Here is a 71,916-nt window from a genome sequence, read left to right as displayed (position 1 = left end):
AGACCGCCTCGGTCCCTTCCTCCGTTCATTAATAAACTAATTAGCCATTTTGTTTCGCATTGGCGTTGTGTGTTCAGCTAATCTCTTCCACTTAAATACTTGGGAAATTTCACCCCATTATAACGAGATGAGAAAAGTAGCACGTCTCTGCGTTTGTGGCACCTGCATAAGAAGTGCGGTCGTTCGGCCACCTGTACGGGCCCCGCTCTTCCACCGGCTCCCCTCCTCAGCATAAACAAACATCCCACTTTGAACAAGGCCTGGGGAAAAAATAATGGGATGGGAAATGCATTAGTGTTAAGATTATATGTTTGAAATCTCAGTTTGGGACGTCAGATACAATACAATTAAAATATGACACTTAATTGATGAAAGGTTTTGCTGTCGAACGTAAAAGTTGCACAGTCGGTATCCGGCGGTCTTTCTGTTTTAGCCTGCAGCTTGTTTAATGGCGTCCTCCGTCTCTGTATACAACGTTAACAGGAACTGCTGTTTCCTGGCAAAGAAAAGAAGCAGTTTGTTCTCCGAGCATGAGCCCCTCTTGTCCGTGCCCGTGTCAGAAGTCAATGTGCATCTCAAATGCGAGCCTTTCACGTCGAGACAAAGCCCTGCCTCTACTTCAAACGCTTGTAATGAAAGCTAATGACTATTAGATGGAGTAGAGTGGCCCTTACCTCTGCAAATAAAATGCAAAGAGGGATTCCCCCCCTTTACGATCGCCTGCTCTAAAACGCATGTTGGTTAAAGCGTGAGTGCGCTCTCCATTGAGGCTGCAGGTCGTTGAATTCCATGAGAACTTTCACACCTCCTCAAAGCTGCATTACAATCTGAAGGCGAAGAAGAACTCATGGGAGTCATGTGACGAACTGTATTTAAATTTTTTGGTGGGGAGAAACTCAGTAGCCAATTAATTAGGTACACCAGACAATATAAAACAGCTAGTATAAAACAGGCCTCACTGGTGCAAATAAGGATCATCATTGCCACTAATAATCCTCAAAAAAAGTGAGTTCAATATACTACTACTACTAATAATAATACTAATAATAATTATTATAATAATTATAATAATGCTTTGGCCTTTGATCTGTTCTTGAGGCCAAGAAAGCGACTTCGAGACATCAGCTTCAACATCAAGAAACTCAGATCAGACCCAAATTGACTAATTCATTCTTCAAATTAGGATTTAGTTGCAATTAATTATTCACTGAAACCCTAATATTGATTCTCCCAACATTTTGAGCTTTGAGCAAAGTTAATAGCTTGAAATGTGCACGCTCTAAACACTAAACCCAGCAAAGAGTGGTCTTTTCTCTTGAGCGAGTTATCAAAACAGTTGCTGATGAGTTGTTTCAGATTAACACAGCCCAACAAAGGCACATTGAAGAGACCCGTGTGGATAGACCAAAATTGCCCACTGTGTTTGTGTCGCCAAGACAAATTGTGTAATGTGCTGAAATGCAAAGCTCACGAGAGCAGATGAGAGCGACCGGTCAAGAGACAAGTGAAGATGTTACAGTTTCCTTTCAGAAAAGCCTTCAATTCGGACCCTGCAGAGAGTCTTAAGAAGCACAGTCAGCGCTGGCAAGCATCCAGCCGTTAAGGTGCCCTGTGCTAATTGAGACGATGAGCCCGGTGACCCCCACCGCCCCTCCCCTGGACTCTCTCAGTTTTCCCAGGCCTCTAGCTGCTTCTTTCTGTTCCTCAATGGGATTACGTGGAGCTGTGGACAGAGAAGAGGAGAAGGGGGCTCTGATTCCCGGCTGATCACATCAGAAACGGCTCTCTGTGGTTTTACACAAATTCTGCTCCTTCAGCGGTGCTTAAGCCATAATCAGGCCAAACGGGGGCACCAAGAGAGAGCAGGCAGGGGGTGGCGGACAAGAGACAGTGAAAGAGATCAGCTCTGTTAGCGTTTATTAAACTCTTCTCTTTGATACGGTGACCAGCTGTCTTCTCCTTGTCTCCTTGCACTCTGATATTTAAATTGACAGTTAAATTGATTGGCAGAAAAAGAAATATCTGACTTGATTTTGTTGAACTTTTTGTAGTGAATTAGTCAGCTTGAGTGGCCTGTTGGTCAGAAACATATAGTATATTGCATGGGAAAGGAAACCTTTATTCTAAAATACATTTTGCACGCAGAAACAAGTGTATCTGCATCTGGAGTTGTTCTGTTGATTGAATATGATTGTGTGACTTGTGTGTGCTTTTTTCTTCCAAATGTCATGTTTGTGTAATTGTTCTTTGCCTCGGCTAAAATAACGTGAGCATAGAAACTAAATTATAAATTTAAATCATCACTTTCAGCAACCAAATTTGTTACCATAGAAGCAAAGAAGCCTAACCCTTCATATAATTAGTTACATCAGGGGTATCAAACATAAGGCCTGGGGGCCCAACTTGGCCCAGCGAAGACTCCACGCTTGTGAAGGAGTGCATAGCTTTAGCTAGGAACTTTTTTTTAGCTGTATTTTTATAGGTTTTCCAGCTTTTCCCGTTGGTAAAGACAACCTTCCCACTGGTATTCACACTATACCAAAGTAATTCAATAAAAGATAAACAATTAAATGACAGAAACATTCCAGGTCACATAAAAAAGGGGAAAAAAGAAAAGAAAACCTCCCCGGACATTTTTCAGAGAAATAATAAAAACATTATATTTTAGAATTACAGGACAGTCTGGGCAATGAACTACCAAGACTTTTTCTTTCATTTTACTCATTTACCTTGTAATTTCACTTGGCCAACCCATTGAAGATCAAAGTAGCTGTATGTGACCTAGAACTAAAATCTATTTGACATCCCTGACTTGTACCTTCTGTTGTCCCTGTGACGATGCATTTGTTAACATGAAATGTGTCATCATATGTTTTTAAGATTATAGAGGTAGACGCTGTGTGTTCCCATCAGCCTTCTTTGTTTAATGTGACCGAGTTTCAGTTGACCACCCCAATTACCTGCTCTGATGGACACATATCCTTTCTACGTGCCGTCTTCTCTTCTGTTTTATCCCTCGTGTCTGCCAGGCAGACAGCATGAGTCCCTTTCGTTTCAATAGAGCAGAGACAGGACACCTGCTGGCGGTGGGTGGGCATGTGGAAGCCCAGTCCACTGAGAAACAGTGAGAACGGTCGTATTGACCATTTAAACAGATTAAACAGTGAGACCCAGCTCTCTTGCTCCGAGACACAGTGACCCCTACCACCCTGGGTTACAGATATCCCAGCTAATCCCTGAGCTGGTTATTTATTTGCTTAGCTTAAACCAGAGGGGAACCTAGACTTTACATTGGATCGAACCTGGAAGGAAATATCTCCCATCATCCTCAGACTTGGCAGAGTGAGATGAGAGGGAAATGAGCAAAGTCCAGAAAGACACAAGAATGACCTGCTTAGGACACATTAAAGATGAACATTGCTCCATGTAGCAAAGATGAAAGTTCATTTATTTGTTAAATAAAACTCTGAAATATCTAAATGATGCCTCTGAAAACAGGATTTCAAGTCTTTCTCTAAAACACCAAGTGAACCAGATTTGAAGTTAATGTGCCATGTATTTTTTTTAACCCCTCAAACATGAATTCATTTGCTTCTTCATAACTGTGTGATCACATTTCACTGACGATGAATAATGAACCCCAGCAAACATCCAGCAAATTCACTCAAACTATTAAAAATTCAGATTTGAAGAACATGATGTAACATGTCTCTGCTTCCCAAACAAACTTTAAGCTGCTGAGTTTGCTGCTGTTGCCTTAAACTTCTAAAAATCTCTCTAATTGGATATAAAGGAATGAACAGGACAGGTTTTGCATTCATTTCATAAAATATATTTTCTTAATATTTCAGATATACAAAAACAAACTCATCAAAAGGGCAATAAATGTAGACAATTAAATAAAAAACTATAAATCTATTAAATATTTTTAGTTGGAGACTATTAGCCTCTTTTCTCAGATATATATATGTACATATATATATATAAAAAAAGTCCTCTTTTTTATTGTAGTCAAAGGTCCGGTGGTTGGTTCAGCAGTGCTCATTGGAGTCGTCAGATACGTCAATATCCACATCCGAATCGGAGAACTCTTCATCCTCATCGCCCTCATCTCCGTTCCCTTGAGATCCGGGGCTTTTCGGTGGAGCAGCCAGGCCCAGTTTGGCCAGTTTGGCCTGCTGCTGTTCCAGACTCTGTTTGCGCCACTTGATGCGTCTGTTCTGAAACCAGACTTTGACCTATGGGGTAAAAAAAAAAGAAGAAAGAAGACACTTAGAAATCGTACTTTTACCTTAAGACGACTAAGTTGTTGAGATGTCTGAAAGAATACCTAAACTATGTGTTTTCCGGTAAGATTTTATTACCTGAGCTTCGGTGAGCTGCAGAGAAGACGCTAGGAGGAATCTCTCCGATCCGACCATGTACTGCTGCCGGGCGAACTCTTTCTCCAGGCGGGATAGCTGCTCGCTGGTGAAGCTGGTGCGCATCCTCTTTGACTTCCCACCTTTCGTTTTGAGCGAATGTAGCCCCACGTTGATTTTGGGCATTGCAGCTGCAGAACAGATGAAACATATAATCACACACACTGCCGCGTAAAGGTCTCCGTTTCTACAGACAAACTACTTTTCGGATGTTTTTGTTTGTTTGTTTGTTTTTACCTTGAGCGTAAAGTGCGCCTCGACACGATGGCTGGTAGGTGAAAGGTGAGTAACAGTAGACGGAATATCCAGGTTGCGTGTGGATCGCTGAGTGTAACACGTTGGGTGAGGAGTAGACCCACGGAGCTGGTCCTATCGGTAAGCCTACGTGTCCGGTAAAAGGCAGAGATGGTGCTGCTGGCTCGTATTTTACTCCGCACTTAGCAGGACTCGTGCGGCCGCTGGTTGTGTCCTCGGGTTTGGCGAGCAAAGCCTCAATAGTAAAAGATTTCCCACTGGGTGGTTTCGACTCGCACTGCCCTCCCTGGTAGTGCAGGTGCAGCGACGCAGGTGCGCAATTACGCACGGAGTATCCATAAGCTCCGATCGGTACCTGCATGCTGACGGTTGTTTAAAATTAGTTTATGAAGGTCTCTGCTGAAAAAAAAGTTGCTTCTCCAAGTCCAGCAGGAAGGTGAATGCTGCTCCTCTGCGGAGTGTCTCAATTTATAGTCCAGAGGCGCACGGAGGTGTCAACAGCCCCCCGCCAGCCCTTTGTCTTTCTAAGTAGCAGATGAGAGGCGAACATCCCGACAAGGTATCCAATTAATTGCTGGAGTAATACAAGCTGGGATTGTCAAACATCCTAACCCTTTGAATGAGCAGCCTTTTGAAGAGAGCTGGGGGGGCTGGGACTCAAGAGATTTGCTAGAGTACAAATTCTTGCATGGATCTTAAGTCCAAATGTAATCATTACCGCTGGGAAAGCCTTGATGTTACCAAATCATCTTATTTTTGTGTCCTTTAAGTTCAGGCTGGTCGACAGATGCTTTAAGCACTTGATAATTGGAAACCTTCTTTAAGCTACAGAGAAAGGGAATGTTGTGTTGCTTTCTGTTTTTGTATCCTGTATTCTGAATTCCACGCTAAGATACGTGTTTGCAGTTGTAAATCAAGCACTGCATCTGTGTGTTAACAGTTTGTGATGCGTTTCCTGTATAAAACGAATGCACTCTATTCCCAAAGTGTTTATTTTAGCAGCAACGGTGTGGTTCTTGAAACTGAATAACAGCCCTGCGTAATTGAGGCGTCAAATTCAGCGGGTGAGCGCAGCGCTGCAGGTTTTACCAAACTGCAACTCCGCTAATCTCAATTACTCCGTTAATCCACATGCTGATCTGTCCCGTCCTTTAGCTCCTCAGAGAAGGCAAGGCTTTGGTTGATTCCTCAAACAATCTAAAGTTGCTCTGAATCTGAGCCCTAAATCTGAGGTCGGGTTGGTTTATGGTCTAAAAATACTAAATGTGGAGTATTATCACTGCACAGCTATTTTGCATACATTTATTTTATTTTATTTTATTTAAAAAAAAACTTGTTAGGTTTTTTCTTTCTTTTTTGTTTAAGGGGGTGATTTTACACTAACTCTAGGACAAAAAAACTTCCTCTCTTTCAACCCGGATTATTGCCAGCTCTGCAAACTTTCCAGGCTCATTTCCATCATTTGGACGTGGCAGAGAGCGCCTCCCGAGCCTTAAGTAACTGTTAAAACACATTTAAACACCGAAGCGAAACGCTCATTCCCTTTGACCTCCGTTCGATCTGTTTATTCTCTTTGGCTGACACTAGAATGTCTAATGAAGAGGGCAAACACAGACTTTCTCGAGTCGGCCTGAACAATAAAGGATCCTTCTTCTGATGCCTATACGACCGGACCACCCACCCCATGACCGGTGTTTACTGGCGTGTACTGCGGAAAACCTCTGCCCCGACGAGTCCTTTAATTCACATTTAGTCTTGAAAAGGAAAAGCTTTAAGTTGGTGCGCAAATGTAAGCCATTTCAGAGTTAAAACAGCGTTGGAAATTATTTGTCGACTAAGGCCTTATTTTCTGACGCAGAGAAAAGGACTATTGTAGTGTCAAAAAATTATCAAAAGAAGGGAAAATACATAAATTATTAACTTCACATTCTTCCTGTGAGGCCAAGACAATTAATAAGCAAATACAAAAATAGTCTAGGTCTATATAAGAGACATTTAGATCCAAAAGTTATGTTATAATATGTTAATTTGTATATTTCAAGGATTCTTTTCTGTTAAGATGGACAAAAGTGGAATATAGAACATAAATACATTCTTTGATGGATTCACATTGAGCTGTGGGGACTGGTGATGGACATTTCCTGCATTTTCTGGACAATTTAGGCTAAAAAAGAGAATTGAATAAATTCCATTTTAAGTCTGAACTATGTTTAATATATTTCTTTTTCATTTTCAGCCAAATCCTCCAATATTTCAGCTGTAAATATTTAATCTAATAACATTACTTCATCTTCAACAACACTCTTTTTCTTTATATTGAGAGTTAACCTGAAATAAAAACCCTCTCTGGGTCAAGGTAGTCACAGAGCATGCTTGTGTATTGGAGCCAGACAGGGAATACACGCGCCTTTGTCCAGGGGAGTTCCCTTTTCATAGTCATGGCTCGAGAGAAGAAAGACAACTAAGGGCTGCTCTCTAATAGCTCCGTGGGCCACCCTTCCCAAATGAGGCTCTCAGCAGAAGCTTGAAACTCATCAGCATCACTTAGTCATTCAGCATCTGGCTGCATGTAGTGATGGCTCATGTTTCTCTCGCCTCTTGGTATTTGTTTTACTTCTGTGAGTGATGCAAAACTCTACCAAGATAAAGGGGTCATACAGTAAAATCAACCCTCCACACACACTTGGTGAACAACCAAAACTCCATCTAATTAACATGATGCATAAATGGTAAATGGCCTGTATTTGTATAGCGCTTTACACATCCAGTCATCCACCCATTCACACACACATTCACACACAATCTTAAAATTTCATAGAAAGTGAAACATTTTCATACATCAGAGTTTTAAAGGCAGTTTGTGGAATATGAGAGATCCATTAGCTGCTCTGACAGATGCCATTAATGTTATGTTAATACAACCAACAAGCATGCAAGCCTTCGCTTCTACAGGGAGAAAAAAATCACAGTAGTCTGTCAATGATGGGTGGCATTTAGATTCTCATTTTATTTGCGATTCAGTCAGTTGTGAAAGTTTACCCAAGGAGCAGTCACAAACATAGACAATAAAGGTGCTGTTTTTAATCAAAAAATAAAAAACACAAGAGCTGTCAGCAGAAATGAACCTCACATTCTCACATTTGGTATACAATCAAGTTGTGTAATACATACTTGTATGAAAGATAATTCACCTACAGTTTAAGTAGCATGAAATAAAATAAAACAATCAATTAAAAGTTCCAACAAAACACGGCAACTGGAGATGTAAGCCTACTCTTGCCTACATGCTTCTGATTTCCTGTTTTACTTTCAGTTACAAGTTACTGCGAGGTTTTCAGGATCAAAGCCGTCATTTTAAAACAATGGATGTCAGAAATATTACTCCAGCTCATGGGCACATGACAGAGGAGTGAGAGCTATACAACTCTGTTTAGCTCTGTGCACATGCAGCTGAATGAGACAAAAGCAAAGAGAAACACTATCATCATCATCATCATCATTACCACTGCACTGAAAGGGATCTTTTTCTCACCTGCTCGACATATTTAACATACACTGTAATCTCAGTCTTTCCTGTCTCCACACATTCCCCACTAATGACTTTATGAAGCTACTTACTAAACGATCAAGAACGACTTGTTTCTATCACTTTGCCACTGGGAGTCATTAGGTATTACAGGGGCCTGCTGGGCTCTGGCCCTCAACTTGACTATGAATGAGAGTCCAGTGAATGGGCAGGTATGCCGTCTGACTCCAATACACATTCAGGGACTGCTGTGGGCTGTGACTGTAGTTGGTCAATGAAGAACCTCACACGCCCTAAAGATGAAACCATAACATGAGACTGTTTTTCAAAATTGTTACTTTCTAAGTGTTTTTTTTTTAAATTTCTTAAAAAAGCGAGTTGACCTGCTAGAAGTGGACAGCTTTAAAATCAGCTTCAGTGCTTGAACCCCCTGGGTTACTGTTTAAGGAAGTGTGAAGAGGCAGGACACAGAAATATTGAGATATATTAACAAAAAACAACAAAACACCAGTGCATATCATTCTCTGTCTCTGTATGGTGACTTCTAATAAATACTGTCGATAGCTTAATAATTGTTCTATATTTCTTTAGAAATAAGTCAGATCTTGTCACAACATGTCTCAAGACTTTCATGATAAGTCTGAGGGGGGGGTGTCACAGGCTATTAAATTGCAAATGAGTCTTTGAATGTAAAAGACTTTATACCCGTGTCATCAACCATTAGTTTCAGATAAAAATCTTTCAATCACATATAAATAACATTTATGATTAGCCCTGGGGAAACTTTCTTATATATATTTGGTTCTTTTGGCGTTTTACTAGCCCAAATCATTAACTTGAATATATTTACCTGTAATCATACAGCAGGTCATTTAAAAGCAGTTATAAACTGGCTGTCTAGAATGTATGTGAACATACATGTGTTTAATTTTGCTCTATAACAGCGGTCCCCAACCCTCGGACCGGTACCGGTCCGTGAGTCGTTTGGTACCAGGCCGCGAGAGTTGAGTCTCAGGTGTGAAATGTATAGTTTTCAGGGTTTTTATCGGTTTTCAGTGTTATTTTGTTATCATTTTTATCGTTAACTCGTTTTTCCTGGGTCTTTTCACGTGTGTTATGAATAAATTTTCTTTTTTTCGGTACAGGTACTAGTTTTATTTTATTGTATTTATCCGGTCCATGAAAATATTGTCGGGCATAAACCGGTCCGTGGCGCAAAAAAGGTTGGAGACCGCTGCTCTATAAGACCTGATCTCATTAAAAGAGCTGGAGAGAAATAAAAATCGGTATAAAAGCGATGTTTTGTATTCCTCTAATGAACAAAGTAATTACAGTATTGGAAATAGCTTCTTTTGCATGTGACTATGTATATTCTGTGTGTTTTCCATTTATATGTGTGGCGGCAGAAACAGCCTCACTGCAGCTCTGTCCTTCAGTGTCGACACCGGAGCTGTGAACTGACTGCATGAGCTGCTTTCTGCCACCATTCACTTAAATAATCGTCTATACTGTCAACTTAATGAAGGATTAACTTTCTTGCTGAGGAGTTTCTGTTCACTGGCTTTACAGGCACCGCAGCATCAGTGTATTCAAGCTGTCAGACACAGACAAGCCACTACTGGGCCAAAGAAAGAGTCTGTTAATCGCTGATTTCAGCAGAGCAAAATCCAAAATAAAGAGCCAATTCCCTCGGTAACTTTTAAAAAATAAGGATTTCAATAAGTCATTTGATAGAGAAAAGTGGTGATGGTGAGACACAATAAAAACAGCATTTCAATATTTAGATAGGATAGCCTTTTCAGCCATGCTAGCAGCTTAGCTATCATATCTGTCAGCTACAGAAATATATATATATTATATAGTTCTGTCCTCAGTCAACAAACCCCCAGTGTCTTTCCTTTAGGACCGCTATAAGGTGGACATTTGTGGTTTTAGTGGATCGTTTTTTAAAAGATGCTGCTTGCCATTAAATTGATGTCCCGTTCTATGGATTTCTGATAAGTTTCATGATCTAACAGCTAATCATCTGACCCCAGATTACATTTAACAAAACGTAATTTTGTTCCTAATTTACTTTATGACCACATAATGACCTACAGAAATGAAAGTCCCATTAGCAAAACTTGTGTTTAGAACACAATTCAGTGTAAATTCAGCAAGCTAACAAGCTAAACCTAGCAAACATAATAGCAAGGTGTAGCCCAACATTACGCTTCAACCATGTATTCCAGCTGTGCACATTTTCCCTTACTTACAGGAATTCATGCTGCTGCTGCTGCTGCAGCTGCTGACCTTATAAAGTATTTATTGTTGCATACAATGTAAAAAAAATTGCACCATGAACTGAGACACTTGCTGTACGTGAAGCCTGTGCAGATAATTGTGGGTGCAAATCTGCCTGGTCTATTAGAACTGATTTCCATCATGCATGGTTCTGGCACACTGATGTGGTAAAATATATGTGCAGCCATTGTAAGCGACAAGCTTTGGTAGTGCTTCATATTACCAGTTACTTTCAGTACCTAAAAATGCTTACCAGTAGGCACAGACAAGAGGTAACAGCTAGTGCTTTAATAGGAAAAACAAATTATACTATAAGTATATTTCATGTATAAACAATGTGATTGCATTTTTTGGGGGAAATGGGCTGTAAAGTCCTCCAGATACTGTGTTTTTCAAGTGGCGCTAGTTTCCAAAAAAGATTTCAGAAGTAATAAATAAATAAAAAGAAAAGTACAAAAAAAATTGAATTAATTTCAGAGGCTTTGATTATCTCAATTTATTTAAAATTAAGGGTTGGATTAGTTAGTTCAAGACAATTTGTTCTTTTGCTTTTTAATATTATAATTTATTATTTGTTTAACATTCAGTTTATTCTGTTCAAAAGTCGACGTTAATTAAAACATTGGTCAATTAAAAATGTTGCAGTCTAATTTACTCATCACTTACTTTAATGCTGACAATTGTTACCCAATTATTCTCCCGTGCCTACATTTATCCCCTGAAAACATGCACATGTGTGCATTTTTTCTAATTATTACTCATGGTATAACATTGTCCAGACATGCTCTGTAAGGACACGAGGAGGAAACGGTCACCAAAGGAGCTGTGTGAGGCTAAAAGCAGTGGATCCCTCACCAGCTGGGCTACAAAGAGCACAGGTCACAATAACACATGTACCAGTTGTTGCATTGCAGAGGTATTCAAGTATAAAAACAATAATAAACACAATATTTTGGTTCTATAACATTTTTCTATCATTACTTTATCATGGATTAGGTGCAAGAGTTGTTAAGTGTGGATAACTGAATAACAGTTTAATGCAATAGCAAACTGTGCCTTGTTCTCAGATGGACAGCAAGTGGAGAGTGATGGATGAGATGAGGAGATGGAAGGAGGAAGAGCGTTTTTTAAAATCTCTTGCCTGATGGTTCCAAGTACTGTCACCAATCTTTGCATTTTATTATTATCTCATAACACTTGTTTAATCAGCTACCATCTCTCCTATGAACCTTTTACAGTCTACAGTCTCAGTTCAGCACAGCCCTGCCCACCAGCACTATCAGCAGCAGGAGCAGCAGCAACCCCTCCACAGCAACCTTGTACCCATCAGGTAAAACATAGGCTACGTTTGCTTTGCATTGTCCCCACCTGATGACAGTGATATAATATGATGTGAGTCCATATTAGATTCTTGATGAATGTGTGTTGTTGTTAGTCAGCCTGGTTCTGTGTGGCCCTTTTTAACTTTGAGCACCTTCAAACATCTCTGCATGGCTCTGACCACTGCAGTGGATTTTAAATGAAAAAAATAAAATAAAAATCAAGATGTGATTGAAATACCAGCTTTCAGCTTTAATTCAAGGGTTTTTCCAAAAAAAAAAAATACTTTTTCTAGAAGTTGTACCCATTTGTGCACATAGTCTCCATTTTCAGAGACCTGATTAGATCTTGTGAAGTTCTTTTTCTTTAGGATGGAAATGATTCGGTCATCATGCACTTTAGTTGTTTTTCACGATCTTTCAACCCTTTGGTGTTTCTGAGATGGTCATTCATTCTTTTAAGAATTTACCAGATTGCTGATTTGTCCACTCCTAACGTTTTTTCTGTATGTGATGGCTTTAAATTGCCTATTTGTGCCCTGTAGTAAAAATTACAACCAAAAGCTGCAAAATGCAAAATCAACACCTTGAATTTTGATATTATGTTTGCATCATTTGCCATGTAATAACAAGGGAACAGGTCTCACACAGCCATGAAACTGTTTGTCAACTTTCAAATTCATCTCAAGCCTCTGAAAATGGGGGACTGACTGTAATTCCCGATGCCAGCATTACCTCTGACAAGGAGATTATGTTTTCATTAGCATTTGCGTGCAGGTGTGTCATCATTCTGTTTGTAAACATGATCGTTCAATTTTTTAATGACATTTGATTAAACTTCATGGGGGTGCAAAGTGGGGTCCTGTTCACAATCCATTAAAATTTGGCTTACAAGTGTACTGCGTATTGTCAACACATAGAAATTACTGGATGAAGATTTAAAATGTTTTGTCATGTTTGACCTCAAAATGTTAAACTTCCACAAAAACAAAAACTTCCTTAAAAATCTGCTGCCTTTGTTTGTATTGGCAAAATTTAGAAAAATGGTATATGGTGATTTTAAATATCATATATAATATTATTTGCTTAAAACTAAATCCGTCCCAGAGAGTGAACTGCCTTTATGGCCTCTGAGAGCTTCATGTTTTAACTGTGATACAAAAATTTTGCTGTGTCTGTCTTTAAAATGTAATAAGATTAACGGTGCGTTCCCATCTAGCAACCAGCTAATTTAATGGCCAAGTCAGTCACCTGATCTCAACCCAGTAGAGCATGCATTTCTTTTATTAATAAGTGAAGGCAGAGATCTGAAACACACTGATTGGTGAAAGGCCTTATAGGTGGCATCATCATAACCTTTTTGAGAAAAGTTTGGTCAGACATAGATACCACATTTAATAACAAACTTTTCTTGTCTCTCTAGTCAAATTAGCATCCCCATTAGTCTTTTGATAAATGCATAAATTGTAGACTTTTGAGATCTTCACTGAGTCATAAGGCTTCTTTTTAAAACCAGTCTTTCCAGTGTTTAAAAGGGTGGGCTCTTCCCAGGTGCTTTGAGGGACCCCCTCTATCTTTAACGGAGGTGAGAATTGGCGGGTTGGACTTTAACACTTGACCTCTGTTTACACTTCCTGTGGGTGTCAGAGCTTGTCTATAAAGCACTTCTTGCAGGGTTTTGCAGCATTGAAAGAAGACAGAGAGAGGCCAAGCACCCTGGCGCTGTGAGCTCAATGCACTGCTGCTCCTGGGCTGTGATTATAGGGACAAGCCATTTCCTCTCTTCACATTCTCTGTTTGCTTATGGTACTGCCACACTTCCTCCACCCCCCCTACACTCAGGCCTTTTATAGGAAATGATGACAAGCCTGCATATTCAAACCCGACTGTTCAGGTCACTGTCTGGCTGACAATAAAGATCTAATGAATGGTAGAAATCAGAAAACTCCTGTCTTCCTCCACTGACCCCCAACCAGTAATAGGGTCTTTAGGGTCTTTACCTTACAATATAAACCACCTTCAGGCAACCTTGTTGTGATTTGATGCTATAGAAATTAAATGGAATAGATTTTTGTTTTGTAGTCTGTTTGACATTGAACTATGAATCATTCAAGGATTAAGACACCTAACTTAAGGCATAAACCAATGTTGTGTAGACACATAACTGAGCAAAGAACCCATTTAAAATTGCATCTTCAGGCATCTTTAGTCATTTTCAGCCTGTCACAAAAACAAGCTATTTGTTCCCAATTGTTTAGGTGAAACCATGAAAAATGCCAAAGATAAAACAGTTTGATCTCAGCATGCTGTGCAGTGGAAACTGGAGGAAATTGTACCAGTGGAAGACAAAAGAAGAAGTGGCAGGCCTAAAAAACAATCATTAAAAATATCTAAAAGTCACACTCTTAAGAAAGGAAAAATCCAGCAAAGACCTGACACAGGACCTGAGTTAAACCATCTACTATTCACTGGAGCCTTGTCAGAAATGCTGTCAGTAGAAAAGTGGCTCTCAAGAAGCCATTATTAAGGGAAACGGAGAAAAAAGACTGGTGTGGGAAGATACACAAGAAATGACAGCAGGTGACAACAGGTCTCACGTAGTGAAGAATCTAAATTTGTATGAAATTGTCTGAAAAAGAATCACATAAGCTGATTGAATATGTGACCGGCATTAGCAAATTAGATTACTGTCACCAGGCATAGAGGAAATTAGGAATGAAGAACAAAAGTGAGTGTCTACATCTATCTATAAAGCATGGTTGAGGCTCTGTCATGGTTTGGAGCTTCACTTAAGTCAGTGGATCCTGTTAAAAATTTAAGGAAATATGAAACAAGAAAAGTACAGTCAGATCTTGATCCACCATGCAATACCAAAAGCGTCAGCTTGATCATTAAAATCTTCCATTTAGAAGATTTTGATGTGAACAGACAACATGCGGTCAAATGAGTTCTCTTTGCAAGTGAAACAAACCATCCTTAAGCTGCGAAGACAGAAAAAACCCATCCAAGAAAATGCTACAATATTAGGAGTGGCAAAATCTACATTTTGGTGCATCCCGAGAAAGAGCCAAAAGGTTGATTCTGTTCAGTGGGAGCGTTTTCCCACTGAAAATGCTGCTGTCAGATGAACTGAATCAACCTTTTGGGATTTACTTACCTGGATGGTTAAGCATGCATCAAGACATCCTGAGAAAACAAAGAAAAAAGAAGTCAGTGAACTCAGCAATGCAAAAAGACCTGGACATCCATGGAAGGCAACACCGGTGGATAATCGCAGAATCATTTCCATGGTGAAGAGAAATCCCTCCACAGGAGCAAACCAAGTGAACAGCACTCTTCAGGAGGTAGGCATATCTACATCAAGTCTATCATAAAGAGAAAACTGCATGAAAGTTAATACAGAAGGTTCACTGCAAGGTGGAAGCCACTCATAAGCCTCAGGAATAGAAAGGCTAGATTGGCTAAAACAAAAAACAAAACTCTAAAAAAGCCAGCACAGCACACACAGGACAGAAGCAGCCGAATGAATTCTGAAGTGTTCAGAGACATACTGTCTGCTTAAATCCAGCTAAATGCACTCAGATTGATTGGGAGGCATTTCATAATACAGACAATGAACCAGAACATATTGTGGTGTACAGAACCAAAATGAGAAGATGGTTGTCTTTATCCAAATACTTGAATCAAACTATATGCTCAGTGTATCAGAAGAGTACCTGGGCAAGTGCTGGTTTAGCTCATTGGGTGAACAGGCAACACATGCTGCATAGCCACAAAAGCAGTGGATTGGATTTAAGTCATAGCCCCTTGCCTCATGCATAAAGGCAGTGAAAAAAGTACAAGTTTATTAAAAATTAAATGTAAAAAGCTATTGATTGTGGGCCTGTGTAAATAAAAAAGGTTTTTAGTTTGTTCTTGTGTATGCACAGATGGTCAGCAGGCAGCTTGTTACAAAGAACAGAACCACGATAGCTGAAAGCACCTTCAGCACACTTCAATCTAATTCTTTACAATAAACTAGTAAAAATATTTTAGGGGTAATTCCACATTACACTGGGAGCCAGTGAAGTCCCTTTAATGCTGAGTAATATGGTAAAATGTCCGTGTGGCCGTAAGGATGGTGCATTTTGAATGAGCTAAAGTTGTCCTATTGATAATACAGCATTGCAATAATGTAAACTGGTTGATGTGAACGTATCGACCAATTCCTTTTTATAATCATTTTGTGTTAGGAGTCTTCTAACTTTACATATATTTTTAAGTGACAGAAAGCAGTTCATGTAATACTATTGATGTGATTATCAAACCACTGTTTTCTGAGCACTGTTCAGAATGACTCCTGAGTTGCTCAGTGCAGTTTAAAGACAGATGATAGAAATATCACCTGCATAAGAACGGTAGGATATATTAGAATTCTTTATGACACTGACAAGCAGGAGCATGTAAAGGTTGAAGACTAATGAACAAGGACTGACCCTCAGGAACCTTTGATTGAAAGGGTTGTGCAGATCTAACCTGAAAGCACTACTTTCATTCTTATGTTGTAATTTTGGTGATGGGATAAACATTTGTTTACAGTTAGAAGGAAACTGTAAATGAATGTTGTGGTTTGACGCGTAACTTCAAAGTTTATAGTTGGCTCACCTTGGCTGTAGTCTTTTGTTTCTGTCATGTAGCCTGACTTTGAGCTGAGCAACAGGGACTTTAAACAGCAGATCAAAGCAGCTGTCTCCATGGAGAAATGACAAACAAAGACAGATTTGCAGATTATGTGGGCCATGATAGACAGAGTGCAATAATTAGAGTGGACGGCCCACCTAGAGGCACACTACATCTCACTTCCCTGTCTGCTCCAGTATGCAAAGAGTCAGGGGACACAATGGCTTATTTAGTGTTTTTTCACAAGGGCAGACTGAGCACTTCAAACAAGACCACACACAGGCTCACAGGTAGAACCAGGGACGGCATCTGGTGACATCTGGTGGACAAGTGAGGTACAAGCTGTTAAAGTGATGAAAAACATCCACATGGAAAAAAAAAAGGTCATAAAGTCAATTCGTGTTTCAGTTGTCCAGTTTATTGCCACCTTGGAAAAAATGTTGCTCTCCTCAGTCCTTCAAGAACTGGTGGAGTCCTGAGTTATCATCTACTGTATTCAGAAACTGTAACATTCTGCGCAAACATTTTTCCCATGATCCTTTGTCATTTACAGTAAATTAAAATATTAACTGGTTATAATATCCTACTGTCACAATATCATGCTGTTCAAAGTACACAAAGCAGTCAGAGTCAGTAAAAGACCGGTAAAATAATAGAATTTAATTTGCCAAAAACTTATCAAAACTGAAGCACAAACCTCTTGGACGGCTTGTACCTCATTTATATCATTTTAAACGCTTTATTCAGGCCTAATAAATTCATATATAACATGACAACATTTTCATACTTTGTAAATGATGGATTAACCATTTCTAAATAATGTACAAAAAGGATTTAGGAGCTCTTTATTTCTCATGGTATCATTTAGAAAATCTAAGTAAATGAGTAAGAAAGTTTATAGATGTACATTCAAATTAATCTTACTATAATGATCTTAGCTTATGTATGTACATATGTACCCATATCCTCGTCAACAGGTAGGCTTATATGAATGAAACTTTGCATAAGCATCTTAATACATACAGCAATTATTAACATCTATATGTTTTTTTTAAATGTATTATAAATCTCTATTCTTTTCATTTGGATTTCTGCAAATGCAATGTGTATATGACATTCTCTGTATTTTTTTTTTCATGTTAGATTCAACATACGTCACACATATAACTTAACAGTGACCAAAATTTATATCCATGGCTAATTCAGGCGGTTACAGGATATTTATTAAGTATTTTACAGCACACCGTCTACTATAGGCCTTATAAAACATTTGCAAATGAATCTCAAAGATCAGAATGACCTTGAGAGTCAAAACAGTCTCAGCTATCATCATAACAGAAAAGGGAAACAGACAAAGCACAAAAATGATGCGGAACAAACAAAGATTTATTGTTAAATAAAAAAAAATAACCCATCCGAGGTTTATTGATTAGTAAAATGTAAGTTGGGCTAGAGACTGTAGGAATGGGATAAAGAGGAAATGAATTAACAGAACACTTTCAACTTAAATATATTTACTTTGTATCGAAATATATTTTTCAATTAAAATAACACAGATGAGGTTATAAACTGTTGTAACAGTTGTAATCACCATAAACAAAGTGAAGTCTCAGAGGGAAACCTCTCTGGGACGTTTAAGAGTTTGGAATTTCTTTACATCATCATCCTCAACTTCTGCAGTCAGTTAGTTAGTTAAGGCAGAGTTAATGAAAACTCTGTGCAGCTCCTAGACAGCTTCAACTTCAGCCAGCATCTCCTAGCTTCTTGTCGCCAAACAACCTTTTAAACCGGCTTAAGAGATTAATGTCTAGATGCCTCCAGATGCCTGGTATGTCCATTGAATTGGTGCCATTCAAACCACCTCCCTCAACTCCTTGCTCTGCAGTTTGCTCACTAATTTCTGCAAGACCAAAAGCACGTGAAGAGGTGATGCTAGCAAACAGACGACCTGCAGCTTATTGATCACAGCAGCCAGGCCTCTAATCTTAATAATTACCTGTACAACAAATGTGTGCGTTTGCGGGTGCATGTGTGTGTGATTTGGTGAACGACTCTTTGAGTTTTTAACTGAGTAGAAAGGCGCTATATTGAGTACCAGTCCATTTATGAGTTGTTAAAAAGAAATTCACCCACCATACGTTTGCTTTAAAGAGTGATACTACCTCTGAAGATCCAAATCTTTTTGTGTTTTGTTTTTGTTTACATCAGGTTAAAATAATTTTTTTAAATGAAAAAAAGGAGATTGATTCCCTTTTGGAGCTCGCCTCTAGAGGCCATTAAAGGAACTGCACCTTTTTCTACACCGTCCTGTGCTCTTCGACTGGTGTTACACTACAAGTGACACCGACACTACACCCACATGGTCAATACATAAAACAACAAACAAAGAAAACCTTTAATATTATATTATATTATATTATATTATATTATATTATATTATATTATATTATATTATATTATATTATATTATTACACATTAAACAACCCCTGCCAGGGGAAATTAGTGAACAAAACTAGTGTGAAAACTACTTCCTATAACTTCAACTGAAGTTTTATTTGCTGGGAGAAGTTAAGGAGGTGCCAAGCAAGCTAAAAGTGAGCCCATGGAAACCAAATATCTCCTCTCACATAAACTCTCCGTCAGTAAAAGAACAGTTAATCATCAATTCAGTTCATCTCCATGAAGATGATGCAAAAAAAAAAAATTATAATTATCTGCATAGTTTGTGAATCCTCACTTGGAATGTGACATTTATTTCCCAAAGAAGAGAGAAAGAAAAACAACAAAGTGTCTGTGAAGGTTCTCAGTCATCCAGGTCATCGTAGTCAAAGGAGCTTGCAAAGAAAAGCGTCTGGACTTCTTTAAGTTGCTTGAAGACGTTTCACCTCTCATCCGAGAAGCTTCTTCAGTTCTAAGGTCAAATGGTGGAGAGTCCCAGATATAAACCTAGTGGGAGTAACCCCCCACAGAGGGACAACAGGACCCCCTGATGATCCTCTAATCGCCTGAGCCAAAACAACAAAGGTTTTCTTACTCCCGTTTTTGTCTTACACTAATGTCGCCAGTAGGTGGCAGCATACCACCGCTGGTTGCAGCACATGTTGAATCAGTTACTTTATAATAAATAATAACAAACACAATGTTAAAGTTGTCTGTGGATTATTTTTGAGGGGGAAATTACTAACTGCAAAAGAATAAGCAGTAGAGTGAAAAGTGAAATTACAGGAGTTTTTAAAACGTTGCTGGTCAGAAAAAGTGTGGGGAACTCTTTAAATCAGTGTTGCCCCAATACAGTGGACGTTTTCTGAACAGGAAGTTAATCCCTGCATAGATGGATGACATTAATCCCAATTAATTCAGTAATAATAAGGAATCAGTCATTTGGGTGATAATCGGCAAGAGCTCCTAATTGTTGAGCGAATATTTAGTAACGTTTCCTCTGATACTTGTGGAACTTATTAACTTTTAATCCCTGACCTCATCCATGATTAATAACTCTCTATCTGATCCTGTGACAATGAAGCCCCGCACTGGCTCTGACAGATGGGCAGCCCAACTGCTGCCAGCTGCTTTCTATGCAATATTCAAGATGCATATGCCTGAGCGTGCACGCGCAGACACACATATACACACACAACCAGTGCCCATGGCTCACATTGGCAGTTGAACAAAAGGACAGTCTCAGTATCACAAGGATGGTGATTTTATTCCTAGACAGGCTGCCCCTCTTTTCTTGTAGTTATCCATCAAGGTGACAACAGCAACATAATTTAGGCTATTTGAGAAAAACTGGGAGATGTCATAGAATGATGACTGTTGAGGAATTTTCGGAGCTATCTGTAACATACTTTATTTTTATGCATCATTTTTTTCTGTATTACAAATGTAATAACTTAGAAATGAAATAATCAAGTTGCAACTGAGCTTCAAGTCAAGGGCTTGAAGACGGATGTTTATTTTTACATGCGTTTCTGCCATTGTGACACTTTACTGCAGCTATGTGCAGTGTTTGCTAGTGGCTCTTTCTGCCTTTAGTTTTGTCCCTTTTCTGACCAAGGGAGTCTCGCGTTATCACTCAGTATCCCTGATACTAAGTGATACTCACTATCTCACTATATCGGCTAAATGTATATCTGCTACAGTTCTGAGGGAAACTTCCAAGAAGGTAAATGCTCTCTCCAGAGGATGAATACAAACACCACAGAAAGAGGATGAAGAGACTTGGTGGTAAAATGAGGAACTGCGTTCAAAGGATGGTGCCTTCAGCTTCCAGGCCTCTATTGCATGGACTCAGCTCCCAGTTTGGATTTGACAGACACACACCTTAACTATTTTATGATTAGACTTAAAACCTTCCTTTTTGATAAAGCTTATAGTTAGACCTGAATCAGGTGACCCTGAACCCTCCCTTAGTTACACTGCAACAGGCCAAGGCTCCTGTTTCCACTCTCTTTGTGTTTATTCACCACTTTGTGTTTAATCATAAGTTATTGTTAATCTCTGGCTCTCTTATACAGCCTTTTGTCTTTTGTCCTGTCTACCTCCCCTCACCTACAGATGGCTGCCTGTCCCTGAGCCTGGTTCTGCTGGAGGTTTCTTCCTGTTAAAAGGGAGTTTTTCCTTCCCACTGTCACCAAGTGTTCGCTCATATAGGGTTCGTCTGAATGCGGTGGTGTTTTCGCTATATTATTGTTGGGTCTTTACTTTATAATATAACAATATAAAGCACATTGTTCTCTCTTGTGTGTGTGTGTGTGTGTGTGTGTGTGTGTGTGTGTGTGTGTGTGTGTGTGTGTGTGTGTGTGTGTGTGTGTGTGTGTGTGTGTGTGTGTGTGTGTGTGTAAAAAAAACTGTTTTTGACCAAAAAACGTGTGTGAGGAACATTTTCAAAGACTAAAAGCATCTGCTTCATGTACAAACCACATTAAACTGTGTGATCTATGCTCGGTAGTACTGCATATGATTATCTGTTTCCTGTGTAGTACAAGTGTACACTTTGTCACTGAAGCCTTTTAGAAATTCTTTTTTTTCTTTGCTTTCTAAGACAACAGAGCAGTGTCTATCAAATGCCATGAAACAGCCTAAGACTGAGCGCTCTGGGGGAAACTCATGTCCTTCAGCTGATAATTGTTCATGTTTTGAAGCAAACGATGCGTTATAAACACATTTAGTTTAAAAGTTTTAAATCCATCTCTTACTGATGACCTACATACACGGTTTTATCTGCTTATAATAAACGCGTCAATAGCAATAGCAATTTTGAAGAATACAATAATTAAAAATGCTAAAAGCAGGAGATACTTAAATGTCACCAGTATGTGGAGTTTGTTCTGAGGTGTCCCTGTAAAACACTATGATGGTATCTAAATCCATTTCCCCAGCTGCTGCATAGATAAAGATCTGCTCAGCAGAAACTGTATACAGCCAAGGGTATTCACTCACAAATTCTCCCACTGAAGTCATTTTTTTTTCTCACAGTGTGGAGCCTGACTTAACAGCCTGCTCAACGCAACATGATGAACTTTGCCTCACTCGTTTGCTCGGCTTAAAAGCAGTTTGTTTTATTCTATAACTATACATTTCTGTATTACTTTTCTTTATCTTTGTTGTTTTTACATTTAAATGCAGCTAAGATTGTATTTATTTCTTCTTTATTTATTTCTTCTTCTTTGCCTTATGGATTCTGTTATTTACACTAAACAATAAACATATAACACAGATACCATATCTATGGTGTGGTATATGTGCCATATACAAATAACATAAACCAAAGGTAAAAATAAAAGTAAATAACCTAACAAGTGAAAGATCGCTGGTTCAAACTGAGGAGGAGGCGATCGCTTAGGTGTTGTGTCAGGAACAGAGATGGGTAACGCGTTACTGTAATCTGATTACTTTTTTCAAGTAACGAGTAAAGTAAGGGATTACTATTGCAAAATCGGTAATTAGATTACCGTTACTTTCCCGTAGGAACGCTGCGTTACTGCGTTACTAAAACCGTGATTTTTCGCGAGAATGTCTCACGACAGTGACGTAAGCGAGTGCGCTGTTAGTGACAACAGCTGTCTGCAGATCAACAATGGATCACATATTGAGTGTGGAGAGAGTATGAGCGTGCAGCGTTTAAAGCGTGGAAGTACTGACCTTACTTCCATAAAAAGTGACAAAAACATTAGTGTCCGTTGTGCGTGGGATGAAAACTTCTTTTTACAGCGAAAAAATACCCCTAAACTTCCAAGCAAGCACCGAGTGGGCAACGACGTAATGGGAAACTCACAGAGAAACTCGCGGATTCTTCAACTGACCGCGGCACACCTGCACCAGGGCAAACCTCCGCCTACCCCACTCCTGCTTTACAGGTGAAAATAGAGCAACAGGACCGCTAGTCTTTGATTTTATTTATTTTCTGCTGTGTTTTACTTGCATCTATTTGAAAGACTGAGTGTAAACACAAAAAATATTTTATTTTATGTGCTGGAATGTGCCGAAAATAGGTTTAAATGTTAAACTAATTTATTCAAGTCAGAGAATGTTGCATATAATTAAATTTTTGCTTGATGCATAAAGTTAAAAGATTAAAACTGATAAATCAAGTTAAAAAAAGAGACTTTTCCATTTGATTACATTTTGTATGATGGATTATGTAGAAAAAGTAGAATTGGGCTGAAAGATCTATCGCTTTATCACCTCCTCAGGTTGTAAATCGTGTTTTTAAGAAGTAACTAAGTAACTAAGTAATTAATTACTTTTGAAAATAAGTAATCAGTAAAGTAACAGGATTACTTTTTTGGGAAAGTAATCAGTAATTAGTTACTGATTACTTTTTTCAAGTAACTTGACCAACACTGGTCAGGAAGGGGTTAAAAAAGATGGTAGAAAACATGTGGAACTACCCATTATAAATCAGGAATAAAGTGTTAACCATGCATACACATGCAGGTATGAATACCATAAACCAGAAAACAAAACAAGATGTAACATCTAAACAAACATGAATGTACACAATCTTGTAAAACGTCCTTCCATCTTTGTTTCTGAAATCCTTTTCAGAAACTTTCAGACATATTTGAGATCCTTCATTTTTTAATTGCTTTATTTTTGTAGCTTCAAATCTATAGATCTGCTCATATCTTTTGTAACAGTTAGTGGTGTGGTGTTTTTACCTTGTGTTTGTTATTCTTTTCTATTTTTAAACCGCTCTGTTTTGTATTTTTATAATCATAAAAGAGCAGACTAACACTGTGTTGCTCCAGCTGCTTAAGAAAAGGCTCATTTCCTTCCTACTCTCAAATAATGATGATAATAATAATAAGGACTGACTTCATTTATATGCACCTTTCAAGCAAAAATGGAGCTGAAGATGTGTAATAATATCTCCTTTTTAAAAAATGTCTGCTTTCTCTCGCTTTAATATTGTGTATTAACAGAATACACTGAGCTTTATCAGGATGTCATTTCACTCTATTAACCTCTATCTCCTCCTCCTCCCTTTCATTAACCCCTTCAATCGCCCGCTGCAGCCTCCCATCTTTGCCCCCTCCTTGCCTTTTGTCTGTCTTTCCCTCCAGAACTTCCGGCCAAAGACTGGAGCTCTTTCCCCCCGTGTCCATCTGTCAGCCTTCTCCAAGAGCTGATATTGACTGCTGTTGCATTGGCCCGCGCCTAGGGGTGTGGGTAAATGTGGAGGGAGCTGGGGTATCTACGAGTGAAAGGCTACCTATACATACTGACACTAGTAGAGACAATGCGCCAAAACAATGGTATGGATGGACACCAGGCAGGACACCAGGGAGGAGGATGGGGGTAACATAGCTGCCTGACTGTGTCCATGCATATGAAGCCTTCATTCCTCTGTAGAGCGGAGGGCTGTAAACATACATAGGACGAGTTAAAGCTTTCAAGGGTCTTGACTACCGCAGGATTTCTGCTCACAAAATGATCTCATCACTATAAAATGACCTAAAAGGTTTAATATAAATATAACAATATAATGTGCAAGTCCAAAACACCTCTACATAATGTCTATTAAAATTGGATTTTACAGCAACAGACACTTCAGCACAGTACCTCACGTAATTTGCTTCCATGACAAGAAAGTGTTTTGGCAACATAAATGCATCTTACTTTGCAAATGCTTATCACTTATGCGAAAAGTCCACTGGTGAGAAACCAGAAATCCTGTGATAGGGAACGTTAAGAAACACAATAAGGAATATGGTGTTTTGCCTACTGTATTTTATAGATGGGAAAATGTTATACTACTGCCATGAAGCTACCCAGTAACTGCTGCTTAGCTTAGCATAAGGATAGAAAGCAGGTTGAAACAGCTAGCCTGGGTTTATCAAATGAAACAACAACAAACCCTCAAACTATGTCTTTGTGCAGCTATAAATACCACAAGTTGTGTTTTAGGTGGAGAAGCTGCTCCATCTTGAAGAAATGTTGTGAATCTGTGTCATAAATCTGGATTGAATGCATTTTTTAAAGCTTTGCAGAGAGCCAGACTAGGCTAGCTGTTTTACCCTCTCCTTTTCATCTTCAAGCAAAGCTAAATAAGCTAATCGATTAGCAGGTTGTTCAGGTTTAAAATGTAATAACTCTGAGAAAGCAAGAAAATAAGCATAATAAAATGGTCAAATGAAAAGAAGAACAATATATGGAGCAGTTAAATGTTAACTTACTGCAGCATTTCTTTCATAGTACCACTTTTTTTTTAACACTGCTGAGATTTCTTTATCACACAGCACATTTTAGTTGTCCTATTAGGAAACACAGGGCTTATATTAGTTTGCATTTACAGGTTAATCTCTGTTGCATTGATTGAAGCTGCGAAGATAGCTCAAATGACTCATGGAGGACTGCAACAACAGTGAGAAAACATGCCTATAAATTTAGTTAATTTGATTGTTTAATTCTTTCTTTGTAAAGGAACAAAGCCATAGCTACAGCAGTGCTGTTCAACCTACAGAGAGATCATTATTAGCAGCTACAAGAGACGTTGTTTTGTGAGCAGTCTGCCATGTTAATTACCCTCTGGTGTCATCAGCCTGAGGTGGTAAACTGTCTCCTCTGTCCACATGACAGTCTGAGTGCTCTGCCACTGTGCTAATGGCCTGTTTGAACTAGTGTGAATGTAAATGCTCCTTCCAGGATTCATTTCCAGATAAGACAAATTCAAATGCGTACCTAAGTGTCCAATCAACAGCTCCAGCTTTTATCAGCTCTTAACTTCTGCTGAGGTTGTCGGCTAGTTGTAAAAGCCCCTAAATTAATAGTTAAACATAACTAGGTGCTCCCAAATATTCCATATAATTTAAAGATACTTCCTTTAAACTCACTTCCTGTAATAATAGAAATGTTTCAGTGATCCACGGGTGCTGTTGCGTTGCTTTCATTTTGCTGGGAGTATCTGTGATACACTTGTGGGTCACGTTTTTATAACCGAAATGCACCCTCTGCAGTTTCACACAGTGACAAGTCTAAACTCCCCGGTGCCTTTGGCAAGAGATCTGTCAAACTCCATGACCTTCGGTAGTCAAATTCAGAAGTTACTCACAAAGACCACCTTGAAAGTCCAGTTTCACACCTATGAGACTACAAGGTGTGTGTGCGTGTGTGTGTCTCTTTCTCTCTGTGTCTCAGCTCCCTTGTAGTTACACAGCTGCAGAGGGGGTTGAAAAGAGCGCAGATGGTTTAGTCGGGGGACAATTGGTAGAAAAGCACTGATGAACTCACACTTGCAGGATTCCACAGTAACACAAACAGCTGCCCACAGATAACAGCCTGCTAACTGATCTGACAGAAATGAACAAGAAGCAAAATGTGCCTTTAACTGTTATTAATGTATATAAAACGTTAGATAAAACTGAGTACAGCTCCGTGTCAAACAACTTGTTGCTATAGACTAAAACTTACAGACTGTGATTTTAGTTTTTTCCCCCAAGTAGCACAGGGGCTTTACAACAGTTTACAACAGTATACCGAGATAATCACTGTAACGTTTTAAAAGCTCCCTGGATCATCATTTTACTGTTTATTTGTTTGGGTCTTATCTATAATTATGGCGCAGTGAGACCCTCCTAGTCAGCCCGTCGGTGTAGAACTGTAGAAAAGTTTGAGTTCAACGTTGTGTTTGCTGAGTCTTGATAATAAAGATCCTTTTTTGACATAAGCTGACTGTGATGGATTACAGTTGTCAAGCAAATTTCAACAGTCTGCTGATTCACTTTGTACATTATGGTGCAAAAACTCCACAGCAGCATGCTTTGCATAATGCCATTGCCCTTGCAGTGATATTTAAAGCTGTATTGACTTGGTGTACTGCAATCATAAGTGTAGGTGATTTGCAGCAAATTGGATGGAGCACAAAACCAAAGACAATAAAGAAAACATAGTAGTCTTTATCACTCTCTGACACACATTTTGCACACCAATTCACTTGTGATGTGTAATGGGTATCGCAATAGGCAGAAGTTAAACACAACTACAGCGCAGATGTGTTGCAGTTGTGTTTAATGACATGTGAACATATTTAGAGATAAGCAAAAAGGCTAAATGAGATTTACAAACTTTATCTAACTAAGTAAAAGTGGTAAAAACAAAAGACAGAAAATTTGGCTCAGAGATTGGTTTGAATACTGAATGCTCAGTAGTGTTGTTATTTTGACTGTGTGTGTGCATGTGATCTGAAATTGTTGTGTGGTTTTGAAATAGATAAGAACGGTTTTGAGGCATTTGAGTGATTTTGGCGAACGAGTCGGAGGTTTTGCAAATGTTTGTGTATGTGGATGTGTATCTTTGCAATTATGAATAAACTGTAGCCTGGCATGATCAGAAGCTCAGAAAGTGCAATCATAGCTAACTCTGGGAAAACGTAATACTTCTGGCCAATTCTACCCTTCTACGTTTGCTTCTTTTGCAATTGCAACATGTAACACATGTAACACATGTTGCAATTATTCTGTATTTGGTTACAATTCACTTATTTAAAGTAACAACAAATACATAAACTGATGTCAGCATTGTTTCTTTAAAGTGTGAAGGAAAATGAATTCTCATAAATCCAAAAAAATCAACATGTTTATGGTATCGGATTACTTGAATGGTATCCGATTGTTCAGTCTGACGCCGTGTCTGGGTCTAAACTCTGCTGCAGGTCCATATATCAAACTATCACTATGGCATTACTGAGAGTTGAAAAACTGTCTAAAGTCTTTCATCCTTAATAAAATGATCAGCGTTCTGCTCTACCAGGTGTAACAATTGAGTTTAACATCCAGGCATCCATGAAAACGGAATTTATGAGATTTAACGGAGTTAGAAGTTAGCAGGAAGTTAGCTCGCTAGCTTCTATCTAAATACAATATAGCATGTCCTGACTGCGGGGTTTTGGAAACAAATTAAAACGTACAGCTCTGCTATCACTTCCAACATAAATGAAGACAGAAAACTAAACAGCAGTGACGTTTGTAGGGTTACTGAAGTTGGGCTAGCTGGTATATAATGATGTGCTACGTGACCGCTAGCGACACAGCTATGTTAGCATAATATACACAAGCTAACTTTTTTTCCACTCGATAAAAGTTAACATGAGTGTTCTCGGTGGTCAGGAACAAATGTAATCGCATGGCAGGATGCTGTAAAAGGACCAAACTTCAGCCAGGAGAACAACTGAGATAATCCATCCACAATACGAGGTTAGTCATTCATATACTGCTGCATGGGCTGGGCTGTAGTTACATCCTAAGGTTTTAAAAACTGAGCTTAAATAAATGATTAGTGGTAATAAAAGCCGAGGGAGGTCAACAGTGATCACTGACTGTTTTAGGAGCTTTTTGAGATTAAATAGAAGAAAATACATAACATTAAACATGTTAATAACACAAAAGCCATATTAAACGCAGACTACTTTAGACCCGGAAGTAGGATTCGTCGCGTCATCACTGAACAACCGGATAGAGTCTTGTTTTCAGTAGAATGATTCTCAGTGATCTCAGTCTTATTTGCATGTTTGTGCAGCTGAGGTTGTGGTGTGAGTGCACTAGCACTATCAAGTGGGAGCAGTAGTTTTGAAGGGGGTTCATTTGGGATGATTCACCTTCCCTCTCCCACCTTTTGTCTCCCTTTTTCACTTGCGGGGTGTGGAGCCTTGGGTCGTATCGCTGTGCTCACACCTTTCCAAAGAAAGTTCATTTACATTTGAGATGGCAGTTACAAGGATACTTTAGCTGAGCGAAGTCCAGTGAACAGCGATTAAAACCAGAAGGTCACAGGGTCAACACACCGACTTTGCTGAAAATGTTAGCCGAGGATCTTCTCACTGAAATACTAAATCACTGTTGTCATGTTAAAATGAGTGATAAGATATCAGATTTTCAACTATACACCACTGCGCCCTTAGCTTTGTGAATGCAATCAAAATGTGGGAAACCTGGACTGCTGGTGGAAGAAGTTTCGAAATGAATCACGCAGAGATGGATGAAAGCAAAAAACAAAGCCTGACATTAACCTCAGGCAGAATACCGATGTGGTTTTACGAACATCAGTCTGGTTTTGTCGGTTGGACAACTTCAAATGTCTGGTTGAACTAGTTGCAGGAAGGTGTGTGCCTTTCAGTTCAATATATGGCATATCAGTCAACAGCGAGCATGTACAAACTTTATGACTGTTAGCCCACTGCACATAGGAGATTGGGATAAGCATAAAAGGAAATAAAAAGTCTGTGCTGAAACCAGCTAGAACCAGAACCTACGTAATAACCTGCTGTACAAATACAGAAATCATGAACCATTTACATTTTTTGCAGTTTATAATATCATTACATTGTACAGTCAAAAGTCCATGCTTTAAATTGAAACATATGCGTGGTAAACTCTATTGTCCAGCAGCGTGAAAATGGGTTCATTCTATTTGAGATGCTTTCTAAAACATTTAGTTGTAATTTTAGGAGCCAGGTTCTGATGTTTAATTTCAAATAAGATGAATTTTAAAACACTTAGTTGAAGTCCTAACAACTCCCATATCACGCCACAGCATTCACAATCAACAAGGAGCATTCATTAGAACATGAGTTCTATTTTCTCATCTAATCAATAAAATGCTTCATGCATTTAACATGATTTCAGAAAGAAAAGCACAAGAGAAAGAACGTGGTGTTCTTAATACATGTTCGCCCTGCGAGAAGCTGATTTCTTTGACTGACTCACTCTGCCATTAAGCATGTACACAATCAGTGTTACAATGGGATTTACCAAATTTTTGTGCAGCTCAGTCCTCTTAAGGAACAACCTGCGGTTCATCTGTAAGATTTATGTAACATATTTGGGCCTTTTATGCTTAATTATTATTGAAGTACTGTACTTATAATTTGTTTTTCCATTTGCTTTTCAATTCTTCTTCACTGCCTTTTGAACAACAATGGATATCTGTTTTCTGTATTTGACAAGTTTGTTACACACACAACCAAAAACACCCACTTGAAGCATTTTTGTAATTTCTGCAATTGGTTTCATGTTTTAAACCTAATGTTGATAATGCTTTGTACATAAAATCATGCATTTTTATGCTTTTTTACTTTGTGTCTTTCACTTAAAAAGTACTTTGATATTTCTGCCTTCACTAAAAATATTCATGAAAATATGAGGGAGAACGTTTTGTTTCAGTTTGTACTTGAGGTTAGATTATTATTGATGCCCTTAATCGTCGATTTGAGTACAGGTTTGTAAAAACGGGCATTTTGTTTGCAAGACTGTCCATTGTTGTTCGAAATATTCAAAGTTCCCTATCAAATCCATCATTTACAGTTAAGTAAATCTTACTCCACAAATTGAAAAACTAATAAAGTAATCTGAAGACATGTTTTTCTGAGTGTATAGTCCCGGTAAATACATAATAAAAAATAAAAAAATTCAAATTTCTTCTCAGAACAAAAGAATTGCGAGGAAGAAAAAAGATGAATATTGTGTCATATCCTCCTCCTTTTTTCCCTCATCCGGTGAGAGGACAACAGCGGAGACGCCTTTCGCGCTCTGATTGGTTTTCCAGATGTAACAACGTCGCTGATTGGCTCAAATATTGCCGCTTCTGAGCTTCTATTTTGAACATAAATACGAGCAGCTTCAGTCCTTTCCTCACAAATCAGGGGTTGTCAGAGAGGAGGTGCCTTATGCTGTAACTCTCTGGCATAAACAACAGCTATGTGACTTTAGTGATTTGGAAAGACCAAATCTAGGTTTTACACCTCACGGAACCACCGTCTAACTTACGGCCGGTGTTTTGCTTCGTATTTTTGGAAATGTAATCTCAATTGTTCCTAGCTAGCTGCTTAGCTTCCGGGTTAGCTCGAAACTTTGACTGTCTTGCTTTCTCCGACTCGAAATTCAAACCAAATCTATCATACAGTAGTACTCCCGCGTGACTTTTGCACAGATTTGACAGCGAAAAAAGCAACATGGAATCTTTTTTTAGCAGGATTAGTCCTGTTAAGACGAACAGGCCCGACCGGATCCCCGAGCTTTCCTTGCCCTCTCTGCTTGAGCACAGCACTAAGACCTCGCACTGCAGGAATCTGTTTTCCCCTGGGCCCACGGCTGTGCTGTCTCCTGTTACCAATTTGGCTATGGACATGAACAATTTAGCTGGACTCGGAAGGTACTACTAAGTTTTTATTTGTTAATTATTTTCATGTAACTGCAGTTCCTGTTTTTCAAACCACTAACTACCCTGTCATCTGTTTATTCCTTTTGATCGGTTCTTTGCAATGCACAATACGTTTCAGTCTTGACATTAAGGAAAATTTTCTGTTTCTTTCTTTGTCGTGCAGCCAATGTGATACCCCGAAAAGGAGAAAGCATGCACCCCTCGAGAAGGTTCCCTCCTTCGCCTCTGACGTCTCATCTGATGCTGGTGAGACCCCGTTAAAGCTATTGTTTGTGCTAATTTATGCTATAAGGCCAAATGTTCATGGACTGAATTTGATTTCAAGTCACAAGATTCGATACGGTTATGCGGAATGTAGTATTGTATTATTTATTTTAGCTGCAGTAATATTTTATGTATTGTAATTTACGACTCAGTTACGACTCAAATGTATCAAGTATAGTCTTTTATTTATTTATTTATTTATTTATTTGTAATTCCAGTCTTCTAATGTAAAGTCCTTACTCCACCAGACAGCTCACCTATGCACTGCAATATGAGAAATGTGTGTATACATGTGGCAGGTCAGTATCATCTATTAGTGACACATATCTCTTCCTTCAGGCCTGGGCATGGATCTCCCCAGCCCACTAGATGCCATCGAAGTGGAAGACACGTAAGTTAAACTATCCTCCTTCTGACTATTGTTATCAGCCTTTGAGCAGTGCGTCTCCTTACCCTTTTGCCCCTTCACCCGACCCTCCACCCCCACCCCAGTGCTAGGGTTCAGCAGCGCTAAGCACCATTTCCCATCTGAGGGATTAATATTTCTGCCGTTGACTTTAAGACGATGACCTCGCTCCTTTTTCTTAGACAAAGCAGATTAGCTGATACACCATGTGAGCTTTACTTTCTAAATCAATGTAGTGTGACATATTATGGACTTAACTTAATAGTTAAATATTGCAATTTTGTAGGTGGGAAGTAATACAACTGGGACAATATGCTCTGTAAAATCAGTTGGAAACCCTAGTGCTGCTCACTGAAAATACTGTTGCACTTGTGCTCAGCGTTGTTATCTTGATCAGTTTGTTAGCATACCCTCAGCTGCCTAATCTTGGGTGGCCCTTTTCCTTATTCTCAGTTGGGTGAGTCTGCCCTGCAGACATCTGCCGAGGTCTGATGTGAGTTCTTTTGCAGCAGTTGGTGCTCAAGACTTCATTCACCTCCTTTTACAGCTGTTAGGTTGCTAGGAGTTTTCCATGATGGGGGGGAGGATGTGGCGTGCGTGCTCTGGTTTGATAACCCACCCCCTCTGAGCTTTGGCACACTCTTCTACTGCAGCCTTGTTTCAATAGGGAATTGAGGGCTGGAGTTTCTCTGCATCAGCTATTGAAATCAGGGCACCCCCAGAGAACAGCTGCCCTCCCTTCTTGTGGTCTGCACTGAATGGGACACGCTCCCCCCTCGACAAACAAAAGAGCTCTTGCAGAAAGGGGGCTTTGCAGCTTCGGCTCCAGCAGGCATATGGTAGATTAGCTGATTTCCGCATCCCTTCCCCTGACCTCCCTCCCACCCCCTGAGCTCTCAGGCCCACTTATTTAGCATACAGGTGGGCCGTACTCCCAATGCAAAGAGTACGTCTTGCCTCCATGCATTCACCCAACTTCCTCATGTCCAACCGTTCCTCTCAGTGTCTCAATAGAGTCCCAGACTCTTTGTAGTTTATGAGTATGCAATGTTTCGACTGACAGTTGAGGCCTTCCTAGTCTCTTTTCTTAGCAGATCTTCTTGCAAGAATATATTAGTTTTGTAATTTCTGAAGCATTCCTTGCTCTTCTTTCTGTTACAGATTTGAAAAAGCCATTCGAGAGTCAAGCAGAGTTGTCAATGAGTAAGTTTTGTACCTGGTATTATCTCCCCCCCCCCCCTAAAAACAACATTGCAGAGCAGTTTAATTTTCAAGCCAAAAAAATCTTATCTCCTTATTTTATTGACTGCAATTCTTTTCTCTGCCATCTGTTGATTATAGGAGAATGCCAATTCGAAGAATCAACTCATTGCCTGTAAGTATTTTACAGCTTGTGTGTTATGCGTACACATATTATCTGTTATCCCCAGAGATAACAGATAATGTCCTGTTGTAGTTGTGATTTTGGCGCTTGAATAGGATTTAATCTTAATTTTTAAAGAGGAGTTGACAGTACACATAAACACAACTCAAACAAACCATACAGTGGAGGTTAAGCCTAAACGCGTTGCTAACTGATTCCCTTTTATTCCCCCACTCAGCTCCAGCTCATGGCCTTCAGTCCAGCTCTGAAGGGGCAGCAAAATGATCCAAACCGCTATGGAGTATTTGGTCAGCAACCTTCCCAAGTATCCACCTCTCAGCATGAGAATAAGGAGAACATGCCAGAGGTCAGTTGGACCAAAATCATTTACTTAAGTCTCACTGCCTTAGAACTAAGGCGATGCTAAATGAGCTTTTATTACTGTGGAGACGGCATTTCATCATTTGGGTTAAAAACGGGATATTTGCATTTTATGTAAGTGAAAATTATTAGTGTCATTAGCAGGTGCTTTTATTAATCTGTCACGTCTGTGTTGGCATTCCTTGTTTAAAATGCCTTGTTGTTTTTTTTCTTTCAGGAAAGCTTTGAATTCAAGAAACCCACCAAACCTGCTTCGCGGTGTCGTGGGCGATCCTTTAACAACGGGCAGTCTAAGGATGCCTTTGCCTGCCGTCCCAGCTCCGCACCAGCCCTCATGGTATGTGAAGAATCTGTCTGCAAGTTAAAAAGGGGTGATCTGCTTCTCGAAAGATGCTGACTGACGTTTTTTTTTTTTTTTCATTTTTATGTAAAGCTTTCTTCACCTCCTCCGGTGCAGCAGCTTGACTTTCATGACTCCAGCCCCATGTTTCTGAGAAGTTCCTCCCTCACCTCCTCAAATGATGATGAAGACGATGGCTTTTTGGATGTACTTGATGACAACATGGAGGTGAGTCCCTGCCATTCATGTTTTTATGGATTCATTTTTTTTCTGCAATTCCTTTTTGTCAGACTTGATTTTTAACGGCACCCATTTGTTGTTTGCAGAATGACTCTGGGGTACCGATGGGCATGGCCAGCTTACTCACTGCCCCACTGGTGGCTGACAGTATAGGAGAAGACTCTGTAAGTGTGCGTACTTTAGGTGCAGTATGTAAAGTGTGTGCCTGCTTTTCTCAGTAGCCACAGATGACTTATCCATCTTGACAACCATTTTACAACAAACACAATATGTCACAGCATAGTATAAAGAATAGTCCTGATGTATTTTGATGCAATCACCCAGAATAAATTTTGATGCTTTGCTGTCACAAGTTGTAGCACCTCACGCAAAATGTGGGTTGAATTTAAAAATGTACTTATTCTCGCATTTCTTTAGCCTGTGATTCGGTGCAGACCACGAAGCCTGTTTCGCTCTCCTTCGATGCCCAGTCCTGTTTCCCGTCTCTCTGTGAAGCGCGCTGACCGCCCCGGAGATGAAAATACACCCATCAGGGTGAAGAGGCGGCGTAGCCTTGCAGGAACGCAAGTAACCACCCTGGAACAAAACCCAGAATCCCCAAGAATGGTAAGGCCATACTGCCTTGGACAACATGCATCACTTTTGTTGTTGTGATAGTTGATGCAAGTTAGTTGGATGACTTGATCATTTTAACATGTTGGCCAATAACATGAGGAGCTGAGGTGAATGGGAGGAAGTAGCAGCATCGTCTTTTAAATGAAAACGGAATGAAGTGCATGCATGCTGAGATTGGTCTTACAGCATTGCTCAGGTCTAAGCCACACGGTGCAAGATTAATAAAAACTGTCTTGTGTTACAAAAACGTGCTGTCGAGCTCAAGTCCTTTTCTGATTGAAACATTTAAAACCAGTGATAACATGGAGCTGCTGTTCTGAACAGACAGCAATGATCTGTAGGCGTGATTTAAAAAATCTCCACTGACCATCTGTCACCCAGCTTCTGAAACATCCACTGAGGCTTACTGGCTATTGTTCCAGGCTTTGAAGCTTATCTTAAATCGCTTCATTTTCTCCTTGGTAAGTGTCCCTCTCCTCTCTTTCCAGGGCTGCTCACTGCTCCAGAGGTCCAAGTCGTTCTGCCAGGCAGAGATTGAAAAGCTGTTGGACAGTGAGGCTGGTTCTAATGAGCTAATAGGCGATTTCACCAAGGTAAGGGAGAATGAAAACTCTTCTGTGTGCTTGTTAGTTAGTTGCTTGAAAAAGTGGAATAACGAATCCTCTTTCGTCTTTTAGCCTTTCGTTCTACCCACAGTGCATGGAAAACACCAAGACCTCAAATACATTACCTCAGACATGGTGAGTAGACGCACTGTGTCAAAGCGCTCAGTCCCTTCACAGTAATCACTGCTCCTTTTGAAAACATTAAAAGTATGTTCTGTGTGGTCTTTAGATGGTGGCAGCTCTCACTGGCCAGTTTGATCATGTAGTTGAACAAGTCATCGTCATTGACTGCCGCTATCCTTATGAGTTTGAAGGAGGACATATCAAGGTGAGTCAGTGACAGACATTGCAGTATACATAAAACTCGAGTGTTTCCTAATTTGTGTTGGAAAATCACACAGAACGATGTGAAAATCGGTGATAGATGTTTTCAGTAACAACTGTGGGGGGGGGGTAATGATGTAAAAACTGCTTAATTAAAGACTTCTCTGTAGGTGATCCATCCCTGAGCTCTAAAGGTATTTGTTTTTGTTCCAGGGAGCGCTAAACCTACACCAGGAGGACCAGGTGAAGGACTTCCTCCTCAAGAACCCGATTGTCCCATCCAGCCCAGACAAACGAATCGTCATCATCTTCCACTGCGAGTTCTCCTCGGAGCGCGGCCCCCGAATGTGCCGTTTCGTCAGAGAGCAAGACCGCGCCATGAACGAGTATCCCAAACTTCACTACCCCGAGCTCTACATCCTCAAGGGCGGCTACAAGGACTTCTTCCCTCATTTTCAGGTTGGGTTTGATTTGATTCTCAAGGAGTGAAATATAAATGCTGGTGAGGCCTTGTGTATCTGGAGCATAATGCTTCGGTTTTAGTCCAAAGAACTGCGTGCTCATGTTTTAGCATATCAGTTATCACAGACCCACATGAATCTCAGCTGTTCAGTCCTCTGAATCCTCATCTCGTTCTCTTGTGCAGGCACAATGTGAACCTCAGTCTTACCGACCCATGCACCATGAGGATTTCAAGGAGGACCTGAGGAAGTGCCGCCTCAAGAGTCGCACCTGGGCCGGAGAGCGCAGTAAGAGGGAGATGTACGGACGACTGAAGAAGCTGTGAGCACGTCCTCATCTTCCCAACCTCTCGCTAAAACACACTGCCTCTCCATGAAACGGACTCAGTGCAACCTCCTCATGTGTCTAACGCCTCACTCTAACCAAGGAGAAATGCCTTCTGTGATTGCGCCAGCAGAAAAAGGGATTTTTAAATTTCCTACAAAGTTTCATTTATAGCCAATTTAGTTATTTATGCGAGTTAAAGAGAGAAGGATGTGGAATGATGGATCCTTGAAGAAATCAGCAGTGCAGTGAACAGATTTTATAAAGGTGATTTGAAACAATTTGTATGTTTTAACAAAACAAACCACTAGGACCTACTGCCTGTTTTTTACCTTTCCTTTTCCTTTTTTTTTTTTTTTTTTAAATATAAGCTGGCATTAGTGATATGAATCAATGCCATATTGCAATATACAAACAGACCACACTGCCAGGACTTTGTCTTTCAGTCCCCCCCACTGGATTTTTTCTTTTTTCTTTTAATGTCATGTACTACATTATATCAGCACTTAATTAAAGAAAAAAAAAAGTTGAATTGGAGAGGTGTCCCTGTCCCCAAGATTTTTATATATACATACACACACACACACACACTTTGTTTTTAAAGAATGATTTGAGTATTCTTTGGAGTGTGCATTTCTCCAGGCATTCCAAAATGCAAATTGGATACTTAATGATAACATGTGAAAGCACAAGATCAATGCAGAGCTTTGCCCCATCACCTCCACCCACATCTGTTGCAATAATTATTTTCCTCAGTCAGAAGATACCAAAGCAAACAAAGCTACCTGTTTACTTTGCAGTGAGATTTCTCTGATGCTGCAGGTCAGCAAGTGTGGACAGATTTTTTTTTTTTTTTCTTTTTCTGTCTTATAAGAAGTCTTTTGTTTCGCTTTGACACCTTTTAAAATCCAGAGAGAACTGTCTAACCCTCTGCCGAGCTAATAATGTTGGTTTATAATGAGCAGGGTGCTTTTGGTATTTTGGTCCAGGCTTGCGGGGGAGCTGCTGAAATAAAGATCTGATGTGTGTTGAAATGAGATGAATAGCAGCCTCTTCTTTCTGAGTTTTATCACGCAGGATTTTAAAATTATATTTCTTTGCAAGTAGTTTGTGAATGAATAATACTTTTTAAAATAAACTTAAAATTCTTTAAAAATGGTTTGTCAGAATTATTTAATAAAATCAGGCTTTAGTTGAGCTTGACAAACTTTAAACCTTTATGGTTTTGGCAAGACCATCAAAGATCGAAAGTGTTGAGCTCTAATGGCCACAACCACTCGTGCAGAGTTTAAGGGACTAAAAGTGCCCACTGGCTTCATAATTGCCATGTCTATTAGCTGAAACCAGTTGTTCTATAAGAAAGTCTCAATGTTCAGTATGTATGTCCTACTAAGGAGTTGAGCTGCTTTGGTGAGGTACGAATACTAAAATTCATACTTAAAATTAGGACTATCAGTTCATAGATATATCGATCTCGGTCTTTAATAAGGCCTAGATTTAAAAATGTACAAAAGGCTCAATAGATCAATACTTTTATGCAATTTTTAGCCTTTGATGCATTTGAATATACTTTATACGTGAGTGTAGTCAGTTTATTACCCTGCTAATTGAATGCTTTCTTTGAAAAGGCAGCAGGTTTCCTGTCAATGATTAATAATTAATTGGTTGCCCAGAGGGAGTCTCTCCCCCCCCGACTATTTTTCTGATTAGTGTTGAAAATCAATGACCAGTTCAAAGTGAAGTCAGTTTAGCATGTGTGTATCTCACATCTTATTCATTGATATACATGTCAACAGGGCCACTATTCTTATTTCCTCTTCTCGTCTCAGGATTAACTTTAGTCTTAAATACACAAAACTACATTAAAGAAAGATGCTGATTTTGTATATTAATATTGACCAAGTTGTGATATTGAAATTTCATTCCAAGCGGAACAGTGATTTGTTTCTGATTAATAAAGTGATTTATAATGTAGGAAATGCTCTCTGATGGCTGCACGAATCACATTAGAGCCTCTAAACAACATTTGTTTTTGTAATTTTTTTCCACTGCTTTCTGGCAAAAACTAACTGAAAGAACTGATAGACCAGTTTAGAGAAACTTTATTCATATTCCGGGATATACACATTATTTGTACACATCCTGGACCTAAACTTCCTTCAGCTTTCAGCCTGAGTTCACCCAAAGCCAGTTTTCCACATTTGATCTCTAAGAATAGCCCGTCTGCCGTTTTGTTTAGCATGCCTGCTGTGCACGGTGAAGGATTTCTTTCCACAGGCTGCTTCCTGTTTTTTCAAATTTTCCCTCTCGAGTTGGCCGTGGGAGTGGCCTCTCCTTTCCAGCACGTGTCCACGCATACAAACACATTCCTCTCTGTGAAGGCAGTACCTGGCAGCTTGACGTGTCCTGACATGAGGTTAACTGTCCTGTTACAGGACAAGGAGTGGAGGGAAAATATCACAGTCACCACGTGCTGAAAACACGTGACATGAAGGGAGGAGAGGTTGTAAAAGCACAAGCCTGCTGGCACCTCACCAAAGTTTGAAATCAGACAGTTTCCCAATGTCCATGTGGCTGTGGGAACGAAAGGGCAAGGCTTTGTTTGCATTCCAGTGAGTGAAGTCTAACTTATTTACAGCCAGTGGCAAATTGCCGAAACTAATGTCTGTTGGTTGAATTGTGCAACTGAAGCTGCTTCAAGTCTCTCCTAAATCCTCTAAAAAATTACTGACAGCAGCACTAAAGAGCAAACACTACACAGCTTAATAAACGACTATTTAGCTTCCACAGTCTTTACACATACTGGTCCGTGAGTCTATGGTATCTTTCACCTTTTTTTTTTTGCAATTACCAGGCCAGCTGCTTAGATTTGAGAGGCCTCACACCTTTACACGAGGCATACATAATGCAACACTTGCGAGATCCTTTCAATACAAGCTTCCCTTCTCCACCTCAATAGTCGTTTTTAAAATGTAGATGAGTCCTTGGCAGGTCCTCAAAAAGTAAACTGAGCCAGGTTTTACAATTAGACTCATCCAATTAGGAGATTCAAGAATTCAGCAAAGCAACAGTGGGACACTTAAACTGATTTCCACGAATGAATGCTGCATTACCGAGTGGCTTGTTCTCAAAGGTGTGCTTTGTTTATCTGACGGCTTTCAAAAGAGTTGAATGAATGTAAACTCTAAACTGTATACAACATAAACAGAAACAATATCTTATGTGTATGTTTTCCTTTTTTTCCCTCCCACAATAGAGGTCTCACTCCCTGTATAGTGGAGGAATCCCATATTTCCATAGTGAAAACAGTGTATATTATAAAGACATACCCTAAAGGGTACCTTCTGGGCACAACAGAGAATAAAATAAACAACATTTTCCATTCAGGAAGACTTGAAAACAGCAATCGAGTCTGTAAACTTTGAGGAAAGTGTCTCCTGGGGACATGGCTCAAGCGAGCCCAGGGCTGCTTTCCCACAGCTTGCTAGATTGTTGGACTTCTTTTTGCAACAAAGGGAAATTCTGAATGCATGTTTAAGGCACTCACTTCACAGACTCACTACCTATACTTTGCGTATACAGTGTGTGACTCTCTGATGGTGGATGCTGTTTGATGACCTTTCATTACTTTGGTTTGGATTTAGTCAAATGACTAAATGTGGACCCTTGATGGTGTGAAGCAATGTTCCTGTTAAATCAGTTTAATTAATTCAAATATGGCCAAAGACTGATGAAGATATGTAAAGACTTGACATGAGATGAAAAAGCATGCCAGCGCTCTGTAGAATTGCCCTTAAAACCTCGCCACCCTTCCTGTGACTGTCTTTCCTTTTCTGCAAAGCCGATCAAAGGTGCCCTCAAACAAACCTCCAGCCTGGGTGTCACCCATAAACCTCTGTTTGCTGTGCGACTGCCGACATTGTCAGTAAACTGACAAACCAGCCTGCAAATCAAAGGGTCGCACGGGCCAACAAGGGTGGTGAAATTCTGAAGCGTAACAGTGTGGTTTCAAGGAAAGGGTGGAGATTGTGGTTTTCTAAGGTGAAGTCAAAGTTTTTGAGGATTAGAAACTTCTTAATGTCTCACTCACAGTTCTGCTTTCTGCACACACACACGCACACATACACACAATTTAAGAAGATTTCACCCTGCGCAGCAGACAAAATGTTCTTTATGTCACTCGCTGCATGTTGTCTTCAGCTTCCTTTAATTCAAATTGGCGGGTTTCATCATTATTGGTCCGTATGACTGGCTGATTGCCCTTGCCATCCCCCACATCCTGTTGTTCTTCATATTCAGCTGGTTTTTATTTCATCACAAGGAAATGTGACTCATAGGTCAAAAACACCGAAACGTGTTCTGACTTTTTTTTGTGGTGATCTCGACACAAGTTTCTGCACTTCAGTCACGCTCGCTGCTTTTGCTTTTTTGTTTTCCTCCACGCTGAAAACGCGATCCTCGTCAAACAGCTGGTGTTTGAAGCTGAAATTTCACAATGACAACATAATCTGCCTTCACTTTCACACTGACTGCTCTCAATGATTTTGTCTAATTATTACCTGCAGTGATCTCCACCCTTTACTTTATTGCTGAGGAGCAATGTGTGCATGTGTAGATCATTACCTTATGTGTGTGTTGCAGAAATATTGCTCTCCTATGTCTATTTTGATGACAAGCTCCATAAAAGTAGGCTGAAAATTCTCTCTTGGTTTCCGAGCATGAATCAAAACCAGACTTGAACTGAATCCAAAGTAGTCAGTGTTTAAAGCAGCAGAATCGTTTTAGTTCACGGGCCACTTGATCTCAAGTGGGACGCAAAAGTATTGGATCATTTTTCTTTTAGTCTCAAGATTTATATTGTGGAAACGTTCACATTTGATGAACCACCCATTCAGAAAAATTGATGACGAAAAGCTAATGAAGTCTTGAGAAAATAAATGCGTCTTCAACGCTCTGACTAATTTTTTCCATGTTCAGTCATTTCACTGTCATCATAGAGAAATGCACCAGCCACGCAGTCGTACAGATTAAGCTCTTTGTTAGGCTTGTTCTTACGTTTGACACACTGGTCTAAAGAATAGTTAGTTATTAAGTTACATTCATTCAATTCTTTTCTGTCTTTTCTGTAAGTGGAACATAATTTCACCTGCACAACATTCATATGTTAACCAGTGATTTGAGAAGTGCTACAACTATCTTCATATTTTCCCATTTTTATGTCTGTTCTTTTAAACATGGAATTTTTATGCGCATCTTAAAAGTACAGACAGTTGTTTTTTAAAATTTTTTTTATTTAATAGAGTCAAAGAATGTTATTCTCATAAATGTACAGTAATTGTTCCAACAAATGTATGCATTGTCATAACTTTGAATTCATCCATTAAAAATACACAGGAGTTAACACCGGTTTGTGGCAGCTACTATGTTGCTCCGCCATCTTGACTACAATGGCCAAGATGGTCATCATGTTCCACCTACCGTAATCGCATCTTATGTATGCGTCTGGAGACTTGCAAAAGGTGGAGAAGAAGAGAATCTGGACAGCTCAAGGCTGGCTAGCTTACAAACAGCTGTTTATAAGCTAACATTGTGAAAGCTAATGGAGTTTCCTAAAAATCACACTTTCCCTCTGATAAACAGTTTGATTACATTCTCACGTCATATGAGTTTATTTACAAAGTGCCAAAGTCCAATAATGTTATATTAACTTCAAAGTTCCAATTTTCTCTAACACCAGTTAACAGCGGCTAACCGAGTTTATTGGTGGCTAACAGCTAACAGGATATCTTCAAAAAAAGATCATAGTGTTTGTGCCATTGAACAGAAGTGAACATCGCTGACACATCAACTCGTATTCAAGTTTTACAGCCTCCTAAAAGTAAATAGACGTGGACGCCTCTCATCTGCATATTGACAGTTGAGGCAAACAGTGGCCTGCCCAGATAGCAAAAAGACTCCAGGGCAGATTTGGTCCAGAGTCACTTTAATGCCTGAGTACACTCACTACAGATTAATGGTCTGTCTTCTGGAACAAATGGTAAGCATCCCATGTGTGTTGACTGGAGTCTGCAATCTACAGACATCTAGTAGTAAGTTTTTACACACTGTCATTTTAAGCTACAATATTGTATGCTTATATGGAGACATCTCAAACAAAATAAAAGATAGTAATTTTTGTGTGGGGTTACAGTAACTCCCTGTATTAGTGTCTTTCTCAGTTGTAGTTGGTTTACAACTCTGCTGCTTGACTTCTAACTGCCTGACAACACATCCCTCCTTTTTTAGCTCAGTTGCACTGTCTACCTGTGAAATAGAGTTGTTTTTAAAATATTATTATTTACTTTAAAAGCCCTCTGAGGATCAGCTCCACAATAGTTCACGGATGTTTTAAGCCCAAATTTTGCCTCCAGGTTCGAGGTCACTGAGGTCATCCTCCAGCAACGTCTCTCAGCGTCCCCTTTTCGCCTAAAGCCTAAAAGCAACCGCATCTTTGTTTTTATAGCCCTCAGGCTCTGGAATAATTTGCCATCCCATATAAAAACCTGTCAAACAGGTGATTGTTTTTAAATCAAATCTGAAGACTTACTTTTATTTGTATTCCCTTTGAGTTAAGTTTGAGGGGCCTCGTGGTTTTTGTCATGTCCATTGTGAATGTTTTATTCCTGCTCATTTATGTCAGCTGCTGTTTGTATTCTTAGACATTGTTTATATAGTCATTTCTATTTGACTGGTGGTTTTTATGTGAATTATGGTACTTGAGTTTTTGTAGACCTGGAGTATAAATACATCTGCTTTAACTGGATAGAACTCCTGTTGTTTTAAATGTGCAATAGAAACAAAGGTGACATGAGTGTCCTAGCTAAATAATGAAACAAGACAGCTTAATTTCAGGTTAAACCTGACTGAGGTAACTAAACCAAACTGTATATCTAAAAGAAGAGTCAGGGTACCACTGAATTCAGGAAGATGAATCACCAAAATGTGGAACCTATCGAAAGCAGCGAGAAGTTGTTGTATTCAATTCAATTCAATTTTATTTATGCAACGCCAAATCAGAGCAACAGTCGCTCAAGGCGCTTTATATTGTAAGGTAGACCCTAAAATAATACAACCAACCCCAACAATCGTATGACCCCTATGCGCAAGCACTTTGGTGAAAGTTGGAAGGAGAAACTTCCACAGGAAGAAACCTCCAACAGAACCAGACTCAGGGAGGGGCGGGGCCATCTGCCACAACCGGCTGGAGAGAGGGGAGCAAGACAGGATAGAAGACATGCTGTGGAAGAGAGTCAGAGATGAACAATAACTAATGATTAAATGCAGAGAGGTGTATAAACACACTTTGAGTGGAAAAGCTGACTCAAGAAGAAGGGCTCAATGCATCATGGGAATCCCCCAGCAGCCTACACTTATCGTAGCTTAACTAAGGGAGGATTCAGGGTCACCTGATCCAGCCCTAACTATATGCTTTAGCAAAAAGGAAAGTTTTAAACCTAATCTTAAAAGTAGAGATTGTGTCTGTCTTCCAAATCCAAACTGGAAGCTGTTTCCACAGAAGAGGGGCCTGAAAACTGAAGGCTGTCCCTCCATTCTACTTTTGAAAACTCTAGGAACAGCAAGTAAGCCTTCACTCTGAGAGCAGGGTGCTTTATTGGGATAATATGACACTAAACGATCTGTAACATATGACAGGGTCTCATCGTCATGTCAAATTGCATGTGAGAAGAGACTTTTTAAAGGGTTTTAAAATGACATTCTAGATTTTACCTGGAACCAATGAAGAGAAGCTAATATGGGAGAAATACAGTCCTTCTTTCTTGCCTATGTTACTTGTTTGCTGTGGCCTTTTGGATCAAAATAAGGATTTCCAGGATTTCCTGCCTGATGCTAAGGAGTCTAGTTTAGTCTAGCCTAGAAATCCCTAAAATACCTACTGAGATGTTTCATTCTGGACCAACGTGGTGAACTAACATGAGTCCCTATTACCTAATAATAAAGCCAGACTGCTAACAGCCTCATGATGCTACTCTCTTCCAGCTGTTAGAGTTGTAATAATGACATACGGAGTTCTGAATGTCATAAAATCAGCAGTTCTTTTAATAAAATAAAATAAAATAAAATCCTATGAAGAGCTAGAACTATCCCCAGGTCTTGTTACACTGTGTTTCAGTTACACCAAGTAAGTTCAGGGCTGAGGGTGAAGAGGTTAACAGGATGGTGGAGTGAATGCTAACAAAGCAGAGTGAATGCTCTCTTTCTTCTTCACACACACACAGACAGACGCATGCACACACACAGAGGAGGGCCTCTCAGTGTAAAGAAGCATGACCAGCAGCAGCTGTTGGATTACCAGCTGCCTCTGTTTATCTGCTGAGACCCCGAAACCCTCTGTTCTCACTCAGCCTCTCTGCAGCCTCTCCTGTCCCTCAGTCCTGAGAGCTGTACTAGGAAGAAAGAGACTATTGAGTTAGTGAGGTATGTTGAGCTGAAAGCAGGAGTGTTTAATTTCACATGTGACCTGTTCAATAGAATGTTACGGTCAGAATTATTGATCGTATTGTCTATGATCAGTGTACTATAGACTGTCAGCTAAAGCAATGCTATTCTGGCTAAACCATTCTGATTTTACACACAGCCACCACACAGCTCCATGCTGCCGTTTAAAAACAATCATTTGTAAGTGTAAACAAACAAACAAACAAACAGTCTTCAAAGATACTGTATGGCTCTGAATAACACTGCTGGGAGCATATGTGGGAGTCGCTGACTGCGAGCGACCTCTGGTGGTTATATTTATGAAAAGCAACAGTGCACGAGACTGGTCAGCTGACCAATGCGGAAGTGCTTAAAATCAGCAGTGTAAACAACGATTCAGAAGAAATAAAGTAAAAAGCTCTGTTTGGATAACTTTTTCTCCCCTAGTACGACAGCATGGTTCGGTGTTTCCTCATACACACCGTGTGCCCGGTGAGTGCTCTGTCTGCCGGGGAGAGCCGTGTTCTGTACTCCCGGGTTTTCGGTCCAGATGACGGAGTCCTGTCCGAGCGGCACCGAGACTTCAGCCCGGAGGAAAGAAGGCTTCTGCAGAAGGAGAGGGTGACCGCAGTAGCCAGGTGGGTGTTTGTGGTTAACAGTTAAAAATAAATCATTATTCGAAGTCATTTTTTTTCTGGACATCCACAGATTGGGACAGAAGTGGACACTTTAATTAAGTGATGTGTGTTTTCTTTTCATGTTTTGGAACTAACACCTGTCCAGATAAAGACATGCAGCCAGTGTATTCTGTTGAGTGGCGTCTGTTCGTGTCCCTGCATTGCCTGTTGATGTTTGTCATATACAGTATTGTTCAAAAGGCTCTTTGAATGCTCTATTCATATCCGTCATGCAGTGTCATGAAGATCTATCCAGCGATGAGCACAGGAGCTATGTTTAGACTCAAGAACACAGGACTACTTGTTATACAGATGGTCTGCCAGACACCGAGATGGCCTCAGTCTCAATGCTTTAAAAAAATGAATTTACCTGCCAGAGTACCTAGAGCCATTTTTGGCTTTTGAGCAATTTTTTTTTTTTTTTACTGCTAATTGTATGAAGGTAATTTAAAAAAATACTGAAAATAGCACCCTGGCTTTATTTCTAGTGATTTTTAGGATTTAGTCTTGTTGATAACTCATAATAGCAGTTCTTTCACCATCAATCATCTCTCTGTTTTCTCATATAAAGCATCCTGCTATTTTGATGGGAACACACAATGTAAAATGCCAGACAATAATATTTTTTTTCAGTGACTCATGAATCATTGTGTGTAGGGATGGGTATTGATAAGATTTTAACGATTCCGATTCCATTTTCGATTCTGTTTAACTATTCGATTCTTTATCGATTCTTTTTTTTTTTTTTTAAAAAGGAGAACACTAAGGTCGATTAGCTTAGAACTTTGTTTTATATCTTCTCTTTGAACAAGATAGAAACTTAGGAGTAACATGGCCTTACAAACCCAACAGTGAGAGCTTCAGAGATCCAGCCTACGGCTCTTCAATGGGGTGTCACAGGGTCCCCAGGAAAAAAAATTGTAAATGTAAAATAATAAAATAAATATTCTTCTGTAGCAATAACAAAGTATAACATAAATTGTTCTGTGGCAATTACACAAGAATATCCAGTAATGTCCCTGCCTACAATTAAACACATTCACTTACCAAAAATCATCTGCTGTGGCAAACGGGTGCAAGGCTTTGACCACAAACTGAGTCACTGCTCTGTGACGTTCGTCTATCCTGCCTGAAAGGAGACGCTGCCGGCAGACTACAGCGAGAACTGCCAGCATCTGAGCCAGACTCTGTCTCTCTCATCATGGTCACCTACATGTACAGTAATGGCAGGTCTTGTAATAAGGCAGATCACGCTAACATAATATGCACTGTTAGTTGATTATTTACCTGCCGCATTAACGGAAGAGGGCGTGCAAACGTTACCGCTGCTGCTGGGAGAGTCACGAGTCCGGAGTGGAATTAAAAACACGACATTCATTTAAGGTCATCGCGTGTTTTGTGAGCAAATGCTTTTGCATATTCGTAGTGTTTCCTCCCTTAAATGAAATATCTACTTTGCAAGTTGCCCTGTTGTCATCGGTTCTCATGAAGTATAATCAAACTTTTGAGCGTTTGAGCCGCTTAGGCGCCGTGTTTCCTGCCAGGTAAATGACGCTCCGCAACGTGGTGACGTCATTCGGGGCGACTGGAATCGATAAGGGAATCGTTTGCAAAAATGGCAAACAACTCCAAGGAATTGAAACAGTGGGAACCGGTTCTCAACAAGAACCGGTTTTCAATACCCATCCCTAATTGTGTGTGTGTGTGTTTTGTTTTTCTCCTGTTCCAGCCTGTAACTAGTGATTACTACTGTCAAAGACAACGGTTGTTCTAATGTTATCAGTAAAACTGGTTAAATAGCTCAAAATAAAATGAGTCCCACAGTTATTGTGACTATGAAAGCATCCTAATTAATGGCAAAACACTTTTTGTGTCTCAGACAAGTCCGGAGTGCTATCTCTCTGTCCCGGGAAGCCTCGGGTCGGCTGATAGAGGAGACGTTGCCGGGCGAAGAGAATCTGGCTCTGCAGGACGCCGACTGCGGCGTGGTGCGGCTCAGAGCCGGAGACCCGTTCTCCGAGGAGACGAGCGCTCTGTGGCTGGGGGTTCAGAGTCTGGGCTTCACGCTCGTCTGTGAGCCTCATGAGAACCTGCTGCTGGCTGAGGGAACACTGCGCAACCTGACCCGCCACTGCCTGGAGCACCTGCACATGCTGGGGCAAGGGAGCGAGGTGAGCCGTGGACACACATTCTACTGCTCAAAAAAATGAAAGGAACACTTTTTAATCAGCGTACACCATCAAGTCAGTTAAGTTTCTGGGATACTGAGCTGGTCAGCTAAGTAGCAGTAGGTTGTAAATAAGTTTCAGTTGCTTTGAAATTAAGAGTAGGTGCACTAGAGGGGCAAAAATGAGACAACCCCCAAAACAGGTTTTACAGGTCGAGGCCCCTGACATTTTTTTCCTGCCTCATCTTTTCTGATTGTTTTCTGGTACCAGGACCCTACAGAGGTTGCACAGGTACTCCAACTCCTTCAGGATGACACATCAATATGTTTCAATATGAAGGTTTGCTGTGTCTCACAGCACAGTCTCAAGACCACACAGGAGATTCCAGCAGGCAGGTAGCTACTCTAGGAGAGCTGGACTTCTTCTAGAGTGAGCATACTCACTCTGTTGCACTCGATGTGTGTTTAATTTGGACCTGGGGCCCGTTCTTCGTACGTCGCTTACTACATCCAAGATCAAATGACACATCCAAGACCAAATCATCGCGCTAACCGTGAGCTCGCTAATCCGGTTCTCCGAACACACCTGCTGTTGACGATTAGTACAGCTGGATGAAGTAATGTGAGATCACTGGGTGTCGTAAAAGGGGCTACGCATCCATAGTAGAAACATTGATCGGCAACCCTCTGATTGGTCGGCGAAAATGTCGAAGGAGCGCGCTCGGTATTTTTCGGCAGCAGAGCAAGAACTCTTGAGTGAGGGATTTCAGGAGTTTAATCAGAACTCAAGGGAACACTGCAAAGGCTGCAAAAGCAAGGAGAGAGGGCTGGCAGAAAGTTGCTGACAAATTAAACTCGTAAGTAATTTCATATCACACTAGGGCTGCTCGATTATGGCAAAAATGATAATCACGATTATTTTCACTGAAATTGAGATCACGATTATTTGACGATATTTATTTAACCCTTTAAGACCTACTATAGAACCAAGTCCACCAGAGCTTATATTATTTTTATTTATTTTTTTTACATGCTGTAGTGCCATTTGTGGGAGCATTTCAAGTTGCTATACATCAATACAACTGTTATAGCCCATATTTTAATAATATGTATGCATTAAGTGCATAGTAATTACATAAATTGCAAAAAAGTGCAATAAACTACAAAAAAAATTGAAAATCGCTTTTGTTTTGTTTACATATATTTCTACTTGGAGAAGTTTAAGAGGTTTATCCCTCAAAACTTTAAATACAATAGAGTTGCAAAAAATAGTTTACAACAACAGGAAATTTATTTTGAGTGTCTTCATAGTTTTATTTTGGAGATACAGCAATTTTATATACTGCAGGAAAAACAAAAAACAATCCTATGATGCAAATTTGCAAAGAAAACAGCATGTGCATCATTTCACTGTGGGAAGTGTTACGAACAGCTGATAGGAACGGCAAAGCGTGTTTCTGGAATATTATGTTTTTGTTGCTGCAAGCGCTTTTTATGCAGTTTTTGCAAAGCTATATGTGGAACGAAACCGTGACCGAGGACAAGCTGATGGCATCAGATGTAAGTACAACTCCTCCGGTTTCATATGCAAAACAAATTATTGCGCTAGCTTACACGGTTCAGATTCTACAGGGGTTTAAAAATAGTTACGCAAAACGGAGCGTGCTGCTCTGACCGGCTTTAAAGGGTTAACAATGACTTTAAAAAAATAATATAAATAGTGTGCAACACCACTGAAGTTTTTTTTTTTTTTTTTAACTCTTTTCAACCAACGGCAGTCACTCTCCTCTCCAAATAACTTCTGCTTAGCTTTCCGAGCTTCCCTCGGGTCCTCTTAATCAGCGGTCTCCACCCTTTTTTGCGCCACGGACCGGTTTATGCCCGACAATATTTTCACGGACCGGCCTTTAAGGTGTCGCGGATAAATGAGGGAGGGGCTAATAATCGGCTCAGTCATTTTTAATGATCGTTGAAAGCCCAGATCGTAATCGTGATTAAAATTCGATTAATTGAGCAGCCCTATATCACACTATATTATCCAATATTATATTACATTATATTATATTATAATATGTTATATTATATCCCCTTTCACATTAGAGCCCCAACAGGACCCACTAGAACATGGGAACAAGTAAAAGTGAAATATAAGAATATTCCACAGAATGGTAATATTTATCACTTATATTGCTTTTAGTCTCTTGGAAAGAGAGCCTGAAATAATCTGTTTGTTTGTTCATAACAGCAACCAAGAAAAGGGCAGAGCAAAAAAAGACAGGTGGTGGTCCTGCACCCCCTCGTCAACAAGTTGGTTAAGTAAATAATATCCTCACGGGAAAATCGATATCTCTCAATGAGCACACTGTCGCGCTGAGCTAAAGGATCCTGTCTGTCCCGCAATATACGCTGAATTCTGAAAACTCTCCTTATCCACCTTCGCTTTTATAGCCGTGGTCTCTCATCTTGATTACACGAAGTAATTTGCAATTACTACTCTGAAATCTGAATTACATCTGTAATAATCACATACATGTAATAGAATGTTAATAGTACATTTCCCTTTTTTAGGATATGACCTGTATGTATCTGTGTGAAATCAATAAAAGAATCAAGTACTGCATTATCTTTAGTTACATTGATAATATTTATTTATGGTGAAACAGTGGTGGAATATCGCTGTTGCTTTCGTATAAATGAAGCGGACATACCTGCGTGGCCGCGATCTAATCCTGTTTACATAAAGTAAACCTGCTCCCGAGCAGGTTTACGCTTATGGCTCTGTTGCTACGACAGCAAGTCCTGGATGAGCTTCGGGGAACCGAACGATCCAGGATCACGCGAAATCGTCAACAATCAAATCCAGCTAACTTACTTAGCGAGGTACGAAGAACGGACCCCTGGTCTGGAGTATTCAGGATCTATTTTCACAAATACAGTTTAGATTTCATAAATATGACAGAGTTATAATAAGTGCCCATATTACTATAGTTCAAACTTGCCAATTCCAGTTACTGTAATTTGTAAATGGCTATGGTCTGGTGCGGTATGAATTTTCATATGTTAAACCCATTTAAATTGGGTTTAAACTTTGTATTATCAGGAGTATTGTCCCTTTGATTGAGAAGTGGACGCCTGCCTGCGGGGTTGTAGCCAGCAGCAGTTTCATGAGCTTCATCTCAGTTAATTCACGTCACTGAATGAGAACTCTGGTATTGATGCCTTTTTGAGTGTCATCAGTTCAATTATCTGACAAGTAATATGGGGCCATGTGTCACTGATTGTGCTGACAGACCATGCAAGAAGTCTTTCTCTCAGTTTTGATGAATGAAGTTATGGTGTTTTATGTGTTTGTGTGTTTCACAGCACTTACTTTTAGCGCCTGTGCGATAAACCTGCTGATAGCTTAGCGCTCTCATCGAAATATAGTTGCTTCTGGCTAATCTTGGTGTCAGCTAAAATGCTAAACATGGGGATGTCACAAGCTGAAGTGCAACATCACATTTGTTAATGCCTTCTTTTATATACTGTTTAAGGCTTTCATAGATTAAAGAAGTGTTATCTCTGATGGCTGCTTCAGTGAGAAGTGTGTGAAGAACACTGAGACATGTCATTAGCTTTGAAGTTATTCTCAACAGTGAAACTTTAAAGACCTCTTGAGCCTTTTGACTTGTACAAACCTAGTGAAGCCATGAGTCACTGACCAGCTGTTGATAAAATGTATTGTTTTATTTCATTTCTCCAATTTTTCTTTTTTTCTGACAGGAATAATTGCATAAACATCTTTTCTTTACCACAAACATACAGTAGATCACTGTGACTCATGCATCTTCCGGCTGCTGTAAAGTGCATTTGTATTCAGAAACTGTAGCGAGTGTTTGTGTCTATATGCGTCCTAAGGCATCATCAGACTGCAATCCATTAACTTAAACAGTTTACCTCCCCAAAGAAAGATGATTGTCGAACACTGGTATCGAGACTCGCAAGAGCAGCCTCTCATTACGTGCTATGAAAAATATCAATAAAGCAAAATTCAGCAGTAATGAAACTAGATTGCAGCAGCGCGCATTCTTATTACCAGCTTTTAAGCATCTCTTGATTAATCGAGAAGCCTGCTCGGGGTCATCACTTGTGGCATTTTTCTCTCCAGGTCCTGCTGAAGAGCAACCGGATCGACGTCCTGCTCAGTCGCCTGCTTCCTCACGGCCAGCTGCTCTTCCTCAACCACCGCTTTGCCCAAAGTTTGGAAAAGGAAGTAGCGGCTTATATGGCCAAATAAAGCCGAGCAGCCACGGTTGCCATTTTCAGGGAGGGCGGGCTATCATTTACAGCTACTTCTAGCTATATCTGCTGGCTTCCAAGCAAACAAGCCCTCTGTCATTCACCTCCGGTGACATTTCCACGCTGGAAGACGAAGAGCGGACTACCAGCTGCTGCTGCTGCTGTTGTTAGAGATTGCATGATGTGTAAACACACAGAGTGGTAAATACCTGCCTCATCCACTTGCAGCTCACTCTTGGCTGTTTACTGTGTGGGTGGCTTCACTTCAAATCCTGTTTGTCAAATTGAAGAGTGGAAAGAAAAATGTGGCAGATTAAAGAGTGCAGTCGCAGAGGCCAGTTAAGACGTACTTGTCAGCATTAAAGCCTGCTGTTTATCTGATTCACCATACTCGAAATGTCACAGTGTGACCTTGAGGAGCCAGACTTGACCCTTTTTTGTGCTTTTTCAGATTTCAGTGAGTATAAATGAAATCTCGGAGTGTTATTGCCTTATAGTAACTCCTCATAAGACCTTACGTTTCCTACTACTCATTGGGATAGCGAATGGGTTTTAAAAGAATGTTTTGGGAGAACAAGAACACAGTATAAATCCTCTTAAAGAAATGCACAATAGAAAGGGAAGAACAAAAGATCTAGATCTGAGTTGTTTTATGACAATTTATAGCAGAAATGCCGCAATGCCAGTGATGCTAAGGACAACGGACGGGGCAGGAAGTGAGGAGACGTTTGGATAAACTATTATGAATGAAAGCAGAAATGTTGGCATGCAGAACATGGAACAAAACATGAGGAAATGATGACAAGTAGACCTACAAACACAAACATCCTGACTCAACAAATAAAAAATGTATTCCTGTGTCTTGTGAACATCTGTTGTTCCCCCCCGACTGCCTCTCCTCACATCGAGCCAGACTCTCCTGCTCCTCCTTCTGGCCTCTTAAGAGCTTCTTAAACCCCACTTTTTGTGCTGGCAACCAAAACCAGAGCTGTGTTTTTAGGTGTGTGTCTGTGTGTGTGGAGAGGAGATTGTGTGGATGCCAACACTGATTGCTTTGATCTTCTTCTTTTTCCCCCCCTGTATTAAAAATAAAACTAATTTCTTGTATTACCCAAGGCGTATGCTTTGATACTTGTGTAGTCTGCAATCAAGGATGCGGCACATCTCCCCCACCCAAAAAAAGAAAAAAAAAAAAGAAGATATCAGCGAGGAGCTGGGGATTGCACCTTAAATGAGATGTAGCACACAAGAGGAGAATTTGATATGCTGAGCAAAAATTACTGAAAAAAATGAACCACCATAAACACCTTTACACTGATCGTGACAAGTAATGTCATGGTATGACCAGGAGAGGGAGCTGTTACTGTGACTTTCAGTGTGCCATGAAGGACGTTGGAGGGGAAATCTTACTTGGAGCTCTCTTCATAGAGAAAGAACTTGTTAAAAGATGGATGCTGGACTGAGGGAGACTTCCACATAATTGCAAAATAAAAAGGACAAGTACAAGACAAGAAGAAGTATTACTGAAGAGTCCTCACGGAGATGACAAGAAAGCTTGCCTTAGAAAGTTGGTAAGGTGGTCATACTGAATATTAACTTTCCAGCTTGTACAAATTGTTTTTGCCTTATATATGTATATATATATATATATATACATACACACATATATAGCAAAATATAAAGAAATGAGGGGCGGTACTGTATTTTATCTGTTTTCTAGAATGCTCATCTTTCCATCCTGAAGCTATTATAAATAATGCCAGTGGAGACATCAGCTAAGTAAGTGTTGGTCCATCAACTTTCCAATAACAGCGTCTCTACTAATAGCGTGTAAAACACAGAAAAAGTATCTGACTCCAGGGGAACATTTTCTAAGGACAGATCCACTAAATGGAAGACATCAAATGGAACTCAAGAGTTCTTTCAGTCAAGAAATTGTTACATTTCCCTTTTTTCCAACCAACAAAAACAGCCATATAAAGAAATATAAAGAAGTTGTGTAGAACTGGCCCGCACAGAGACCTGACTTCAACCCCATCCAAAACCTTTGAGATGAGCTAGAACATTGACTGCGAGCCAGAACTCATCATCCAACATCAGTGAGCGACCTTATGAATAACTCAGAGCTGGTTCAGACAGGCAGCGCAGGTCCTCTGCTGCACTCGCATGGCCTGCTTTTCTCTCTGCGTGCAGTGCCGTGCAGACGTTTGGGCAGTAGTGCTCGTCAAAATGACTCTGAATGGCCAATAAAGATGTCCTGATTTCTAAAAGGCACCGAGTTAAAGAGGATACATTTGATTTAATATTTCACGCAAATTGCTTTTCTTTAATTTGCATATTCCACAATTTCAACATAAAAAAGAAAAAATGGCCCACAGCAAAGATAGGTCAGTGCTTAGCAGTGTGCCCTTTGGCAAGGATCACAGCATGAAGGTGCTTTCTGTGGTGCTATGAGTCTTTCAGTTCTTGTTTGGGGGGATTTACAGTTGTTGTTTGAACACAGCAGAATGCAGTGGCACCACTCTAAATCTTCATGAAGGTCTTTTGCACTCAGTGCTTTTGATTTGCCTCTCTAGCGATTCTATGAGCAATTTTCTCAAAGTTTTCCAGGTCTTCCTGACCGCAGCCTGGCCTCCACCGTTCCTGTTAACTAACATTTCTTAATTGCACTTCTAACTGAGGAAACATCCATCTTCCTACTGTCTTCTTGCAGCCTTCTCCTGCTTTGGGGGCATCAATTACTCTAATTTTCCAAGTGCAGTGCAGCTGTGTTCTCTACTGATTACTTGAGCAAGGTTTAAGGAGTGTTTATAAAGCTTTAAAATGTGCTCTACCTGACCTTTATTATGAATGAATGTGAACAAGCCACAACCTCTTGCTTAGAGTGTTATCTGCATGTGAATAATATTGAATCTTTAACTTCTATGCCTTTTGTAGATAATGAGAGCAACACTTTTTCTTTGGAGCAATTAGCTTTAAAAGACTGGAAGTCTTGTTATTGTTCAATAACATTATTTATACAAATCCGAAGCAGGAGATTTTAAGTAGGAGACATCTTTTGACATGCACACTGTAAGAAAGAAAAAGGCCATTAAACTTAAAATATCAACTGATTTCAATTCAATACATTTTTTGATTTTTTCTCTACTTTTGAGCGTTTTTATTGACTTTACTAATATTCACGGGCTGAGCACTAAGTTCTGGCATCTTCTTGTTCGACTAATTACAATAATTCTAGCTTTAATTTCATGCATTTCTACCTTTAAAAACAGAAATTCTTCTTGTTAGTCTGGTGCTAGTCTAGTGAAAATTGTAATTTCTGCTGATTGTTCACAAGTCAACAACAACAGGAAATGCATCAGAATAATAAAGTTTATTTTTGTTTTTGTTGTGTTCATGATCAAATGATCAAATCTGTGGATAAAATGATTGTTTCAGGAATATTGCAGTATCAACAAAAACTATGACCCAAAATTTGAGTTTGAGTGAAAATGTATAACACTTATCACACTAACATATTTCAGATAATTTAAAAAACATATTAGGAAAGATAAATAACCAGAATTTTTGGAAAGCTCAGTTCAGTTTCACTAGTCACACCCAGGCCTGACCACTGTCAGACCTGCTGAATCAAGAAATGACTTTAATAGAACCTTGTCACAAAGTGAAGCAGGCTCATAAAGCAACACACCATGCCATGATCTAAAGAAACAACTGACAAAACAAAGTCATTGACATGTTACCGGCTGGAAAGGATTCTAAAACCATTTCTAAGGCTTTGGGACTCCAGTGAAGCCCAATTGAGAACCTTTGAAAGGAGTGGCCATCTTACTGAAATTACTCTAAGAGTGATGAATGACTCACCCAGAAAGAAGAACTTAGAACAACATCTAAAGACCTCCACTTGCCAGAGTTAAGGTCAGAGCTCATGATTCAACAATAAGAAATTGTGTCCATGGGAAGAGGTCCAAGCCCAAATCCACTACTGGCCCCACAAAAAGAAAAGAAAAACATCTCGATGATCACTGAAATCTTTGGGAAAATATTCTGTGGACTGATGAAAGTCAGTTGAACTTCATACCACCAGTCAAGCATGGTGGTCTCGGTCTGCTTTGCTGCTTCAGGCCCTGGACGAGTTGCTGTAATTGATGAAACCATGAATTGTGCTCGCTACCAGAAAATCATGAAAAAGAATATCTGGATATCAACTCAAGCCCTGAAGCTTAAGGGCACTTGGGTTATGCAGTAGGACAATGATCCAAAACACAACAGCAAGTCCTCCTCTGAAAGTCTCAAAAAGTCAAACTTGACGTCTTTGAGTGACCGAGTCAAAGTCTGGACTTAATTCCGGTTGAGATGCTCCGGCAAGACCATAAACAGGCTGTTCATGCTTGAAACATTTTAGTGTGACTGAATTAAAACAATTCTGCAGAGAAGAGTGGGCCACAATTTCTCCACAGTGATATAAAAGGCTCATTAGCAGTTATCACAAATCCTTGAATGCAGCTCTTGCATGGGTGGCACAACTGAACGTCAGTGTTGTGCAAATTAATATTGCTACAAATGTGTTTTTCAGGGCATGCATACTAAAAGCAAAACTTGTACATTCACTCATGTTTTATTAACAATCAGTATGATTGGGCGCTACTGCCATGCCATGCACTCACAAGGAGGCGCAGATGCATGACGCATTTGGTTTTATCTGTGGAGCAGCTAGTGGGTTTCCAGTGGCATATTTTTATTTTTGAAATGGAAAACTTTTCAACAATTGTTAGTTGTTGTTTTTTTTAATAGCATTTACATCTTAAATGAAAAACATTAGCATGTTTGTTGAGTCTGGTTCTTTTGAGGAAGAAGAATTCAGACTTTGTGTGTTAAAATCATAAAACTCATTCAAAGTGTTCTTAACTGTCTGTAATTGTATTCAAACTTAACTTCAGGTAGTTTCTGAGTTCTTTAAATTGTTTAGCAAATTTAGTTTACTTCATTTTATAATCTCCCAACAAAACATTTAGTTGATTCAAATGTGGAGGCTGGCCTCCATCCAGTTACTTGGCATCTTTAAAAAGTTGTGTTAAACAACCAGGTGCAGCATAAGGACTGACAATGCAGCGCCTCACCACTAGGGGGCAGTATGTAGCCAAAGACGATCCAAGCAGCTGCTCCCTGTGTTTCTTCTAATGGAAGACAAACAGTAATAGCAGAACCGGCCATAAAATCACAAATTCTACTTATTTGAAACCATTTAAAACAATATGATAGACATCAAAACAAGCAGGCGCTCAAATTGTTTTCATGTGTGTGGATCCTGTTTGTGATTACGTCTAATTAGGGAAGCTCGGAAAATCAGAAGTTGATCTTTGCCAACAAGCAGCTGTTTGATAAAATGCATGACTTGGTGTCAAGTGGAGATTAAATTTACAGTATCTGCTGCAGATATTTTAGCATGTATGTTGTGCTTTCAAAGCCTGTGATTGTAATGGCCTAGCTACATTTAATTACAGCACAGCTCGGTTTAAAAACAGGGACTCTTAAAAAGGACATGTTACGCAGCAGAGTGTACAAATAAACACGTGGAAGTCAGAAGGGCGAAGGAGACGCTCAGCATAATTGCACAAAAAAAATCCCAGGGACAGAAAATGCAATGATGCCACAAAATGAGCATGCGCAGGTTGTCTTGACTTTGAAAGGAGGGCGCTCTCAGGTCAAAGTTTAAATGGAAGAACTCCGGCTAAACACTGCAGGTGATAGCTCCCTGATTAGCACAAGGCGCGAGCCGGCTGCTTTAATGTGTTGCTGAAATGAAAACGTCAACACTCTCTGGCTTCAATAGCACTTACAGAGGGAATAAATTGAAGGCCATTAACTGAAGTACAGAAAATTCTCATAGCTAACAAAACCCGGTTCTGAGAATGGCAAGCAGATGGTGAGTGGGGCAAGGTTAAAGAAGACCCAAAGGTCAAGCTGCATGAAGCAGCAGAGCCAGTGGATCAAAGGCAAAATCTGGGTATCTGCTTTGTACACGAGCTGGACTGCACTGCTGACCCACCAAGTCAAGAAAGAAGATGTTTCCCAGAGCACCTGATACTCTGTAGTAGCGAGCAGAGTGGCTGTCCTACACAGATTTTCACTCTTTTTACAATATTCTTATCCACTTGGCAGCTCCCTCCTGCTCTGGTTTTGTGCTCCGGCTCTCCCCTCCTGCCTTTCTTCTTCCAGCTTCCCTCATATTCACTCATCATCTGTGCGGGCTGACCAGACCAAAGCTGACATTGTCACAGCCCATCTCAGTCACTCACTCAATCTTTTCTTCTCCCCGCTTTTTGTTCTCTCCCTCCCACCGGCCTCAAGCTCCTAACAAAAAAAACCAAAAAAAAAAGATTTTCTCATTGCATTTAGAGTGTGGTCATTGAGTATGCCAACTCCTGAGTTTAAGGATTTTGCTCTTAATATTTTTTCTCCTGCCTCATTAGATGTCTCCCTGACTATTGTATGGCTCATGGCGAGAGCGCAGTGGAGAAAATGGGCTCAGCCCCAGCCAGAGATACAATATGAATTTCAATGCGAGTTGACGACTTATTCACTTTAGCCTCTGTCAGGGCATGCAGTGTGAAATACCTGAACGCCATGGCTTCCATTCATATACATTAGGCATCATTTCTATTCCCTTTCACGCGTACATCGCTAGAATTTCAAACGTTCCTCTGCTCCTGGGCCACAGCTAAGTGGAGTTTCTATTGGAGTGGAGGTGGAGGAATGCTCAGTGCTAACAGCTAAACGCCACTCATATTAGATGTCACAACAGATCTGCGTGATCTGTAAATTTCTGCTTTCTCCGCAGAATCCGTAGGAGGGAGATTACATGTTTGTGGAGTGCGTGGGTGCGCACATGCCAAGCTTGAATTAATGGCTGGAATGTAATAAACATAAATTTGTCATGATGATTTTTTTCCCCATAATTCTGTAACTTATACCTGGAATCATCTTTAAAAACACACACACACACACATATGCAGAGGGAGTATCGCATTCTCTCTCATCCAGTCTATCGGGCATCACAAGTGAGACGTTCTCTCTTAGCATCTCAAATCGCGTTAGATTTCCAATTTCAAGCCCTTTATTTCATAGCTTTTTTCTCCCCAGTCTCTGAAAAAACATCTTTTCCGCATTTCAACCAACATGCGCGCAAGGTGCCTGCTTTCTAAAGGTACGGTTTGTCAGAGGCAGACTTCAAACAACCCCATTAATTGAAAATATAAGTCAATTATTTCTTAATTAAGCTCCCTCTGCTGCGGGATGCCTCTGTAGGATTTCTGTTTTTGCTCATTATCAATGAAAAGGCAGCGCGTGGGTCTGCGGGGAAACAAGTCGAGTAAATAACTTCACACCAAGAAATGAAAACGGGGACTTTTATGGCGTTAATTTTTCTGCTTTCTGTTTGTGTTCTTTTTTGTTTTTCACACCAAATTGATTTGTTGATCTGTAAATAAGCTAAGCGATAAAGTAGTCTAGACTGATAAAGGCCACATGCTCCGGATGCTCTGATAGTGACTCAGAGGGGATTATATAGCAAACTGGATGCCATCTGTTTCTGCACGGGAGACGCTCTTAATATTTGTCACCACTGTTTAAATCACAGATAGAGATACTTTCACTTACTTTTCGCTTTTCTCTTAAAATCACAGCGACAGGCTGTGCACGCACGGCTCCGTATAAACTCCTAATAAGTTCCAAGAATTGTAGCAAAAACACACTCGTTTCTTTATCACGCAGAAAACCTTCTGCTGCTTTACAGCTTGCAATTAGCCATTAATTGCAATTTTCAGCAGTAATGAAAATAATTTCAGCGAGGCTGGAAGCTCCTCAGCAGTATGTCTGGGATCATAATTTCAACAGCTCTGAACAAATGTGGTCACATCCACTACAGAGTACCGGCTATAAAATGTTACAGCCTCCCCAATAAATTTACATCCGGGGAATGGTTGACTCCTTTATGGTAAAATTACAGTGAGAGTGCGTGTCACTGTGTCATAGTCGGGCCTGGAGTTTTTTTTAATGGGTCATGCCCCTTTATCACATTAATACTCCCCTATGTCTCCTCCCTGCTCCTCACTGCACTTTTCTTCATTCAGATCAGAAAAAAGCTGTCTGTATTATGTTTATGTTTTAGAAATACAGCCACATACAATTCACCTTTCCTCTTTGATTTTAACTGAATATATCAGGACATCTATGAAGCAAATTCACTCAGTGAATTAAGGGAGTGCTTCAATCACAAATTGGCTTTTAATGAATGAAATATCCAAGTTGAAATCCTTTAATGGTATACATTTTGTAATTTGTTGAGAGCAATATGGTCAATGGAAACAAAAATCACAAACGGCTTGAGGGTTTGAAATTTGAAATCACAGGCCATGTTCACTCCTGACAGTGTCACTCCTGATAAGATGGTAGATCGGGTCAAGGAATTTCCTTCCAGACCTGGGTCAAGACATCAGTAAGCTCCTGGACAAGTGCTATTTGATGGCTTCAGATTCACTGACACATCCCAAAGGTTCTCAGTTCGATTTAGGCCTGGAGAATGTGAAGGGCTGTCAATAGTTAATGGTATTAACATCTGTCATCACCTGGGAACTTCCTATACACTCTTGTTGGACACTGGATGTTCTCTTGAAGCAGCAGGAACTCAGGGCCCATGACACAAGCACAATTTCTGATAATGGGCGTGAGGATTTTATCGTCCATCCACAGCATCTCCAAATTCTTTCGTGCCACTTTTGGCCACTAGGGGGGCAGAAGACCTTAGAAAAAAGCTCTGAGAAGGCTCTAAAGTTCTTACTGGCCACATGTTAGCAAAGAACTGCATATTCACCCAGTTGTTCCCAGTTTGGGGTCGTTGTCATGTTACTACTTATCACAAATGTCAAAATTATTAAAAAAAAAAAACTAGCTGAGGATTTAATTCTTAATCTTATCTATAAAGCAGCTCAGATTGTTGATTTTTAACCACAGCTTGTTATTCTGCTTTTGCCAGCTTATGTTTAATTGACTTAATGCCATGTGGCCCTATAGGCAAGCATTATATATTTAATTTAATACAGATTTACTGACATTAATACTATTCAAAATATGCATCATTTACTGTTAAATGAACTAATTTAACATATATTTAATTTAAAAAATGATTAATTGATATTTAAAATGATAACTTGGAAACTTTAACTCTTTCTCCCATAAAGACTAGATATCACCATCTCCCAGCACCCTTAGAGACAGGTTTTGACATCTCATTATATCAATAAGGACAGGGTTTGATTAGACTAGGTACCAGGTTCTTCACTTGAGTTGTGCTAAAATATTTAACTGGGCCTTTCCCAAAATCATTTTTCTGATCTTCTGAGATAAAATGCACCAGTAAATAACTCGAGCAATATTGCACCCATTTAAAATATGACTCTGCGCATGTCTTAAGAGCCTCATCCTTACGTTGGTTCACCGCAGCTTTGAATTCAACCGCACAGTGCTCGTGGCACGTGAGAGCCTGGAGATGGGAAATGCCTCATTATGACTGCTTTCCAAGTTAAATGGAGAAGATGTATTATTCATTTTGGAAAATCCCCTGTGAGTGAGACCCAACAGGAAAACAGGAAGTGTGGGAGGTTTTCTCTCCGCCAGCCATTAACCAATTGGTTGATACACCCAGTTCTGCATTCGGAACCCAGGAGAAGCCGTGCAGCATTCGCTCACATAAATTACAGGATGTCCAGGAGGCCTCATCAAACGAGCTGGCTTTTCTTCGGTCTTGATAATAGCATCTCTCCTTTGCCAGACTCTAGTGTTTTTTACTTTCCATTCAATTACAATGGCATTTAATACAAACTCAAACTGCAGCCTAATTCAGCATCTGGATTCTGTATCAGCTCAGTGTCTCATTTCAAAGCAATGCACCCTTCTTCTGCTGATTTAGAGGACATACTGGCGGGTCTTTTAGACTCCCCGGCATGCTACACTCCATTGTCCACTGATAAGTTGTTTAATGAAGCATTCTGGAGAGCCTAATCAACTCGCAGTAGTTGAGATTTATAACAAAACCACATTGTATGTACAAGGACTTGTGATGCACGATGAGACACTGATGAAGACGTAACACTGAAATGTTTGTCTGTGGGCATTCTTGCACTTTATCACTTTTTTTGCAGTCTGGTGAGCTGCAATAGATGTTTTGAGGCTTTTTTTTGCCTCTTCTGCTGTCATTTGATATGACTCTGGTAAATATATCACCTAAACTAGACAAATGAAAACCCAGTCCCAGTCGGAAACAATGGAAATGTATCTTGTTAGCACTCTGAACAATTTGTTGATCACAGTAAATTCATTTTACGTTTTCATTAACACTTTTCACAGCGCAGGTAAACTGTCACAACATATGTTGTAAACCTGTGGTTTTAATGTTTCCGTGTGGATGGTTTGATAAGGATTATGGCAGATGTGTGAAACAAACTTGTCTCTGTATAAAGTTGCCTGATGAGACATTAATTTTCACATTTCTGGACTCGTTTTAGGAGAGCCCCCTTTAATTCACTGGATAAAATCGCATAATACAAATACACCGCATGAGTTCAAGGGTTGCAAAGTGTATAATAACGTATGTGCTTGTACTTACAAACTAAACACACAGAACTACTGTGAGAATAAACACTAATTCCCTTTGCATTTTATGCGTGTCACTGCAGAAGGCAGTTGCACAATGCATCTTCGGGTGTGCATAGTAATACAGTTTTAAAGAGGGAATTGCAATTAGAGAGAGGGGGGAAAGTGGGTCACTTGTGACACCAGGGATGTGCAGCAGAAAGCACTATGTGCTTGTCATGTCATCTCTCACTAAGCTGCAGTCACTCAGGAGCGGCCCCCAGTGTCAGTGATGTCAGTTTGGGCAGGTTGGATCCACTCTAAAAGCAAGCCTGTCCAATTTTCTCCTTACTGGCCATTATCCCTCACAGAAAGAGCCTCTAATATGTTGCAATACAGCTGTCATAAGGACTGGGCTCATATAAGGAGATTAGATTAACTGGATATAGGAATGTTGTCAATGTAACATTTTTTGAAACACCGTGTGTAGGTAGTAAAGCTATTTTAGACCATCATATATGCCTTGAAGGCGATGTTAGGATACTGAAGGATAAATGGTAGAATCCCTATTCTGTAATGGCAGCCTAATAATTACCTGTGTGTGTGGGTAGCTGTGTTGTTGTCACCTATTTGATATTTAAAGCACTTTGAAAAGATCTTTGAAAATCGCTGTGACCTCATTTGAACACATCACACGTTACACTTTTGACTGATGCCTTTTTTCAGCTCTGGCTGGAGTCCAGCCATGTATATGTATAATTTACTGCAAACCAACAAGGTGTATGCATGCAAGGGTTGGAGGAGACCCATAATTTCTACCAGCGATAATCTCCGGAGACACGTCCACATTCGTTGGCACACTTACGTGAATGACACATACAAAGGCCTCTGTGTTATTTACTGAACAATTATTTGCTGTGGATTTTCTCGAACATGGAAATTAGGCTGTTTTTTTTAATCCTTCTAATAACTTTGCACGTACGTGCCAAAGTATGCAAGAAGATTAGCATTTTTCGCAATCCTTGCCAAATTTTACCCATGTGTTTTCCAATTTGAGTCTCAGGCAACACAAAAGCAGCAGCATATTTGGGGTATTTCAGTTAAATAGTGTCAAATAAAAGACTAAAATATTTATAAATTAAAAGCTAAATGGTACCCCGAGGTGTGATTAGTGGTGTTATTAGTGGGTATGTTGTATAGTTTACGATGTTACAGTTGCGGTGTTTTGTTCCCGTTGGGAGCAGAAGATGAAGCTGTACACAATGTCAGGGGCAGCTCAAAGGCTCTTAGCAGTCCCCGGTGGTCCTCCTGGTGGAGCTGGCCTTTTACCCATCCTTTCTAAAAGGTGACATTTTTTACCATATCTTTGCAGTGAATGACTTCGGATACAATCTTGCTCTGATCTATTTTATTCATGTTTCTGTCACTACAGGGGCCCTGCTATGGGTAAAGGTTAGGAAGTGTAAAAAACAGTTGTTCTTCCCATTCCATCTGAACTCCAGAAGTTTTCTCACAGTCCTTTGTGACTACCTGTTCTGTTTTAAGGTTTCCAGAGGTTGTCCGTCCTCCACTCCATGTCTCTAGAGAGTCACAATTAATTTTTTCTCTCCCATCTCTGTTTAGCTACTTTAATCCCTAGCCTTATCCCGCCTTGATCCTTTATCGGTTTCAACAGTTAGAGAGCTGCCCACTCCCCAGAGTCCTCCTCTCTTACCTGGAAAGCTCTGGCTTCAAACTGTGAAGAGAGGCTTATTGATTTTCAAAAAGTTTGCTGAAATACAAATAATTATGCATCATTACCTAATGCTAATACGATTGCAGCGTATATCTTCAAGGATTTTCTTTTCCTCGTCCCGATCTTTGTGAAATAATAGTTTCCCCTCCCAGAGGGGTTTTGGAACACCAATGAGACTTTTTGTTTTGTTGGAACAAAACTGATATTTCTGATCTAGCGCGGCTGTTATAGCCAAGGTGACAGTGGAGGAATGATGACCTGGTAAGCTATGTTTTCACAGTTTTTTTTTCTTTCTTAAAATTGTTTCCCCTGCAGCGAGGATGGATTTATATGTACCTACAATGAGGGTGGCATGCATCAACCCCAAATTACCTTGTCCTGCCCAGGATAGAAGGCAAGGCAAGGCAAGGCAAGTTTATTTGTATAGCACAATTCAACAACAAGGTGATTCAAAGTGCTTTACAGAGACATTAGAAACAATTAGAAAGCAATATTTAATAACTAGCTGGTCTTTACTCTCAGTGCTAATGAGGGAAATTTCTGTCCACGGCTTTCCAATTGTCACAGCTCATTACAGCAGGTTTCAAAGCTATACCTGCCTGAAGTCTGATGTCTTTTCAGACTGGACCTTTTTTCATTGTTGCCTCCTTCTCAAAGAGAAAAGGTAGTCAGGTGATCGCCACATTAAAAACCTCGAGAGACCCTGCAGCTCCAATTCAAACATTTTCTGTTGTATTGATGACTAATGTTAATTTCTTTAATTACAGAAACTAAAGCTACATGTCGTTTATGCTGATTTTCGTTCAGCTTTTGGTTCACTTTGCCCTCGGGCATCTATAAAGGTGAATGCATCTAAACATTTTTATTTCAAAGAATCCTTGTTTGAGTAAACTGACGACCAAACGTCCACACCAATCCAGATCATGGTAAAAGTAGAGTTTCGGTGTTTTAGTGCGTGTTGACACAAGATTCAGCTGTCCCAGAAAATGAATTATGGGAATAATTCTGTGTTCTTGCAGCTCAGCCTCATTCAGCAAGCTGGGGCACAGCAACACCTTTCATCCTAACCTCCCTAATAAAATTACAGACTTGCCCTATTTTCTAATTTTATTACTGAGATCATGTATGTACAGTTTACTGCCCCTAAAGTAGGAAGTCCCATAATGAAGAAGAAAGAAACGTCTGTCATTCAACTTCAGTGTAAGTCATGGTGGACAAGGTTGGTAAAAACAACCCAAACTTTGGTGGCAAAATGAGGCCAGAACAAATGAAGTTAGTAATGTGCAGGGATAGCCTTTAGTCGCCGAGGATAGATGGACATAGGTGCAAGAAGGTGGTTGGTTTAGAACAGATGAGAAAAAGAGCGCAGAAAGGAAGTAGGACTGCTGGGCGAAGTGTTCTCTAGGGGTTGTGACACCTGAGGCGACTCGACGCCGGGTAAAAGAAAATGAAATGAAGCTGAGCCGAGTGTGGGCTTGACAGACATTGTTCAAGTTGTGGTGAAAAGAGAAATGGGTTTCTGTGGCTCTAGTAGTATCCACTGGTCACTGAGGGTGCCAATAGAGAGGACTTGTTAAAATGATGAAAATATGAGAATGCTGTATTTCCTCAGTTTGCTCTGCGACACATACACACGAATCGTGAATAAAAGGCTGCTGAAACATGTTTGCATATTGTGTTTTGTATATTTAACACATGTGCTTGCAGTGCGCTGACCTGTATGCACATTAGAGGTGGGCGGATTGATCCAAATGTCGACGCTGGTATTTGTATGGGATCAATACTGCCGTGATCGATCCTCTGTTTTTATCCTCTAAGTTCATTATGCAGCCCACTGAACTGTGTTGCATTTTTTTCTTGGAAATGAAAAAAATATAACTGAAACATGCGCTATGAAAAATGTCTGAACCTTTTCGTGTTGACTGTCTCTATTTTAGCATATTTAAACAACAGAAGTTTCCCCAAAGTGCTTTAAAAACAGGCACATTTACAAAAAAAACAAAACGAGTGATTTGTTGCATTTACTAATTATTGTGGAAAGTAAAAATCAAAGTGATTTAGCGGTCATTAAAATGTGTTCAGAATTTGCAAACTAATAATGATTCATCTCATAAATCACGACACACTCTCTCCTACATAAACTGGCTTTATAGTATCGGTGCTGGTATCAGTATCGGCAGTATTGTCCTCGCATTTCCTTGGTATCTGATCAACACCCAAATTTTCCATATTGCACAGCAGTGATGCACATATGTAAAAGGTAAGCAGGCTTAAAGGTAATACTGTTTGCTTCATTAAGTAATAAAACTCATCCTTTTCCTGTACTGTGTTTCTTTTTCAAAGTGGCTACTCCCCAATGTATTTTCAAAATAAAAGCAACCCTTCTACTGTAGTCATGAAGCTCCTTTGCTGCAACCTGCATAAATGCCACTTGCTCTTGATAGCAGCGCACGCACTATTAGCAGACACTCTTTCACCCAGCTGAGGGCAACAATTAGCCAACAAAAGGGAATCTCAATCAATTTCAATTTCACCTTTGTAGAGACAATTGAGAACACAAGGGGTTAATTATCCCTCTGCAGTATTGATTGGTGTTCCTCGTTGGCCTTTTAATTAGGGTGAATGATTTGGTGCTGAGGTTGGAGTGAGAGTTAAATGATAAGCATGAGTAGAGGGAAGAGGTGTGTGCAGCAATTCGTCGCCTCCACTCAACAATTTCAGGCCTCCTCCTGTTCATACCCCCCCTCCCCGCCCCACTTTCCTGTACTTATGAATCTGACTGTGCTTTTAGCTGAATAACGTAGGGGCCTCTGATTCAATCTTCTTTTCTCCCCTTCTAGTTATGTTTGACGAATGTGGCTTGATGGAGGCATTTTCTGTCACTCAGATGTCTGAGATTTTGCATATCACATGCTATTTACCTGTGACAGGCAGATCTGCTGCAATACATAGTTTGTTTCTTATGTATTTTTCATGAAGAAGATGGCATAAAAGGTTATTTTTCTCTTCAGTGAAAGAAGATACCTCCTCAAGCTGTCTCGTTGTCATGTCTCATTGATGGGGGTATGATATGGAATGAATAAAACTCAGATGCAGAAACACTTGCTGGGAGCTTTCTGTGAGCACTGGGCTTCATGCCGCTTGGCTATGCTTGGCTACACAGGTGACAGTGTGGCTTAGCTGTGAAAGTAAGGCAGGCAGAGCTGCAAGGCAAGCCTAATTGAAATCCCCTCCTATGTGAGACAGAAGAGATGGAGCTGTAAAAGGGCCTGTAATTACTGAGGCCACTAATGAGAGATAATTAGGTCATATGGCAATGTCTCTACTGGGGCTGTGCTGCAAGAGATGCGGTTAGGAATAAAAAGGTGGGAAAAACTATGAACTCCTGTTGCTCATCACCATTATGTACCACCATTACAAATGAGCAGTTCATTAGTAGCAATAAGTTATGCTCTTTTTCATCATCAGCAGAGTGAATTCTACAAGAAGCCACGCTACACACCTGGCAAGAGATGCAAGGGCGTAAAGTAGATTTTTGCGCCTAAAATGATAGTAAGGACCTGATAGAGAATATGCAAAATTTCTATCCAGTCGTGTGAAAAAGAGCAGTTTCAGAGGACTTATTGAAATTAGAAAAAATGGAAAAAGTAAGGCTTGTTTGAAGTGTTTGTCAGGAGACAGTCTCTTCCCTGTGAAAAGAACATGACAGGACAGCTTAGAAAAATTGTATTTCAACAAACCACAAGACCTCTGGAATAACACCCCTTGGGTAGATACGACCAAAATGGAGATGTTTGCTCATATTGAACAACACCACATGCTAGCATATCAGTAGGGATGGAAATTGATAAGAATTTAGCGATTCCGGTTCCATTATCGATTTTCTTATCCGATTCTCACTGGCTCCCCTTTGAGATTCACCACTATCGCTAAGCAGCAGATCAAAGGTATTTGTGCAAAGTAATTGCATGCTGTGTGGTTCCACACACCAACACAAACACCTATGCTAATGAGGACACACTATGATCTTTCTCTTAGTATTTAGGTATGAACACAAAGCTGACAACAGAAAATAAAGATGGAAACCAGCGCCGAGACTTTAAAGCGATCGCCATGGTGATTCCACTTTAGAAACAGGTAGAAACAGAGGTTGCAGCCTCAATGCTCGTCAGTGCTTTTGATACCCGTTGAAGTTCAGTTTCAGGCTGCTGGCCTGGAGTCAGCATTCACTCAGCTTTAACATCACTTTGGCTTTCTTGGCTAGCTTAGTATTAGAATGCTGCTGTGCAGATGCTTGCAGGCTTGAAGTTGTGTTAGCAGCATAATGCAGCTGTTGCTGTTCTGGATGCAGTTTACCACTTCACCATTGTGCTCTTGTCCTTTTTTGCAATAAAACACAAATAAATTATCCACATCAGTGCGCTAGACTGTACTGCTAATGTCCTCTTCTGGTACAAGAACTGAAATCAGGTGATTGTACGATTGATAAGCGGCAGACTAAGAATTCCAAGGAACTGAACTAAAAGGAACAAGTTCTTACCAAGGACTGGATCTCAATTCCAATCCCTGCATAGCATCGCAAACACCTCATGCCAACTGTCAAGAAAAACGGGGAGATATCCTGATTTGGCTTTGTTCTGCAGCCACAGGACCTGGACACCTTCCAGTCATCGAGTCAACCATGAACTCTGTGTACCAACTTGTTCTAGATCTGTCCAAGAGCTGAAGAGTGGCTGAAACCGAGTCATGCAACAGCAGCAATCGGAGAAGTTGGATCCTAAGAGAGCCGTGCATGAACAAATGCCCAAAACTTGCAACGAAATGAAACAACATGACGAGTGGGCCAAAATTTTCACAATAACATGAGAGAATGATCAGCTCTTGCAGAAAATAAGTGCTTCATGTAATTGCTAATAAAGGTGGTTCTACATGCTACTGAGTCGAGTTAGTTATTTGCAATGCTGCACTGAGTCCTGCGAAACTCTCGTTTTTTTCACATGACTGTATCTGGTGGATCTGTTTCGAGTTAATTGTGCTCCTTGTGTTTTTTCTTGACTAATTTGGCATCAAGCTGAAATTGTTTTTCTCTGCATTTTCACATTGCAGACTTAATTTGTACTCTTTAACAGTTAAACAATAAAAAACAGGTTTAAATGTTAATAAGAAGTAATTATGCACTTAAATAAAAGTAATAATATCACAGTGTGTGATGAACATATTAAAAAATCCGTTTGAAACAGAACATTTTGAGCCTGATGTGCCCTCAGCTCATCTGGATTATTTGTACATAGGATGACCAAAAATAGGCAAAACATAATCCACTCAGAAATGAAAAGTAACTGAGATTAATTTAGCTGTTTATCACTGATGCTGAATTTACTTTCATTGTGTGTAACAGTCTTAGTAAATTAGAGTTACTCTATATAAGCAAAGTGAGAAACTAGTAACACTCTTACAATTCAGTCATACCCTGGTCTTCCAATCTCATCAGAATTTTATGCTCTACTTTTAACCACTTTCTACAGACATCATTTGAAAAAAGCCCTTTTAAATAAATGTAGTTTTAATCCAGAAGTCAGTTAAGGGATGATGGGGATTCGGAAGAGGCTGAAACAGACTGCTTCATGTTTAACGTGCTGGTGGGACTGCATGACTAATACAGGAGATGCTGCTGTGATGTTCACAGTTAGAGTGTGATTATGTAGAGCTGCTGCGCATGAATGAATGATTCCAACACAACGTGCATGTGGAATCCAGTTGAAAAAGACTTTTATACACCCGGTCCCTTTGCAGTTGTATATATTGATGTTGCAATTCATGTTTCTGTGGCTGTTCAGGGAAACATTTGTACTTTGTTTAGTTTACCATCTCTTTTTCAGGGCTAACGTGAAAGTCAATATTTCTTGGATTTGTTTTGTGTGCAGTGCTCAGTTTGTGGAAAACATTGATTTGTTCTTTGGTCTTTTTTCCTTTTGGCTTAGCTTGGCGTAAAAAGGATAAAGTTGCTCTATAGCTTATACAATGCGTCACAGCTTATAGCAGTGGATGTCTGATAGAGTGTGTTGAGGATTGAATTTACGGACACATGACATGCATGACTGCACCTGTTCCCCAGATTCAATCAAGGTAAAGAATTTAACAAAAAGGCCAACAGCCTCCATAAAGCAGAATCAGCCATGTGTTTTCTTTATTGGAGAAATGTAAAACTAAAGTGGGAGAGTCATGGGTCCAGCTTTGAAAAGCCCTAATGGGTTTCTTTAGAGCTCTTCAGGATAATGACCTCTTCAGCTCGCCAACCATTTAAGTGATCTCCAGTTAATTGGGCAGGAACCCCAATCATGTCGGCACATTCGCCCCATCTGACCCTGCTCTCTTTTAATCCATTAGCCTTATTTTTCTTCTATATTTTACAGGGAGCCTTCAGAGAAAATCATCTGTGAGTCTGAAGCAGGGTCTCGAAGCGAGTGTATAAAATTTGCAGCACTATTAAAGGAAAATAATACCGCTTTGGTCCACTAAGGCAGGGAATGCGATCAAAGACAAAGAATGATTTTAAGCACCCTTCAAGCGTCACTATATCATCAAACCAGTGAGTACATTCAAAGGGGTTTGTGATGCCACAAGGACCAAGATGGCATCGCTTTTGCTTACAGTTAGACTTCAAACAGTCAATCATCAAAGTTACCTTGTGTCGTTCATAGTATTTTTTTGTGATGACATACTGCACAGTATTGGGAAAACTGTAAACACTTTGTAATGTGAAAATTTGTAAAAGTGTAAGCATTCACAAGGGGTGAGTAGTTAATGTTAGGTTTATATCTCAATACTGACAGAAAATACAGAAAATACACATTTGAGCTGATGTCTCTAATTTTCCTGCCACGTTCTGTTTTCCAGATGCAAACGAAAAAGCTTTAAACCGTAGTCAAACCATAAAACGTGAAAAAAAAGGTAATGGAAAAATGCAGTATTTTTGGTGAGGACATACTGTTATAGTCTCTTAATCTCTCCACATGGATCTGACGCTTTTGTCTGCTGCTACTTTTAGTCGCCACAGCAGCGCAGAAGCTTCAGTTGCTTCATGCGCATCGTGACGTATTTGCCAAGCCTGTTGTAATGTCACTGTATTACATTTTGATGCACTGATACAGGGATACAATGCTTTTTTTCTTCATATGTTTACACAGTTGTTTTCATGCTCATTTAAAAAAAAAAGAAAAAAAAAAGCACCTTGCTTCATTTCAAAGTCTAAGAAGCCACAAAAGTCAAAAATCAGTCATCTAAATGAGATGCCTGGAGGAAAAATAATGAACGTGAGCAGGAAATAAAGGTTGTTGATTGTTGAGAAAGACTGATTGTTGATTACAATCCCTTACTGCAAAAAGAGGAAGAAAGAAAGAAGTTGTAAAATCTGATTAACATTAATAAGTCTAAATTATTATATATGCCCACAGCGCCTTTTCAAGTTCTGTCACAGATACAGACTTTAGTGAGCTACATAACTGGCTG

The 71,916-nt window shown here is 39.9% G+C and overlaps 3 protein-coding genes across 4 annotated transcripts; 2 read left to right on the top strand and 1 right to left on the bottom strand.

Moving 5' to 3' along the window:
* Window positions 1–3,435: 3,435 nt before the first annotated feature.
* On the bottom strand, window positions 3,436–5,128 carry noto (notochord homeobox). Its single transcript, XM_080870943.1, has 3 exons — window positions 4,659–5,128; window positions 4,365–4,552; window positions 3,436–4,238 (listed from the first exon to the last, which is right to left on the bottom strand). Exons 1-3 carry the CDS (start codon window positions 5,035–5,037, stop codon window positions 4,032–4,034), a joined length of 774 nt encoding a protein of 257 aa, XP_080727069.1. The 5' UTR covers window positions 5,038–5,128; the 3' UTR covers window positions 3,436–4,031.
* Window positions 5,129–30,583: 25,455 nt separating this feature from the next.
* Window positions 30,584–37,483, top strand: cdc25b (cell division cycle 25B). Of its 2 annotated transcripts, none has more exons than XM_080871187.1 (15): window positions 30,584–31,113; window positions 31,286–31,368; window positions 31,726–31,777; window positions 32,954–32,995; window positions 33,134–33,167; window positions 33,394–33,522; window positions 33,754–33,873; window positions 33,970–34,104; window positions 34,203–34,280; window positions 34,534–34,722; window positions 35,220–35,324; window positions 35,409–35,471; window positions 35,566–35,664; window positions 35,874–36,119; window positions 36,307–37,483. In XM_080871187.1, exons 1-15 carry the CDS (start codon window positions 30,914–30,916, stop codon window positions 36,445–36,447), a joined length of 1,716 nt encoding a protein of 571 aa, XP_080727313.1. In that variant the 5' UTR covers window positions 30,584–30,913; the 3' UTR covers window positions 36,448–37,483. The 2 variants fall into 2 exon arrangements, with proteins under 2 accessions (XP_080727313.1, XP_080727312.1); XM_080871186.1 differs by having other exon boundaries at window positions 34,203–34,286.
* A 7,783-nt stretch (window positions 37,484–45,266) lies between these two features.
* ap5s1 (adaptor related protein complex 5 subunit sigma 1) lies at window positions 45,267–53,153 on the top strand. Its single transcript, XM_080870973.1, has 3 exons — window positions 45,267–45,559; window positions 47,478–47,769; window positions 51,913–53,153. Exons 1-3 carry the CDS (start codon window positions 45,378–45,380, stop codon window positions 52,039–52,041), a joined length of 603 nt encoding a protein of 200 aa, XP_080727099.1. The 5' UTR covers window positions 45,267–45,377; the 3' UTR covers window positions 52,042–53,153.
* Window positions 53,154–71,916: the final 18,763 nt, after the last annotated feature.

Source organism: Rhamphochromis sp. 'chilingali' (genome assembly GCF_963969265.1).
Source record: "Rhamphochromis sp. 'chilingali' genome assembly, chromosome: 21".
NCBI lineage: Eukaryota > Metazoa > Chordata > Actinopteri > Cichliformes > Cichlidae > Rhamphochromis > Rhamphochromis sp. 'chilingali'.
Note: the sequence above shows the minus strand (reverse complement) of the source record. Positions and strands in the feature narration are given on the sequence as shown.

Excerpts from the sequence above, each read along its gene's own strand:
- ap5s1 (XM_080870973.1), top strand. The coding sequence starts at position 45,378 with ATGGTTCGGTGTTTCCTCATACACACCGTGTGCCCGGTGAGTGCTCTG. Across the intron at positions 45,560-47,477 it reads AGGGTGACCGCAGTAGCCAG|ACAAGTCCGGAGTGCTATCT; the intron begins GTGGGTGTTTGT and ends TTTGTGTCTCAG. Across the intron at positions 47,770-51,912 it reads TGCTGGGGCAAGGGAGCGAG|GTCCTGCTGAAGAGCAACCG; the intron begins GTGAGCCGTGGA and ends TTTTCTCTCCAG.
- noto (XM_080870943.1), bottom strand. The coding sequence starts at position 5,037 with ATGCAGGTACCGATCGGAGCTTATGGATACTCCGTGCGTAATTGCGCA. Across the intron at positions 4,553-4,658 it reads AGGCGCACTTTACGCTCAAG|CTGCAATGCCCAAAATCAAC; the intron begins GTAAAAACAAAC and ends TCTGTTCTGCAG. Across the intron at positions 4,239-4,364 it reads TGCAGCTCACCGAAGCTCAG|GTCAAAGTCTGGTTTCAGAA; the intron begins GTAATAAAATCT and ends TTTACCCCATAG.
- cdc25b (XM_080871186.1), top strand. The coding sequence starts at position 30,914 with ATGGAATCTTTTTTTAGCAGGATTAGTCCTGTTAAGACGAACAGGCCC. Across the intron at positions 31,114-31,285 it reads AATTTAGCTGGACTCGGAAG|CCAATGTGATACCCCGAAAA; the intron begins GTACTACTAAGT and ends TTTGTCGTGCAG. Across the intron at positions 36,120-36,306 it reads ACTTCTTCCCTCATTTTCAG|GCACAATGTGAACCTCAGTC; the intron begins GTTGGGTTTGAT and ends TCTCTTGTGCAG.